Consider the following 72,089-nt stretch of genomic DNA (forward strand, 5'->3'; position numbering starts at 1 on the left):
GAGATAGAGCTTTCCGGTAGAAAGTTTACCTGGGCTAACGCGTTGCCAAACCCGACGTATGAGAAGCTGGGTCGAGTTCTCGCGAGTGTCGAGTGGGAACAAAAGTTCCCTCTCGTAACGGTCCAGGCTCTCTCGCGCGGAATCTCGGATCACACACCTTTATTCGTGGACTCAGGTGAGCCAAACCACGTGGGAAACAAAAACACCTTTTCTTTCGAACTTGCATGGTTTGAACGAGAAGGCTTCCTGGATCTGGTAGCTAGGGAATGGGCTAAAGATGCAGGAGGCACGACCTCTTGCCAGCGTTGGCAGAACAAGATTAGGCATTTGAGAAGTTTCCTACGGGGATGGGCTAAGCACCTTAGTGGGGTTTATAAAGTTGAAAAGGAAAGGCTCCTTTCTCTGATTCAGGCCCTAGATATAAAAGCCGAGTCCATGATTTTGCAATCTGCGGAGCTCCAATTAAGCTCGAGGCAGAGATGAGGTTGAAAGAACTTCTCCGTGAGGAAGAATTGAAGTGGGCGTTGCGGGCTAAGGTTCGCAGAGTGGTCCAGGGGGACGCAAACACACAATTCTTTCACTTGATTGCTAATGGAAAACACAGAAAGAAGAGAATCTTTCAGCTTGAGCAAGAGGAAGGAACGATTGTAGGGCAGGACAACCTGAAATTTTATATCACCGAATATTATAAGCAGCTATTTGGACCTCCGGAGGACAGTTGTGTATCCCTCGATGAGTCCAGGATTGAGGATGTGCCTCAACTAACTGCTTGTGATAATGATATTCTGGTTGCCCCATTCTCGGAGAAGGAGGTGTTTGATGCTATATCGCAGATGAAAAACAATAAGGCTCCCGGGCCTGATGGATTCCCGGCGGAGTTTTACAAGAGATGTTGGCACATTATTAAGGGGGATTTACTTCCAATGTTTCACAATCTTTTCTCTGGACAGCTCCAGTTATTTCACTTAAATTTTGGAACAATAACACTGCTTCCTAAGAAAACGGATGCTGTGAGAATCGAGCAGTTTAGGCCGATCTGCCTTCTCAATGTTAGTTTCAAAATTTTCACCAAGGTTGGGACTAATCGGCTCACACAGATTGCACATTCTGTGGTGCAGCATTCCCAAACTGCTTTCATGCCGGACAGGAACATTCTAGAAGGGGTGGTGGTCCTGCATGAAACGCTCCATGAAATTCACTCAAAAAAGTTGGATGTCATCTTTAAGGTGGATTTCGAGAAAGCGTATGATAAAGTTAAATGGCCATTCCTACAATAGGCATTGCGTATGAAAGGCTTTGATGAAATCTGGCGACGCCAGGTTGAGTCATATACGCAAAAAGGGAGTGTTGGAATCAAAGTGAATGATGAGATCGGTCATTATTTCCAGACACAAAAGGGCCTGCGACAAGGGGATCCGATGTCCCCTAAATTGTTTAACATTGTAGTGGATATGTTGGCAATTCTAATAGTAAGGGCCAAGGAGGCTGGTCAAGTGGGTGACCTGGTACCTCATCTAGTTGATGGAGGTGTGTCCATCCTCCAATATGCTGATGATACAATCATCTTTATGGAGCATGACTTGGAAAAGGCGAGAAATATGAAGCTGGTGTTATGCTTATTTGAACAATTGACCGGGTTAAAAATTAACTTTCACAAAAGCGAGTTGTTCTGCTTTGGTAGAGCCAACGATGAACAAGAGGCTTATAGGCAATTGTTCGGGTGTGATTTGGGGGCTTTGCCTTTCACCTACTTAGGAATACCAATCCACCATCGTAAGCTGACAAACACAGAGTGGAAGTGCATCGAGGATCGATTTGAAAAGAAACTGAGTTGCTGGAAGGGCAAGCTCATGTCGTACGGAGGCCGTTTAATTCTGATAAATTCGGTTCTCACGAGTATGCCTATGTTTCTTTTGTCATTCTTCGAAGTCCCAGTTGGAGTTAGGAAAAGACTGGACTTCTATCGATCGCGTTTCTTCTGGCAAGGTGATGAGATTAAAAGAAAATACCGGTTAGCCAAATGGGATATCATCTATAGACCGAAAGACCAAGGGGGTCTTGGTATTGAGAATCTTGAAGTTAAGAACAGATGTCTTCTCAGCAAGTGGTTGTGGAAGTTATCAAGTGGAACTGACGCCACTTGGGCGCAAATCCTCCGTAGCAAGTATCTTCAAACCAAAACTCTGTCTCAGGTGACAGTAAGACCGACTGATTCACCCTTTTGGAAAGGGCTTATGAAAGTAAAGTTGTCCTTGTTTAATAGGACAAAGTTTATTGTTGGTGACGGTGCCAGTACGCGATTCTGGGAGGATACTTGGCTCGGAGAGACACCCTTAGCATTCCAATACCCGTCTTTGTATCGTATAGTTCAAAGACGTGAGACTTTTGTTGCCACGGTATTACAATCGATCCCCCTTAATATTCAGTTCAGAAGGGCATTAGTGGGTAATCGTTGGGAAGAATGGCTGCATCTAGTAAGGAGACTGATGGACATTCAGCTTTCCCAACAACCAGATGAATTATGCTGGAAGCTTACTAGGTCTGGAGTTTTTACTGTTAAATCAATGTATGTTGATGTTATCAATTCAAGCTCGATTCCTAATTCCAAACATGTTTGGGCTGTCAAAGTCCCTTTGAAAATCAAAGTGTTTATGTGGTTTCTGCATAAACAAGTTATTTTAATCAAGGACAACTTGACAAAGCGTAATTGGACATGATCTACTAGGTGTAGTTTCTGTGATCGGGATGAGACGATCAAACACCTTTTTCTTGATTGCCCGCTAGCTAAAGTTTTATGGAGGACGATCCATATTGCTCTTAATATTACTCCACCGAATTCAATCAACACGTTATTTGGAACGTGGCTTAACGGGGTAGAGCCCGAGTTAGCGAGACATATTCGTGTAGGAGTCTGTGCCTTGGTGTGGGCGCTCTGGAATTGCAGAAATGATTTGGTTTTTAACAGGCAACACATATTCATTTTTTGCAGGTTATTTTCAGAACCACGGCGTTGATCCGTTCGTGGTCGCTACTCACTCCGACGGAGGCCAGGGAGCGTTTGGTTACTGGATCTATCCGCTGGGAGATGGTAGCTCGGAATATCTTCAACTAGTTTGGATGGCGATCATGTAATAGGACAGGCAATTAGTTTACCTATCTCTTTTTCAGCCAGCCGGTTGTGGCGTCTTTTATATGGCTAGTCTGTGTTTCTAGCCCATGTTGGCTCTGTGTGAGCTTTGTTCACTTTTCAGTAGGAGACTTTGAGACCTTGTTGGAACTTATTTGGTTTAATAAGATGACCGTATGCATCGATCTGATGCAGAGGCCGGGGTATGAGTTTATAGTTTTGTCTACACTAGGGACTAAATGAATCAGCGTCCCGAGTGAAAATTTCTTACCACTCGTTTGAAGCATAAATAAAAGCCCAAGGAGAAACAAATGTTTGTACTATTAAAAAAATCATGGTGCTTCTCATGTTTGAAGAACAGAACACCCGCCTGATTCATTGCGAACCCCTTGGCGCTGCGCTCTAGCGACTCAAAAGGCGGCTAGGGTTGCTCGTCTCCTGCCGGCGCCGCCGCAGGTCTACTCCGTCTGCTGTGGCCTTAGGCCATGGAGGTGTGGCGGATCTCGGTTCTTGCCGGCAGAGGGCTCTAGATCTATTTTTATGTGTCCTTTTATGTATGTTTAGGGTTTGTATCCTGTTCGGCGACTCTCTGAAGATGGAATAATATTCTTCCCGTCTAGCCCTTGTCTCGACGATGCGTCTAGCCTCGTCAGAGGACGTGTGGAGGTGTGTTTCCGGCGGATCGCGTGGGATTCGGTAGGTGTTAGTGTTCGGTGGATCTGTCTAGATCCAGTCTTTGTTCATCTGCATCTGTTTGTCTGCAGTTCGGATCCTTCCGATCTACACTTCTCTTCATTGGCAGCGGTTTTTGATCTGATGCGTTGGTTCTATGAGCTCTTAGCACGACAACTTCTCAACTGTCTACTACACCAAGGTTTGTCCGGCTTCGATGAGGGAGGGGCGATGATGATGGCGCGCCTTGGGCTCGCTTGAGTAGTATCTTGACAGGAAAAAAAAAATGAAGAGGCCACCCACCCACAACACCCCTGGAAAAATCGTACCACACGCACGGCTCCTGGTAGATGGACGGTACATGCAGCATTGAAAGGTCAAAAACCCAGCAAGACCCATACGGGGAGTTAACTCGCCTTGATGGCTTCGTCATGGGGAGTCGGGATCTTCTGCGTTCCCCGAGGAATCAGCTTTCCCCAGTGGCTCTCCCTCTCCTCTCTTCTCCCTCAATCACAGAGGCATCATGAACCCATAATTGCTGCCAACCTGAGGCACGGCCACAGGCTGCCACCGAGCGGGATCCCGCCACGTCGACGAGTTAACGCCTGGGCGTTTTCAGTCGGTCGTCCGGCTCCATCCGCCAGCAGGACGCGAATTTACACCGGCCCGCCCATGGTATTGCTGGCTGGCTCTGCGTGGTATAGATTTCAACATTTGTTGTCCTTGCTATCTTTTTGTTGTTGTTGCAGGAGTGTCCTTAGGCACATCTTTCTCTCACCTGCATTATGGAGAAAATATTTTTGGAGCAAAATGATCATGCACCCATGATACCATGATGGGTAAGTCACCAAAGTTTTATTTTATTTTTGAGGAATAATAAGTCGCCGTAGTTCTCTGCTGGAAGTCACCCTCAAAGCTATTCCCTCCGTCCCATAATATAAAAGCGTTTTTGGCACTACACTAGTGTCAAAAACGCTCTTATATTATGAGACTGACGGAGTACTACATACCATATCCTTCTGATGCTGCAACAAAAACGTGGGGAGCTGCGAAGGATAGATGGTGGATTGAAATGGTCAATGTTTTTGTTCAAGATGGCCGCCCATCCAACCGTTTTTTTCGGGTTTTTTTAGCGAGGGACATCCAACAGTTTGTTGTCAACATTACCCGTTTTAACATGTTAGATGATCGCCCATCCAAAAGTTTGTTGTCACCAGGCAGTACCTGTTTTACTTAAACATGGATGTTGTGTAAATTTGCTTTGTTAGTTGCATGTCAATGGGATCAAGGGAGAGACTCATACTTTTCTTGAAAACCCAATAGCACTATAATTGGGGGCCAAAGTCTTGTCTTAACTAGTCAAAATATACCCTACAAAAATAAACGTCTTGAGCCTTTCACCATGAATATATTAATATCTACTTCATGTTATCAGTATTACTAAAAGGCTCATCGCGATTGTCAAATTTGAAAAATGTTCGGTTCGATTAAATACAATAGCTAGAGTTGAAAGGTGTCGGAGATAATACAGAGGTTTCACTATTTTCAATTTGTTCTTCTTTGTTACCCGCAAAAAAAAATGTTCTTCTTTGTCATCATCTCTCTACAACATCAGTAATTATTCTACATGGAAGAACAAATAATCAGTCATTACAAGTTTATAATTGTATGTGCCTCTAGAACCGGTTTGGTAACTATAAGTTCACTTCTCTTATATTCTCTCCGTTCTAAAATATAGTGCATATAAATATTGTAAGAAGTCGAGCTTCATTACGTATGACCAGGTTTACAGATAAATACCATCACTAATAATACCAGATAAATACAACAATTACCAGTGCATTTAATTACAAAAACATGTTCCACAATGTATCTAATGATATTGTAGATGTAGATATCTATTCTATAAATTTTATTGATTTTTACAAAGTTTGGATTTTGAAAATAATAATCTATATACACTGTATTTTGGAATAGACGAAGTACTATTTCCAAACTGTAACTATAAGTTGACTTCTCTTATAGTATTAAGGGGGTGTTTGTTTCCAGGGACTTTTTTGTGTAGGGACTAGAAAAAGTCCCTCTTAGAGACTTTTTTACCAAACGGGAGGAACTTTTTAGGGACTAAACTAGGTATTTGGGACTAAATGAAGAAGACTTTCAAGGAGAGTCTTTTTGGGACTTTTTCAACAATGCCCCTCCATGCACCCATTGGCCCGCCACCCCATGATGTTGTTTGATTGTTATTTTTCTATATACTAGGGGCAACATGGTCATTTAATAACCTCTAGGAAGGGACCAGAGACTTTTTAGTCTCTGAAAACAAACAGGGAGAAACTTTTTAGGGACTAGAGACTTTTTAGTTGGGACTAGAAAAAGTCCTAGGACTAGAGAATCAAACACCACTTAAGGCCAATTTTAACTATAAGTTGACTTCTCTTATATTAAGACCAGACCGATTTTCTAGGCTTTGGTTGACTTCTACTAGGAGTATGTGAGGTTCCATATTGGCTCAATGATTCAATAGTTTGACTTGCCCCTTGACTTATTACCAATAACAAATCAAAAGTCGTAGTATGACTAAAAACGTGGAAATCTAGTCAACAAAACCAAAAAAGTGACTGGGTAAAAGTAAAACCTAAAAACCGGAGTCATACGAGCATAGGGGTAGCAGTAGCCAGCACTCTATTTTCCTGGAGAGAAATTCACACCACACTCACACACACAGTACGCCTGTACCACAAGCAATGAAGTCTGTTTTCAGTGGCTATCAGTGCACAGCTCGTGTATGTCCAATGGCAGGCCCCTCAATAAATGGCAATTCAGTGGCCCATCATCCATGGCCAGTTCGCCACTGCCCCTTCCCCCCTCTTCAAAACCACCAGCCCTAGCTCCCCATCTCCATCTCCTTCAGCAGCCAGTTGCCCAGCTCTTCTCCTTCGCCTAGGAGTATATCTTAACCCCATCTTCTTCTAGCTTCTTGCTTCCACTGTGTCCATCCATGGCGAAGTAGCTTCACCGGCCTTTTGCTCGTGGGTTTGTTTGGACTTCATGTCCTGGTTGAAGTTAGGTTAAGGGGGTTGTTGTCTGGTTCAAGGTCTCCACATACATCATATACATGGAGAGCATGATATGGATTGTATGATTTGGTGACCTCGGACCAGGCTTCAATCCCTTTAACCAGCATCTGCACAATTCGCACGCCTCATGCATATGATAGTTCCAGCGGCGGTGGTTTGCTTCTAAGGTAAGCATATGTGTGGTATGCCATCTACCATTAGTCAGCTCCTGCTCCAGCTGCTCATGTTATCATAACCTCCTTCCTGCTCATCTTATCATAACAGGTGCAGATTTGTCTTTCATCCATTGATTAGCGCAGGCTGTATTTGTTTCTGGGAGCTGCGCAGATTTGTTCATACAGTAGACTTTCATTCTCATATGTTGTCCAGCATGAAGCCATGACCAGGCATACAGTAAACTTGCAATCCATGCGCATAAATGCACTAGGCTAGCTAGGTAGCATGTTCATGTGAGAAACGATGTAGAAGAGCTAGCAGCAAAGATGAACTGTGTGTGGACGTGTGGTGTGAATTTCTTCTCCCATTTCATCTTCCACATATGCACGGATGCACCCCATGCTTCCAGTCAACTTGCATTTGTGCATTGGCGTCAAACAAATCTTAGCCATGCATGTTTACATCAGTAGTACAAGAAAACGACACACCTATATATTATACAGCTAGCACATGTTCGTTTTCATGCTGGCAGTGAAAATGCTCTTTGGCAAAACTACTCCACAATAATGCATGCAAATTACTACAACTAATCCTGGAAGAAGCTAGCTGCTAGGGTGGAGTATGGATCGATTATTAGGGACAGGAACTGACCAAGCATTTAAGCAGGACTGGCTCGACACTCATGTATGACAAAGGAATGGGGAATGGCTGGCCAGGCTCATTACTTGGCTCACGTGGCTGCTGTGAGAGAGATGCCATGCACAGTACTGCTCCTCTTGTTGCATCTGAACGGCGTGCGATCGGTTGATCCCATTCGCTGCCTGTTCTCTCTGGGAGTTTTGTTCCATCCGTCTGCAAATCGCAGAACTACATAGTCGTACCCATGCTGGTGGCCTTGTGCATTAACTTTTGTATGCAGGTTGAAGCGCTTCTCGTGACAGTTAGGAGAGTAGATTGGTCACCAAATTGTTTTTACCATTATATTTTAAGTTCTAATTTTAAAATACATAGGAATCTGATAACGCCTCAAGTACGAGACATGGCAGATCCAACATTTTCGACGGAAAGTTTAGTGACGCGAGGATGACAACTTTAGTTGGCAAGCATGGCAACTTCATGCTTCGGTTTATTTTTTCACGGAAAATTGCCGTGTATGTCAATTAACATGCCATCCTTGCGTCACTAGAGTTGCCATCGTAAACATTCAATCTGACATGTGCTCATATATGATGTCAGGTACTTAGCATTTCCGAATATATAATCATGCAAAAATATGTGATCAAATTAATGGTACAACCGATAATGCATTTTGTAGACCGGAATGGTTTAGCTTAATTATATATCCACTCCAACATTATAGTGCATCTAGCTCACCATATATACCCTCAGTATATGGAGTGAGTCGAACTATTCTATAAGTTTTAGCATATAGTGTAGATTATCTTGTTTACATTGTGTAGCATAAATATTACTTGGAGTAGTACTATCTTTTACAATGGCACCTTTGCAATGTTTTGCTTCCACTTGCAGAGCTAGCGTCCAATGTTCATGTCACTGATCAAATTAATTGATACACATGTGATGTATACAGTATATTGCTTGGAACAAGCGATGACAGTTCATGCATGACACAGACGGGCACATGCGTTGACATTGATCTGTTGCATCGTAGTATTATTATTAGTCTTCTGCAGTAGCTAATTCATGACAAAACTTAATTGCCTAAGGCAAACTGGTGGTACCTCCAATCAAGCTAACTCATCAAACCGACATGGAAATAGATACGGTATCATTGCTCAATTAATACCACATGCATATGTACTTGTTGCAATGTACTCCCTCCGTTCGGAAGATCCATCCATTTCTGCGACAAGTAATTCCGAACGGAGGGAGTAGCATCTACTAGTTCGCTCAGAAGATTACTAATACCTTACAAGATAATTCCGCACAAAATAATCCTTCCGCCGCGCCATATCATGCATACGAGCTAGTTTCGATATACCAAAAAAGTTCTTTCGCACCCCTTTATGTATAAAGTAACGACCAGCATCTATCTATCATGCTAATCAGTTTTGATATCGAACGCTCGCAGCGGGTTTCCTTCTAATTAATACTCCAACTCGCATCTATCTTTCCCTGCCCCCTCTTGCTGCTTGTAACAAACTGATTAATGGGAGAGAAAGGTGTGGTACCTCCCGAGTGTCCATACACCCTCAAGAATAGTAAATTCAAGAAATAGAAAAAAAAAATCTGAAATTCTGTGACATCAATTATTCTCAAAAGTTTTAGGTGCCTACATATATTTTCATCAAGAACTATCATCCGATGGGCTCTACAAATAAGAAACAAAATTCAGTGCTCAAAACTATGAGCAATGAATATCTCTTTCTTGTGTAGAGCTCCTCGAATGTTTTTTCTGCATGAAATCTTACAAGCACCTACAAAGTTTGAGCATATTTGATGTCACGAATTTCAGTTTTTCTATTTTTTTAAAATTAATGTTCATGAGGGTGTAGGGACTCCCGGGTTTGCTCGGTTGGGAAAAAAAATCAGCCCCAGTTATTGGCGAGTAAAACTTTGACTCGATAGCAGGCGCGTCGTAAAACGTAGGTAGACCATGGGCATGGAGATAGGAGGAGGAGGAGGAGCGCGTGAATATATGCTTTTGGAAAGTGAAGCTGCAGAGCGAGGACAAACGCGTAGTGCAGCTACAGCCCTACGTATGTCTACATGGCTCTCCTCGTCAGTAGTACTAGTAGCTAGCTATAGTGTGCTGTGCACCCAGTCCCACTGTACAACACTGCTCGTATATAGCGTATGCAACTATGCATGCATGTGTAGATGCCGCGCCATGATGGCCTGAAGATGCAATCTAGCTCGAACCACATTCGGCCATGGCACACAAAAGCGACGCAGTGCCCATCATGTGAACGGCTTGTTTCAGTAGCATCATCGAGCGCTGGGCTGTCGACATGGACGAGAGCCATACATTCTGACCATCGCCCCGGACGTACTGTGCGTAGTGTATGTGTACGGGGCTAGCTGGTAGCGATCCATGTGCCTGGCCTGCTAGCTGCTGCATCCTCCATCGTTTTAGGGAGGAGGATTCTGAATTTCAGGCTATAAAATTTGGCGGGTGAGGATTGTATGGTTCTGCGAGTCTTTGATGCCGACTGAGGGTCGGATCCGATCGGATCGAGGACCAGCTGCTGGCTAAAGCGACTAGCGCATCCTCTTGAATAGAGTGCGGACCCTGCGGTTCAGTGGCGTCTACCGGGATAAATGGGGAGGGAGTTGAAAGGACAATATAGCTGTTAGAATTTCATAATACAAATAGTTATGGACCATTCATAGACAGAGAATGGTTCCAAGAGTCTTGCCAGCATCTTCACCATACTCTCCTTTTTTTGGGACATCTCCAAAGCAGCCAACCCCAAACCGCCCGCATCCCTACTTGATTTTGCCATCCAACACTGTGCTTCGTCGGTCTGCGGACCGGTCCGGGCCTCTGTTTTTCCGCAAACCGAAGACAAACTAGGGGGTTTCGCGGGCGTCCGGACCACTTCCACGCACGTGTCCGACGACCCGGTCCCATCCGAAAACCATTCATCCCGAAAAACCCTCCCAAGCAAAGCTGTGGCGCCGCTTCAAATGCACACGCAGCGATCGAGAAGCCTACTCCGGCCGTTGCGCTGCATTCAAGCCGGCATCAGTCCCTTCGCCTTGCTGCCACGCCTATTTAAGCAGGCGTCGTCCACACCGCACCACTCTCCCACCCTCTCTGCTCCAACCCTCTTTCGCTCCTGTTGAGGTGATAGGTTTCGATAAACTGTTTTCTTGCCAACATTGTGCTACACAAGGTGAACTAGCATGTGCTTCCAAAATGAACTAGCAAGTGTTCACAAGTGAACTAACTTCTGCTCATGCTGAGGTAAAGCACAATTGTGATCCCGCGAGAAATCAAACATGCGTTCCTCAAGAAAGCACAACCATGCTTTTCCAAAATAAACTAACTTGTGCTCCGTAGGGTGAAACACAACTCTTTTTCTTTTTGAGAAACGGGTGAAGCACAACTAAGAGGTGAACTAACGAATGTGCTTCCGAAGAGGCTTGTCCCTTGGCAAGGTAGGCTGATCACGTCCATGGGCCGGGCTGCCCTCGTCACGTCTGTCCTAACGGCGCAAACCACACATCATATCACCCCGCTTGTTGTCCCTGTTGGCACTCTGGAGGAGGTTAATAAGTTAGAGAGGGCCTTCCCGTGGGTCGGGTAAGATAAGGTCTCGTGAGGGTAATGCAAGGTTAACTGGGCTGAGGTGTGCAAGCCAAAAATCCTCGTCGGACTGGGTGTGCTGGATTTCCGCAAGTTCTCGATAGCCTTGAGGCTGCGTTGGATGTGGTACAAGTGGAAGGACTGAAGGAAATATGCCCTAGAGGCAATAATAAAGTTATTATTTATTTCCTTATATCATGATAAATGTTTATTATTCATGCTAGAATTGTATTAACAGGAAACATAATACATGTGTGAATACATAGACAAACAGAGTGTCACTAGTATGCCTCTACTTGACTAGCTCGTTAATCGAAGATGGTTATGTTTCCTAACCATAGACATGTGTTGTCATTTGATTAACGGGATCACATTATTAGGAGAATGATGTGATTGACATGACCCATTCCATTAGCTTAGCACCTGATCGTTTAGTATGTTGCTATTGCTTTCTCCATGACTTATACATGTTCCTATGACTATGAGATTATGCAACTCCCGTTTGCCGGAGGAACACTTTGTGTGCTACCAAACGTCACAACGTAACTGGGTGATTATAAAGGAGCTCTACAGGTGTCTTCAAAGGTACATGTTGGGTTGGCGTATTTCGAGATTAGGATTTGTCACTCCGATTGTCGGAGAGGTATCTCTGGGCCCTCTCGGTAATGCACATCACATAAGCCTTGCAAGCATTTCAACTAATGAGTTAGTTGCGAGATGATGTATTAAGAAACGAGTAAAGAGACTTGTTGGTAACGAGATTGAACTAGGTATTGAGATACCGACGATCGAATCTCGGGCAAGTAAAATACCGATGACAAAGGGAACAACGTATGTTGTTATGCGGTCTGACCGATAAAGATCTTCGTAGAATATGTAGGAGCCAATATGAGCATCCAGGTTCCGCTATTGGTTATTGACCGGAGACGTGTCTCGGTCATGTCTACATTGTTCTCGAACCCGTAGGGTCCGCACGCTTAAGGTTTCGATGACAGTTATATTATGAGTTTATGAGTTTTGATGTACCGAAGTTAGTTCGGAGTCCCGGATGTGATCACGGACATAACGAGGAGTCTCGAAATGGTCGAGACATAAAGATTGATATATTAGACGGCTATATTCGTACACCGGAAGTGTTCCGGGTGATTTCGGAGAAAGCCGGAGAGCCGGAGGGTTACCGGAATCCTACCGGGAGAAGTAATGGGCCATATGGGCCTTAGTGGAGAGAGAGAGGGGCAACCAGGGTGGGCCGCGCGCCTCCTCCCCCTGGTCCGAATTGGACTAGGAGAGGGGGGGGCGCCCCCCTTTCCTTCTCCCTCCCCACTTCCTTCCCCCTCCTAGTAGGAGTCCTACTCCTACTAGGAGGAGGACTCCTCCTGGCGCGCCAATAGGGGCCGGCCGGCCTCCTCCCCTTGCTCCTTTATATATGGGGGTAGGGGGCACCCCTAGACACAAGTTGATCCACGTGATCATATTCTTAGCCGTGTGCGGTGCCTCCTTCCACCATAATCCTCGATAATACTGTAGCGGTGCTTAGGCGAAGCCCTGCGACGGTAGAACATCAAGATCATCACCACGCCATCGTGCTGACGGAACTCTTCCCTGACACTTTGCTGGATCGGAGTCCGGGATCGTCATCGAGCTGAACGTGTGCTAAAACTCGGAGGTGCCGTAGTTTCGGTGCTTGATCGGTCGGGCCGTGAAGATGTATGACTACATCAACCGCGTTGTCATAACGCTTCCGCTGTCGGTCTACAAGGGTACGTAGATCACACTCTCCCCTCTCGTTGCTATGCATCACCATGATCTTGCGTGTGCGTAGGAATTTTTTTTGAAATTACTATGTTCCGCAACAGTGGTATCAGAGCCCAGGTTTTATGTGTTGATGTTATATGCACGAGTAGAACACAAGTGAGTTGTGGGCGATATAAGTCATACTGCTTACCAGCATGTCATACTTTGGTTCAGCGGTATTGTTGGATGAAGCGGCCCGGACCGACATTACGCGTACGCTTACGTGAGACTGGTTCTACCGACCTGCTTTGCACACAGGTGGCTGGCGGGTGTCAGTTTCTCCAACTTTAGTTGAACCGAGTATGGCTACGCCCGGTCCTTGCGAAGGTTAAAACATCACCAACTTGACAAACTATCATTGTGGTTTTGATGCGTAGGTAAGATTGGTTCTTGCTTAAGCCCATAGCAGCCATGTAAAAGTTGCAACAACAAAGTAGAGGACGTCTAACTTGTTTTTGCAGGGCATGTTGTGATGTGATATGGTCAAGACGTGATGAGATATAAGTTGTTGTATGAGATGATCATGTTTTGTTGAAGTTATCGGCAACTGGCAAAAGCCTTATGGTTATCTCTCTATTGCATAAGATGCAAGCACCAAATAATTACTTTACTTTATCGCTATGCGATAGCAATAGTTGCCAGAGCAATTGTTGGTGAGACAACCATGTGACGACACATTGATATAGATCAAGATGATGGAGATCATGGTGTCATGCCGGTGACGATAGAGATCATGACAGTACTTTGGAGATAGAGATCAAAGGCGCAAGATGATGATCGCCATATCATGTCACATATTTTGATTGCATATGATGTTTATCTTTTTATACATCTTATTTTTCTTAGTTTGACGATAGCATTTTAAGATGATCTTTCACTAATTATCAAGAAGTGTTCTCCCTGAGTATGCACCGTTGCGAAAGTTCTTCGTGTTGAGACACCACGTGATGATCGGGTGTGATAGACTCTACGTTCAAATACAACGGGTGTAAAACAGTTGCACACGCGGAATACTCAGGTTATACTTGACGAGCCAAGCATATACAGATATGGCCTCGAAACACGGAGACCGAAATGTCGAGCGTGGATCATATAGTAGATATGATCAACATAGTGATGTTCACCAATGAAACTACTCCATCCCATGTGATGATCGGACATGGTTTAGTTGATTTGGATCACGTGATCACTTAGAGGATTAGAGGGATGTCTATCTAAGTGGGAGTTCTTAAATAATATGATTAAATTGAACTTAAATTTATCATGAACTTAGTCCTGGTAGTATTTTGCAAATCATGTTGTAGATCAATAGCTCGCGTTGTTGCTTCCCTGTGTTTATTTTGATATGTTCCTAGAGAAAACTAAGTTGAAAGATGTTAGTAGCAATGATGCGGATTGGATCCGTGATCTGAGGTTTATCCTCATTGCTGCACAGAAGAATTATGTCATTGATGCACCGCTAGGTGACAGACCTATTGCAGGAGCAGATGCAGACGTTATGAACGTTTGGCTAGCTCAATATGATGACTACTTGATAGTTTAGTGCACCATGCTTAACGGCTTAGAATCGGAACTCCAAAGACGTTTTGAATGTCATGGACCATATGAGATGTTCCAGGAGTTGAAGTTAATATTTCAAGCAAATACCCGAGTTGAGAGATATGAAGTCTCCAACAAGTTCTATAGCTAAAAGATGGAGGAGAATCGCTCAAGCAGTGAGCATGTGCTCAGATTGTCTGGGTACTACAATCGCTTGAATCAAGTGGGAGTTAATCTTCCAGATAAAATAGTGATTGAAAGAATTCTCTAGTCACCATCACCAAGTTAGTAGAACTTCGTGATGAACTATAATATGCAAGGGATAACGGAAACGATTCCCGAGCTCTTCGTAATGCTGAAATTGACGAAGGTAGAAATTGAGAAAAACATCAAGTGTTGATGGTAGACAAGACCACTAGTTTCAAGAAAAGGGCAGAGGGAAGAAGGGGAACTTCAAGAAGAACAGCAAGCAAGTTGCTGCTCAAATGAAGAAGCCCAAGTTTGGTCCTAAGCCTGAGACTAAGTGCTTCTACTGCAAAGGGACTGGTCACTGGAAGCGGAACTACCCCAAGTGATTGGCGGATAAGAAGGATGGCAAAGTGAACATAAGTATATTTGATATACATGTTATTGATGTGTACTTTACTAGTGTTTATAGCAACCCCTCAGTATTTGATACTAGTTCAGTTGCTAAGATTAGTAACTCGAAACGGGAGTTGCAGAATAAACAGAGACTAGTTAAGGGTGAAGTGACAATGTGTGTTGGAAATGGTTCCAAGATTGATATGATCATCATCGCACACTCCCTATAATTTCGGGATTAGTGTTGAACCTAAATAAGTGTTATTTGGTGTTTGCGTTGAGCATGAATATGATTTGATCATGTTTATTGTAATACGGTTATTCATTTAAGTAAGAGAATAAATTGTTGTTCTGTTTACATGAATAAAACCTTATATGGTTACACACCCAATGAAAATAGTTCGTTGGATCTCGATCGTAGTGATACACATAATCATAATATTGAAACCAAAAGATGCAAAGTTAATAATGATAGTGCAACTTATTTGTGGCACTGCCGTTTAGGTCATATTGGTGTAAAGCGCATGAAGAAACTCCATGCTGATGGGCTTTTGGAATCACTTGATTATGAATCAGTTGATACTTGCGAACCATGCCTCATGGGAAAGATAACTAAGACTCTGTTCTTCGGAACAATGGAGCGAGCAACAGATTTGTTGGAAATCATACATACTGATGTATGTGGTCCGGTGAATATTGAAGCTCGCGACAGGTATCATTATTTTCTGATCTTCATAGATGATTTGAGTAGATATGAGTATATCTACTTGATGAAACATAAGTCTGAAACATTTGAAAAGTTCAAAGAATTTCAGAGTGAAGTGAAAAATCATCGTAACAAGAAAATAAAGTTTCTACGATCTGATCGTAGAGAAGAGTATTTGAGTTACGAGTTTGGCCTTCAGTTAAAAACAATGTGAAATAGTTTCACTACTCATGCCACCTGGAACACCACAATGTAATGGTGTGTCCAAACGTCATAACCGTACTTTATTAGATATGGTGCGATCTATGATGTCTCTTACCGATCTACCACTATCGTTTTGGGGTTATGCATTAGAGAAAGCTACATTCACGTTAAATAGGGCACCATCTAAATCCGTTGAAACGACACAATCTGAACTGTGGTTTGGCAAGAAACCAAAGTTGTCGTTTCTTAAAGTTTGAGGTTGCAATGCTTATGTGAAAAAGTTTCAACCTGATAAGCTCAAACCCAAATCAAAGAAGTGCGTCTTCATAGGATACCCAAAAGAAAATGTTGGGTACACCTTCTATCACGGATCCGAAGGCAAGATATTCGTTGCTTTGAATGGATCCTTTCTAGAGAAGGAATTTCTCTCGAAAGAAGTGAGTGGGAGGAAAGTAGAACTTGATGAGGTAACTGTACCTGCTCCCTTATTGGAAAGTAGTTCATCACAGAAATCTGTTCCTGTGACTACTACACCAAATAGTGAGGAAGCTAATGATGATGATCATGTAACTTCAGATCAAGTTGCTACTGAACCTCGTAGGCAAACCAGAGTGAGATCCGCACCAAAGTGGTACGGTAATCCTGTTCTGGAGGTCATGTTACTTGACCATGACGAACCTACGAACTATGAGGAAGCGATGATGAGCCCAGATTCCGCGAAATGGCTTGAGGCCATGAAATCTGAGATGAGATCCATGTATGAGAACAAAGTATGGACTTTGATTGACTTGCCCAATGATCGGCGAGCCATTGAGATTAAATGGATCTTCAAGAGGAAGACGGACGCTGATAGTAGTGTGACTATCTACAAAGCTAGAATTGTCGCAAAAAGGTTTTCGACAAGTTCAAGGTGTTGACTACGATGAGAGTTTCTCACTCGTATCTATGCTTAAGTCTGTCCGAATCATGTTAGCAATTGCCACATTTTATGAAATCTGGCAAATGGGTAAACAAAACTGCATTCCTTAATGGATTTATTAAAAAAGAGTTGTATACGATGCAACTAGAAGGTTTTGTCGATCCTAAAGGTGTTAACTAAATATGCAAGCTCCAGCGATCCATCTATGGACTGGTGCAAGCATCTCGGAGTTGGAATATACGCTTTGATAAGTTGATCAAAGCATATAGTTTTATACAGACTTGCGGTGAAGCCTGTATTTACAAGAAAGTGAGTGGGAGCACTACAACATTCCTGATAAGTATATGTGAATGACATATTGTTGATCGGAAATAATGTAGAATTATTCTGCAAAGCATAAATGAGTGTTTGAAAGGATTTTTTCAAAGAAAACCTCGGTGAAGCTGCTTACATATTGAGCATCAAGATCTATAGAGATAGATCAAGATGCTTGATAAGTTTTTTCAATGAGTACATACCTTGACAAGATTTTGAAGTAGTTAAAAATGGAACAGTCAAAGAAAGAGTTTTTGCCTGTGTTGCAAGGTGTGAAATTGAGTAAGACTCAAAGCCCGACCACGGCAGAAGATAGAAAGAGAATGAAAGTCATTCCCTATGCCTCAGCCATAGATTCTATAAAGTATGCCATGCTGTGTACCAGATCTGTTGTATACCCTACACTATGTTAAGCGAGGGAATAAAATAGTAATCTAGGAAGTAGATCACTGGACAGCGGTCAAAATTATCCTTAGTGGAATAAGGAAATATTTCTTAATTATGGAGGTGACAAAAAGGTTCGTTATAAAAAGTTACGTCAATGCAAGTTTTGACACAAATCTGGATGACTCTAAGTCTCGATCTAGATACATATTGAAAGTGGGAGCAATTAGTTAGAGTAGCTCCGTGCAGAGCATTGTAGACATAGAATTCACAAAATACTTATGGATCTGTATGTGACAGACCCGTTGACTAAAATTATCTCGCAAGCAAAACATGATCACACCTTAGTACTCTTTGGGTGTTAATCACATAAACGATGTGAACTAGATTACTGACTCTAGTAAACCCTTTGGGTATAGGTCACATAACAATGTGAACTATGGGTGTTAATCACATGGTGATGTGAACTATTAGTGTTGAATCACATGGCGATGTGAACTAGATTATTGACTCTAGTGCAAGTGGGAGACTGAAGGAAATATGCCCTAGAGGCAATAATAAAGTTATTATTTATTTCCTTATATCATGATAAATGTTTATTATTCATGCTAGAATTGTATTAACCGGAAACATAATACATGTGTGAATACATAGACAAACAGAGTGTCCTAGTATGCCTCTACTTGACTAGCTCGTTAATCGAAGATGGTTATGTTTCCTAACCATAGAAATGTGTTGTCATTTGATTTACGGGATCACATTATTAGGAGAATGATGTGATTGACATGACCCATTCCATTAGCTTAGCACCCGATCGTTTAGTATGTTGCTATTGCTTTCTTCATGACTTATACATGTTCCTATGACTATGAGATTATGGAACTCCCGTTTGCCGGAGGAACACTTTGTGTGCTACCAAACGTCACAACGTAACTGGGTGATTATAAAGGAGCTCTACAGGTGTCTCCAAAGGTACATGTTGGGTTGGCGTATTTCAAGATTAGGATTTGTCACTCCGATTGTCGGAGAGGTATCTCTGGGCCCTCTCGGTAATGCACATCACATAAGCCTTGCAAGCATTTCAACTAATGAGTTAGTTGCGAGATGATGTATTACGAAACGAGTAAAGAGACTTGCCGGTAACGAGATTGAACTAGGTATTGCGATACCGACGATCGAATCTCGGGAAAGTAAAATACCGATGACAAAGGGAACAACGTATGTTGTTATGCGGTCTGACCGATAAAGATCTTCGTAGAATATGTAGGAGCCAATATGAGCATCCAGGTTCCGCAATTGGTTATTGACCGGAGACGTGTCTCGGTCATGTCTACATTGTTCTCGAACCCGTAGGGTTCGCACGCTTAAGGTTTCGATGACAGTTATATTATGAGTTTATGAGTTTTGATGTACCGAAGTTAGTTCGGAGTTCCGGATGTGATCACGGACATAACGAGGAGTCTCGAAATGGTCGAGACATAAAGATTGATATATTAGACGGCTATATTCGGACACCGGAAGTGTTCCGGGTGATTTCGGAGAATACCGGAGAGCCGAAGGGTTACCGGAACCCTACCGGGAGAAGTAATGGGCCATATGGGCCTTAGTGGAGAGAGAGGGGCAACCAGGGTGGGCCGCGCGCCTCCTCCCCCTGGTCCGAATTGGACTAGGAGAGGGGGGGCGGCGCCCCCTTTCCTTCTCCCTCCCCACTTCCTTCCCCCTCCTAGTAGGAGTCCTACTCCTACTAGGAGGAGGACTCCTCCTGGCGCGCCAATAGGGGCCGGCCGGCCTCCTCCCCTTGCTCCTTTATATACGGGGGCAGGGGGCACCCCTAGACACAAGTTGATCCACGTGATCATATTCTTAGCCGTGTGCGGTGCCCCCTTCCACCATAATCCTCGATAATATTGTAGCGGTGCTTAGGCGAAGCCCTGTGACGGTAGAACATCAAGATCGTCACCACGCCGTCGTGCTGACGGAACTCTTCCCCGACACTTTGCTGGATCGGAGTCCGGGGATCGTCATCGAGCTGAACGTGTGCTAAAACTCAGAGGTGCCGTAGTTTCGGTGCTTGATCGATCGGGCCGTGAAGACGTACGGCTACATCAACCGCGTTGTCATAACGCTTCCGCTGTCGGTCTACAAGGGTACGTAGATCACACTCTCCCCTCTCGTTGCTATGCATCACCATGATCTTGCGTGTGCTAAGGAAATTTTTTGAAATTACTACGTCCCCCAACAAGGACCCCCTTAGGATGTGGGTTGGGCTCGGCAACCCTTGTGAGGAGATGGACAATAATTTTTTCTACGTAGCCACCACCATCACACTCGGGGACGAAAGGAAGGCACCTTTTTGGCATTCCCCATGGCTCGAGGGGGAGGAGCCTAAGGATATCACGCGCGCCATTTTTTAGATTTCCGCCCGGAAAGGGGCCGCTGTTCACGACGCCATGCACAACCACACGTGGGTACAAAGAATCAACATCTCCAATGGGCTCAATGTTTTTCGCCTTCAACAGTTTCATGTCCTATGGGGCAAAATTCAACAGGTTCACCTCACAGAGGGAGCCCCAGATGACATTGCTTGGAAATTCACAGCCTCGGCAATCTACTCGGCCTCATCTGCCTACACGGCACTCTTCGCTGGTGTCATCGCCACTAGCATGAGATCACTAGTGTGGGGATAACTGGGCACCTGCTAAATGCAAATTTTTTGCCTGGATGGTAATCAAGAACAGAGTGTGGATAGCGAATAGGCTACAGAAGAGAGGGTGACCAAACTGTGGTGTTTGCCAACTTTGTAAGAGAGAGCCCGAGACTGCGGCACACCCGCTATTCAAGTGCAGGTTCTCCCTCAGGGTGTGGCGTGAGTTAAACTTTGGTTGGGTATGCACGAGCTGGAGATCGATGCTTGGCCCGGTTTGCCATCCGTCGACGAGTGGTGGGAGAGAACGGTTCTAGGCACGGGCCAGAGGCGTAAGGCGACGGCTTCACTGTTGTTGGTGGTGGTCTGGGAGATTTGGAGAGAGAGAGAGGAATACGAAGGTTTTCCCGGGCAAATGACCATGCCCATGGGGTGGTCGCCTCGATAAGAAGTGAAGCGAGATATTGGGTTCTTGCGAGGGCAAACAAAATTTAGCTCGATCATGCCGCGAGAGTATTCATTTTTGTTTCGACCATTTGTGGAGGAGTAATGGTCCTCGTAACTATGTTTCAAACCCCTTCTTTATCAATGAGATGAGGCAAAACTTTTTCCTTCGTTTAAAATAATGTGCTTCTGAAGTGAACTCACAGGTTATTTTTTATCTGGTGTTTATGTTTCATTTTCTAATATGTTTTCTATGGTTTTTATTCTTTCCAATTGTTTTCCCTTCTTTTTTTTTAAAATTTCTCTTTTCTCATTTTCCTTTTCTTTTTTTACTTTTCTTTTTCTTTCCAAGTTTTTCATTATAGTTTCGATACATCATCTAATTGTGCGAACTATTTGGTTCATCTTGTATTTTTTTTCCATATTTCGTTTCCTTTTCTTGTCATCCAATTCTTTTTTTAATTACACATTAAGAAATGATGATCATGTATTTTGAAGAGGTTCATAGCTTCATTGCACATTTAAAACAATGTTTATCACATATTATAAAATACTCACCGTGTATTGAAAATTTCGTTGTCCGTGTACTAAAACCTTGTTCACTCTATATATAAAAATCGTTCATCCTGTAGCAAAAATGTTTCCTAGTTCAAAAAAAAAGTTCATCTTGTCCTTCAAAACTGTCCATTGGGTATTAGAAAAATAAGCAATTTTTTGGAAATGTTCATCATGTAATTTTAAATATAGCTTGAATAGTTTTCAATACCCGGCATTATATTTTGAGGCAAGGTATAGACGCACCTGTTGCCCGACAGGGCTTATAAGTCGCCCGCACCGATTCTTAATAAAAAATAACTAAGCTGGTCAGCCCAGTAGAGAAGTTCCTTCGCTGCATGTTGTACGTTTCTGTAGGTACGGTTTTCCCTTTTAATTTTATTTTTTCTACTGCTTTATTTGTTTTTCCACCAGTTTTCTTCGGTCAGGTTTTCTAGTTTTTTTCTTTGGTTTCATTTGTTTTTCATTGGTTTTCCACAATTTTCATTTTTACTTAATTTTGCATTGTTTTTCTTTGTTTCCTCATTGGTTATTTTGTTTTTTATTTCTTTTTTTGCCATAATTTGCTTTTTTTCTTTTTTGTTTTTCTTCAGTTTTTTCTTTTATTTTTGTTTCTTTTTTGGTTTTTATTAAAGAAAATTGCACATGCCCTTTTTAGTACACAATGTGCATTTCTAGAGCACACGTGAAACATTCTTGCGGTACACTTTAGAGTTTTTCAAATGCACGATGTACATTTTTTTCAAATACTTTTTTGAACATTTATTTGAATACACAGTAACTTTTTTTTACCAAATACAAGTTGTACATTTGTGTAACAGAAATGAACATTTGTTAAACTACGGGAATATTTTCTTAAATCGTATAAACATTTTATGAAATACACGAACAATTTTTTGAATAGCTGTGACGTTTCTTTAAAATGTCACGTGTATTTTTTAATGGTAAAAAACATTTTTTACAAAGTCCGATTTTTCTTACATTATACATTGTTTTTTATAATGCCAGAAAAACATTTTGGAAACTTGTGAAAGTTTCTCTTAAACTGGTACATACATTATTTTAAGAGAATAAACTTTTTTTTGAATCATGTGACTATATATATATATATATATATATATATATATATATATATATATATATAGTGTTACTATTCATCACCCAGGGTGCAGAATAAGTTATTTTTCACCCGAGGTAATCTTACGATCATTTCATAATTAAATTACATTTCGAATTCAAATAGTTACATTCCTATTGATTAATTACGTAAAATTTGACATAAAAATAAAAATATAGGCCATAAGACAAGAAAATTTGCAGTTTATGTGTATTTTAGACTATGTTTTTACGTTTATAATTTTACATAACATAAAATATTTTTTATGGCGATTATATATTTTCTTACGGTCCCTTTTTGCGTCGGAAATAAGACAAAACTTACGAAACGTAAAATTACGGTGCATTGGTAGTAAAATAAAGAAGGAAGAAGAATAACTATTTCTCACCCAGGGTGACGAATAACGCGACCCTATATATATATAATCATTCTCAAAATGGCATGTAAAAATATTAAACACATGAAAAAAATTAATGTAATTTTTTCTTATTAAAATTTTTCTTTATATGTTTAGCATTTTCAATGCAAGATTAACATTTCTAAAAAGTATGTAAGTTGTTTTGTATCATATATATTTAAAATATTATGAAATAGAAAAATAAAAAAAAGGTAAACAAAGATGTGAAGAAAAATTGAACTTGCATGGTGTCATCATGACGTCATCACGCCGCAGTAGCTGGTTACTGGGCCGGTCCAGTTCCCGCTCCCTACAACATTGGGCGACCCATAGTCGCGCCCCCAGCTGCCCTCCACATTACACGATCTCTACGTATGTGATGGCGTTCATTTTTATCTTCAAAAACACTCTGATCTATTAATCAGACCAATCCTCAAAAATAAATAAATAAAACCTTAGATGGGTCTATCAGGGACGAAGGAGATGAGCTCTGGCGATAGCGACCCCTCGTCGCAGTCCGGCAAGCCCCCTCCACGGCACCTGCCGGCGTCACTTCCTCCCATCCCGGTGTGCCTTGGCAGCCTCTCCTCGTTGCTGCCGGAGCGAGAGCTATCCCCGCTGTCCCTCCCGTGGCGCGTGCCCCTCGTGCCAGCCGCCTCCCCCCGGTCTCCGCTGAAGCCTCGACCTCCTCCTGCATCACCTACGCGGCTTCCCAGGCAGCGACGACAGCGACGCCTTGTTGCGGGGTCTTTGGCTGGGGAAACCCGGCCGCGTCGTCTTCCGAAAGCCAGGTGCGGCGTTCCTCGATTTCGTCTTGCTTAACTTTCACTCCATGGTAGCTTCTTCTCTTGTCCATCTTCATGCGACTGCTGCTTGCCGTTTCTGGATTACTCCTGTAGTGCCCTCCGCCCGGATCAACGTTTTCTTTGTGAAAAATGCGCTGAATTTCCTCCTCACGGATTCCCCGGACGCGTTTTCGGTCGTGCTCGCTGCCCCCGACGTCTTCTACGCTCTTGCCGCCTCGCCGGACGTGGCGAGCTTCATTGTTGCGACTGCGTCCTTGTGCCTTGGCCGGACGAAACTTGCCCTCCATCGCCGCAAGGTGGACGCCATGGCGGTCGTTGAGCGCGCGCGGGCCTGCACCGCGAGCCCACCGACTCTGGCATTGGAGCTCGATCCCGTGCATGCCCCATTTGCCGCCGTGGATCCCTCGCGCATGCAGTCTGTTGTTCTGCCGGGTTCCGCGCCCGGTATGCGTGCCCTAGAATCCACCTCTTTTCCCGCATGCGTCCATGAATCTTCCCCCTCCACTCTGCGGGCCCATGAGCTTCTGGCCCCTCGACCTGACCCGCGTGGCGCCCCCATCCCTCCCTCTCATGTTCTGTCTTCTCCTACCCCCGTCCTACCCCTTCCTCGTCCTATCCTTCCTCAACTCCCTCCGCTGTCACCCGCGATTCCCTCCTCCTCTCCGCCCTCTACACCGCGATTCCGGACGCTCTGCGATGCGGCCTGCAGCGCCGCTCGCCCATCTCCGGTTTCCCCGGCCGCCACTGTTGTGGACGGCGCTCCCACTCTGCCACAGTCCTATAAGGACACCCTGCTCTCCCCGGCTCCTCCTCATCTCCACCGTCGCCGCCTCCTTGCCTTCCTCTCCTCTCCAGTCAAAAAACTGTGCCACAAGTGCTACTCCGCTGAGCACCTCGTCCGCGATTGCCGCGACCCCGTGCGCTGCCATGACTGCGGGCGTTCCGGGCACTTAAGCTCAGCATGTAAGTTCGAGCCCCTCCTCCTTGTTCCTTCCTCCCCCCGTCCCTTGTGTCCCCTGCCTCTCACCCTTCCTCTCCCCCTCGCAGGCTCTCCGACGAGCTTCTCCGGTCTCTGTCCCGCTCCCGCTCGACCTCGCCGCCCAACTCCCCCATGCCGCGTGCTCCTCCGCATGAGCACTGGTTGGACCGCTACTACCGGGAGGTCGAGGCGGAGCGCACCATCCCCTTCTCGGTGCGTCCTCCCACTCTGTTCCCGCGCGGGGCCCCGCCCTCGTGCGGCTCTTCCTCGTCCGCAAGCCCCCCACCCCCGTTGGCTCCGGAGATGGAGGCTCCGCCCGCCCAGCTGCCGCCTCAGGGCGCCGCCGGGCTCCGCCGGCCGAAGTACGCTGAGGTCTTCATGCCTATGGTGGTCGACATGGCGCACTCCCGCCGCTTTTACTATGCCCTCGTCGACCCGGCTTCCTCCAGTCCGGGCGACCTCCTCCATCGGGCCCTGGAGCAGCGCGCCGGCAACCCCTCCGTCGGTCTTGCTGCCTCCCACTATGGCGCCATGATGATTGTCTTCTCCTCCGAGAGCGCTCGGGAGCAGGCCATGCAGCACTTCCCCATGTCGTTCGCCGGGCACGTCATCACCCTCGAGCGCCTGGAGAACGGGGAAAACCTCTTTGGGTGGGAATACACCTGCTTCGCCCAGCTCTCGGCCACCGGCTTCCCCCTCGAGCACTGGCACGAGGGTGGGATCCGCAACGCCTTCCGCTCCATCGGCAACATCTGCTGCATCGACCCCCTTTGCCTCAACGACCTCAACTTCTCCGCCGTGCGTCTTGTCATCCGCTTGGAGCACGAGGACGACGTCCCCCACGCTCTTCTCGTCCGCAACTTCGACGGCGACCTCTCCACGGAAGTGGGCATCCGCCGCGTTCGCTTCTGGTCCGTCGAGGAGGATGGCTCGTCCGTCTCCTCCTTCCACTTTGAGGGGGATGGTGGCTACCCTCCTCGCTCGCCGCGTGGACCTCGCTCCACTGGCATGGACGACATCGACACGCTCAGTCTTCGCGGCTTCGACTCCCTCTCCACCGAGCCATGCCCTGCTGCTCCTGCTCCAATCGACGACTTCCCCGGTGCCCAGCAGAGCGCGGCCATGGCCGCCTTTCGCCGGGGGCTTGGGCGCCGCATGGCTGGGCTGCTCTCTGAGCCCTTCCCTCCCAAGTGGTGCGCCATCTTCCCTCCGGCAACCCCTCTGTTTCAAGACGAGGGCAGCAACTCCTCCATCTCCGACCCCGCCTCTGCTGACGGCCACGCCCTGATGCTTCCCTCCCCGGTGATGCTGCCCTCCGAGCTGGCAAACGACGACCACGAGCACGCCGCCCTCAAGCGTCATGGCCGGCGCAAGTGCGCGGTTGACACAGACCACACCGGTCGCCGTAGCTCCCGCCTCGCCCGAAAGGAGCCGTCCCTGTACGTCAAGATGTTGGACCGGGCCAAGGCGCTCAAGGCGGCGCACTTCGACTACTCCAAGGGCTCCCCCCACCTCCGCGCTGCTGTGCGGGCTGCCGGCATTGGCGTCGACGATGGCGTGCCCGACTCCCTCTCCCTTCGTCAGCTTCAGGCCCTGGGGGAGCCATGTGGTGTCGACCTGGACGCGCTTGCCGCTTGCGCTCGCGCTGAGGAGGCATTCGACGCTGCATGATCTCTTTCCTCTGTGTAGGGCCACGTTTCTGCATGCTGCTGTCACTTCCAGCTCGGGCCTATGCTTGCTTCCCCCTGACTCCTTCCCTCCCCTTTATTAGATCTTCAGGATTGGTATAGGTCTCCCGTCCGTGGGCCTTGCATGGCTGCCGGAGACCCTTATCTCTTTTTCCTTTATCTTTTCCCCCCGTGGGGTGTGTAACGGCCTTAGGCCCTCCTGTGTCTCTCATCAATCCTGTTGTTTTTTTACTTCTTGTTCTTTTGTTGGTGCTTTGCGGGTCCGTCATGACGGCTCTTTTTTCTCTTTGTACGTGGAATGTACGTGGGCTTGGCGACGCATGCAAGTGTAGGGACGTTCGTGCTAACCTCGAGGCCATGCAGCCCTCTTTCCTCGTGATCCAGGAAACCAAACTTGAATGCCCCAACTTGGCAAAAACCGACTCGTTTCTTCCCTCCTCCCTCCGTAATTTTCTCTCCATTGATTCCATGGGCGCCTCGGGCAAGATCTGTTCCGCATGGAATACCAGTATCTTTTCACTCTCAAATCACTTCGCCACCCCCACGTCCTCTCTGTTGACCTCTCCCTTTGCCTTGACAACTCACCGCTTAGAATCACGAATGTCTATGCCCCCTGTGTCCATAGTGCTAAGGAGGCTTTCCTCAGCGAGTTAGCCGGTCATGCACCTCCAAATTCCACCCCCTGGGCTATCATGGGGGACTTCAACCTCATCCGTACGCCTGAGGATCATAGTAATGATAACTTTTCTCGGGTCGAGGCTATTTGGTTTAATGATTTTGTTAATGTCCTCGCACTCATTGATCTTCCGCTCCGTGACCGCCAGTTCTCTTGGTCCAACAGGCAGGCCTCTCTAGTTCTTGCTCGCCTCGACCGAGTACTCATTAACGTCGCTTGGGACTCTGCGTTTCCAACCTCTACGCTTGCATCCTTCACCCGCTCCACGTCCGACCATGTCCCTCTCGTCGTGTCCATCTCCTCAATGGCCCCCAAAACCTGTATCTTTCGGTTTGAGAAGTCATGGACCCTTCACCTGTCCTTCCGCTCCTCTATGCGCTCTGCCTGGACCTCGACTTCTCGACCGGATGCTACTGCCCGTCTTGTGGCTCGACTTCGCCAGTGTCGCCTCAGCTGCAAACGTTGGGCGAAGCGTGTTGCTCCGGTGGCCCAGTGCGAGCAAGATTGCCGTGTGCTTATTGACATTCTTAATCGCATTGAGGAACTTCGTCACCTTTCTCCTCTCGAGGCACTTCTTCGCACCCTTACCATTGGTGCCCTTCATACCTCTGTTAAGGAGAGAGTCCTCTACTGGAAACTTCGTGCGAAACTCCGTTACGCCATCGAGGGCGACGAGAACACATGGTTTTTTCATGCTTCTGCCTCGGCCCGTTTTCGCAGGAACTGCATCCCAGTCCTCTCCTTCGAGGGGCATGAAATCACCTCTCACGCGGACAAAGCGGCTATCCTCCGGGATTATTATAAAGATCTCCTCGGCATTGCGCATCACTGTGACTGGACGTTCTCTTTATCTGATCTTTACCCTGGCGTCGCTCCCCTTCCTGACTCTTTGTCAGGACCCTTCTCCGCGGACGAGGTTCGGACAGCTTTTTTTTGACATGAACCGCCTTTCTAGCCCCGGGCCGGATGGTTTTGGCCCATCCTTCTATGTCTCTTTCTGGGACTTGATCTCCTCTGACGTCCAGGCGGTGTTCAATGACTTCTACGCCGGCACTATTGATCTCTCCAGAATCAACCGCGCCTTTTTAGTTCTCTTGCCTAAAACAAAGGCGGCTCGCTCCCCCTCTGATTTCCGGCCTATCTCGCTTCAGAATTGCATCATGAAAGCCATCACTAGGGCCCTCTGCTCCCGCCTTCAGTGACTCATCCACTCTTTGGTGGACCCTGATCAGACGGGATTCCTCCCTGGGCGGCGTATCTCTGAGAACATCGTTTGCGCCGCCGACCTTCTCCGAGCCTGCCATTTGCGCAAGGCTCCTACTGTGGTCTCTAAGATCGACTTTCGCAAAGCCTTTGACTCCGTTAATTGGTCGAGCCTTCTCATGATTTTGTCTGCTTGGGGTTTCGACAACCGTTGGTGTGGCTGGATCCACGCTATCCTTTCTACTGGCCACACCTCGGTGCTTCTCAACAATGTCCCAGGTGACTGGATCCTTTGCTGCAACGGCCTTCGCCAGGGTGACGCCCTGTCCCCTTACCTCTTTATTATTGTTGCGGACGTTCTTCAACGCATGACGCAGGCGGCAAGCGCCACCGGCCGGCTGTAGCACCCAATCGATCCCTCCCTCCCTTGTCCCGTCTTGCAATACGCAGATGATACTTTAATCCTGTGTCGTGCTGACCTCCCTTCCGTTACTTATCTTAGAAACATCCTCGATGCTTTTGCCTTGGCGACCGAGCTCACCATTAGCTTCCATAAATCTGGCTTTGTCCCCATGCACTGCTCCTCCGAGCTGTCTGCTCAGATGGCCGCTATCCTGGGATGCCCCATATCCACCTTCCCTCAACCCTACCTTGGTCTCCCCCTCTCCCCTCTAAAGCTCCCCATCTCTGCCTATGACCCCCTCATCAACTCCTTTGATAGGTATCTGTCCGGGTGGTGCGCTCTTCTCCTTTCCTCGGGTGGTAGGCTTGTTCCCTGTAATGCCGTGCTTAATAACCTTGCCACCTATTATATGTGTTCCTTTATGCTACCCCCTGGAGTGCTTGAGCAGATTGATCGTCGGCGTCGTGCTTTCTTTTGGACTGGCAAGGATACTTGCTCCGGTGCTTGCTGTTTAATTGCTTGGGACAAAGTGTGTGTTGATGTGCAGGAAGGCGGACTTGGCATTCGCGACCTCCGGCGGCAAAACATGTGCCTCCTTCTCAACTTCGTCGATGCTCTTCACCGGCCCGGGTCCCCGCATTGGAAGCTTTGGTTCCTCCGTAACGTCAGGGGTGACATGGGGGACCCCTGCTCGGCGCCCTCGTTCCTCCAGACGATCATGCAAGCTGCGCTCCCGACCTACCGATCCATCACTCGGGTGCAGCTTGGAGACGGGCGCACCACCTCCTTCTGGCAGGATCGGTGGCTCCCAGGCGGTGCGCTCTGCTTCACCTTCGAGGCGCTCTTCTCACACTCGACGCGGCCCAACGCTTCGGTCACTGCGGTGATCGAGGGCGGCCTCGCGCTCCAGCTGAGGCTCTCCGCGGTGGCGGCCGGTCAGCTCAGTGTCGTGCATGCACTCTTGCGCGATGTCCATCTGTTGGGTGTGCATGACCGTCGCTTCATGGCGTGGGGAGGCGACCTTACCTTCAGCTCCCGGGCTGCTTTTCGTGTTCTGTCGCCACACGGCGTGCTCGACCAGGACTCCATCGACATCTGGGGCTCTAGGCTCCCTAGCAAAATCAAGATTTTCGCGAGGCTACTGGTCGGCAATCGGCTTAGCACTCGGGCTAACCTGTACGCCAAAAACTGCGCCTCTTCTCCAACATGTGCCTCCTGCCAGGCGGAGGAAACGGTGGACCACCTCTTCGCTGCATGTCCTCGTGTGGCTCCGGTCTGGGCTAGGCTTGGCCTGGGCACCTTCTACTCCGTTGGTGAAATTCTCTCTACTCAACCCTCGCTGCAAATTGATGCTGCCGCCTGGAAAGATGGCCTCTACATCCTGATGTGGAGCGTGTGGAAAACCAGGAACGATGTGGTCTTCAACTCCATCATATGCGGGGCTGGCGACGTCCTCCGACGAGCGGCCGATGATACGCTTCTGTGGTCTAAGCGCTTTGAGACTGGACCGAGGGAGCAGCTCCTCCTGTTTCACTCCTTCCTTTTCTTAGCCACCTAGTTTTCCTCTCTCTCCTTTTCTGTTTTTTCCTATTATCTTGATGTTTTTATCTCCTCGATGGAAAACACTGTATGACGCTAAGTCGCTTTCGGGTAATACAACAACCGGTGGGGCTTTCGCCCCCCCCGTCATTCTCGAAAAAATAAAACCACCATTTTCTTCCTCTCGAATGGGTCGGAGGCATGCCATTCGATTATTTGATACAACTTATCATTATTTATCATTGACAAACATTCATTAAGGCCACGGTCAAGCTGGACCATCATCCTGTAGAAGAAGTCGTCACAACCTAAGTGTTGCAGAACTAAAAGATTGACCTCCATTAATTCTAGCAGGCCTCACTCCGACACTGTAGGATGCACTGACCTGGCAGAGATTAGGCCAGAGGACCCAACTGCAAATAGATGCCACAGTCACGCCAACATACCTCGCAAAACCTAGCATCATCATCTGGAACAGATGGTAGGAATCTACTTCAGCAAACCATCAACACCTCGAGATGGAAAAGCTCAAGGTAAAATTATTTGTCGGGCAGACGACATGACCATTAATGACTTAACACTAGAGACGGCTTAATTGCCTGCCGGAATGGCCGAAGCAATGCACGATAAACCCTACTTAAAAGTGCCAAAACAAGAATAAAAAACATGTCTCATTCAAGAAGATCGGGGCGACCACACTCCCATACCAATAAAATGTTGGGGAACGCGGTATTTAAAAAATTTCCTACGATCACGCAAGATCTATCTAGGAGATGCATAACAATGAGAGGGGAGAGTGTGTCTACGTAACCTCATAGACCGAAAGCGGAAGCGTTGAGTAACGCGGTTGATGTGGTCGAACGTCTTCGTGATCCAACCGATCAAGTATTGAACGCACGACACCTTCATGATCTGCACACGTTCAGCTCGGTGACGTCCCTTAAACTCTAGATCCAGCTAAGGCCAGAGGGAGAGTTTCGTCAGCATGACGGCGTGTTGACGGTGATGATGAAGTTATCAACGCAGGGCTTTGCCTAAGCACTACGACAATATGACCGAGACGGAAATCTGTGAAGGGGGACACCGCACACGGCTAACAAATCAACTTGTGTGTCTATGGGGTGCCCCCTCCCCTGTATATAAAGGAGTGGAGAAGGGGGGCGGCCGGCCTCATGGGGTGTGCCCCAAGGGGGGGAATCCTACTCCTACTAGGAGTAGGTTCCCCCCCTTTCCTAGTCCAACTAGGAGGGGAAGGAAAGGGAAGATGGAGAGAAGGAAAGGGGGGCCGGGCCCCCTCCCAATTTGGATTGGGCTTGGGGGTGCACCCCTCCACTTGGCCGCCTTCTCCTCTCTTCCACTAAAGCCCATGAAGGCCCATTAACCCCCCCCCCGGGGGGGGGGGGGGGGGGGGGGTTCCGGTAACCCTCCGGTACTCTGGAAAATGTCCGAACCTATCTGAAACATTTCCGGTGTCCAAACATAACCTTCCAATATATCAATATTTATGTCTCGACCATTTTCGAGACTCCTCGTCATGTCCGTGATTACATCCGGGACACGAACAACCTTCGATATATCAAATCACATAACTCACAATACATATCGTCATCGAATGTTAAGCGTGCGGACTAGGGATGTAAATGGCACGGATAATTTCCGTTCCGAATCCGCTTCCGCATATGTTTTTAAGGATATGGTATGCACTTTCACAAATCCGACAGATATGGATGCGAATATGGATTTTGGTCAACCAGATATCCATCGGGTATGGTAGAGGATATGGTATTGGTAATATCTGGCGAATATGGATTATCTGGTATTTTTTGTAGATTATCCAAGGTTGTCAAATAAGATTATTCGATAAATTTAGCCCAATTGAGAAGCCCAAATACCTATGTGGACCACTGTCGGTGTCAAAACCGGCGGATCTCGGGTAGGGGGTCCCGAACTGTGCGTCTAGGCCGGATGGTAACAGGAGGCAGGGGACACGAAGTTTTACCCAGGTTCGGGCCCTCTCGATGGAGGTAAAACCCTACGTCCTGCTTAATTAATATTGATGATATGGGTAATACAAGAGTTGATCTACCACGAGATCAGAGAGGCTAAACCCTAGAAGCTAGCCTATGGTATGATTTTAGATGTGTATGTTGTCCTACGGACTAGAACCCTCCGGTTTATATAGACACCGGATAGGGTTAGGGTTACATAGAGTCGGTTACAATGGTAGGAGATCTGAACATCCGTATCGCCAAGCTTGCCTTCCACGCCAAGGAAAATCCCTTCCGGACATGAGACGGAGTCTTCAATCTTGTATCTTCATAGTCCAGGAGTCCGGAAGGTATAATTCGGCTATCCGAACACCCCCTAATCCAGGACTCCCTCAGTAGCCCCTGAACCAGGCTTCAATGACGACGAGTCCGGCGCGCAAATTGACTTCGGCATTGCAAGGAGGGTTCCTCCTCCAAGCACTTCATAGAAGATTTTGGACACAGAGATAGTGTCCTTCTTTCCACATATTGCCATAGAGAGAATAATAATATTAACACAAATCTAATCTACTGACGTATTCCGTGGTGCGACACGCCACGGCCAAGCCTTTATCCAAATCGTTTCATTATCCCACCTCAGCGCGTTATGCGAGGCGGTTTACTTGGCACGTCTTGTCAAAGCAGAGATCGTGTCCCTTTATTCCGGGATTCTCATCAATACAGGCGTGGGTAACCCAACCGCGCCTTTGATTACGGCGCTTGGAGATAAGCAAGTTTTACCACGCTGGTGGGGGCATGTAGTCGCGCCCACCCATATAAGGGGATAAGGATCCACCTTTTCACCCACGCCTTCTTCCTCCTTTGCCTATCCATTCTTGCACACTCGAGCTCCAGCGCCCAAGTCCGCACTACCACCTCGACCTTCTCCAGTCATGTCCGGAGCGGGAGGCAAGTGGATGGTCCTCCATCACGGAGGGACACATAAAAAAGCTAAGGAAGGCCGGATATCTGGCCAGGGACATCGTGCACCGACTCCCTGAGAAGGGGCAGCTCATCCCCACTCCTAGGCCCCATGAGAGGGTGGTATTTCTCCCCCATTTCCTCTGCGGACTGGGCTTCCCTCTACATCCATTTGTCCGGGGGATCATGTTCTACTACGACCTGGATTTCCACGACCTGGCCCCGAAGTTCGTCCTCAACATCTCGGCGTTTATCGTTGTGTGCGAGGATTTCCTCCGCATCCGCCCTCATTTCGGCTTATGGCTAAAGACCTTCAACGTCAAGCCGAAGGTGGTGCGCGGTAGCCAGGCGGAGTGCGGCGGTGCCATGGTTGGCAAGATGGCCAACGTCCTGTGGCTCGAGGGCTCCTTTGTGGAGACCCTGAAGGGGTGGCAATTGGGGTGGTTTTACATCACCGAGCCGTGCGACCCCGAATGGGTCGCAGCCCCCGAGTTTCGGTCCGGACCCCCTACGCGGCTCACCTCCTGGAAGGAGACCGGCCTGTCGTGGGGTAAAAAAGGAGAGCTGACCGGACTCCAAACATGCATCCAAACCCTGGTGGACAAGAAGCTCAAGCTTGTCAACGTAGTCCAGGTTATGCTCATCCGCCTGATCCTCCCGTGTCAACGACGGGCCTTCAACCTGTGGGAGTTTGACCCGACGCAGCATCAAACTCTAAACAGGCTCTTCAACATGACGTACGAAGATGCCTGGAGGGTGCTTTTTAGGGTGCCGAGGCTCCCACATCCGCTGCCGAGGATCGCGGATTCAATACTCAGCATCACGCTCATGCGGTAAGCCGCTTTTGTCCTTTTACAGGGTATCAATTTTTCATAGTTTGACTCTATGCGGGATCTGAGTTCCCTTATCTTTGATAGGATTGGGTGGCGACATCCGGACAGATCAACTGTCCGGCTCCTCTGCCCGAAGGCCCAGCGGACGCTCGCTTGGCGAAGCTGCTGGTTCCGGCGTCCTATGTGGTGCCGGAGAAGAAGGCCACGAAAAGGGCCACGGGGACTCGAAAGAGTGCCCGACGCTAGGAGGTGTCGGATTCGTCATCCGACGGTCCCGAAGCACCTTCCTCTCGTGAAGACGAGGAGGAAGAAGAAGAGACCTCTCCCCCTCCAGCGGGAGGAGAGAAGAAAAGGAAGGCCGCCCTCTCCGAGGAGGCCGGAGGGTCCAAGAAGGGGAAACCCTTCCTCCGGACTGCTCCACCGACGACGACGACGAAGAGGAGTGGCAGCCCAGGGCCAAGCCCCTGGCGAAATCGTAAGTGTCCGGATACTGGGGTAATTCATAGTATTCGTTTTTCGCACAGCTTTTCCTTATGTCGAATATGTTTATGCAGCCCACCCAAGGGCCGGCTCGACGCATCGTCGAGCGGCTCACTGGAACCGTCGGAGGTGAACTCGCTTCCCATGGCTTCATCCCCCCGCCCTGCGGACGACACCGAAGTGTTGTCCCAACAGGTTCCAAGCCGGGAGGAGGTGGTCCTAGAGGCGCCGCAAGGCGACCTCCCGGACTCCAGGAGTAAAGGGGATGAAACCCCCCAGGGCTCCAAGTCCGGCTTAAGGCCGGACACAGCTCCGGAATCTTCAAGGGTTCCAGAGTCCGGCGGGTGACCTCCTTCCAAGAGGAGCAAGCCTACCGTGCCGATGACCTCCGTCCAACCGGAGGCGCCGGACAATATGTTGGAGGCGCTCCAAGGTGCCTCCATCGACGAGGGGCACCGCACTATTATGAGTGCGGTGATCCAGAAAGTTCAGTCCGCCAAAAGCGGACTGACTGAAGCTTGTACAAGCCTTTTAACAGGCTTTGAGGTAAGTAAAGAATGTTCAAATAATGTTACCGCATAGACAGTAGCCCCTGATGCTCTGTTGGGCGTTCGGGAAGAAAAGCCGAATAGAGGATCAAAGAATTTGCAGGAGTCTAACAAAAGGAGTCAATATGCGTATGCAGGTTTCTCTGCTAGCGTCCGCCGCACTGACTGCGGAAGTGGACGTGCTGAAGCAGAGTCTCGAGAAGTCCGAGCAAGAGCTCGGGCGTGCCAAGAAGCAGCTCGAGGAGAAGGAAGGTAAGAAATACCCTGTTTGAATATGTATATAAAAAAGGTGCAATTGCAAAAAATGACAGGATTGACATGGCTATTGCAGGGGCCACGTCTGAGGTGGCGACCCTTAAGCAAGCGTTGCTCGAGGCCGAGAAGAGTGCGGCCGTGGAGCGCACCGAGCGGGAGAGGTATGAGGCTGAGGTTGGCAAGGTGCGGCAAGAGCTCCAGGTTCTCATGAAGAAACGTGAGAGTTTGGAGCTTGATTTGAAGACGCGAGCGTCCGAGCTCGCGGCAGCTATAGAAAATGCCAAGTCTGCCAAGGCCGAGTCCCAGAAGACCCTCCAGGAGTTGGATGAGGTGAAGAAGATTGCGGCGAGTAAGGCATTCTTTATGCAAAGCAAACACATAAACGTGAGTTACCTGTTACTTACCCGAATCCGGAGCTCTCCAGGAGCGTTCGCAGATCTTCCCCGGAGTGTATCTGATGCCGCCGCATTCTATCGAGCTGAGGAGGGCAGCTCGAGAGAGAAGGTGTTCTGGTCTCAGTACGCTGAGGCCGGACACCCCGTGCCCCTGAGCGACCAGCTGAAGCAACTGGTCGAGCTCCACAAGGCGGCCGAATAGGCCATGAAGGGCCTCCTAGTTCGGCTGTGGCCTGGAGAGGCTCTGCCTGGGAGCTATTTCGGTCTGGTGCAGCGGCTGGTGGAGGCCTGTCCGAGGCTTGAAGACATCAAGCGCTCCGTCTGCATTGAAGGTGCCCGTAGGGCCCTTGCCCGTGCTAAGGTGCACTGGGGCAAGCTAGATGCGGAGAAGCTTGTGAAGGACGGGCCACCGCCGGGGAAAGAGCATCGCAAGCCCGAGAATTATTATAAGGATGTTCTGAAGGGTGCCCGCCTTGTTGCGGATGAATGTACCAAGGATGTATTTTTTGAGTAAAACCCGCTCGTGTTATCCTGTGCGCTGAAAACTTGTTCATATGCGCTAAGCAATGCTGCTTGAATTTAAAATATTACCTTCTGTGTGGCTGTTTATCAATACTGAGAGATGGTGAGTCGTCGGCTTCTGCCCCCATGCCGCTAGTGCTGGGGTGTTCGGGGATAAACCTGGGCACTCTTTTTCCCATATTTGGGTCCTTCGAGGGAGGCGCTCAGCCCAACGAACGAGGCAATCGGACTATAATGCGTGAACACTGTCACTTAGCCATAGAATTCTATAATTTTAAATTTCGGCGAAGCCGCTATTATTCGGAAGACCGATTTCGGGGCACTATCCACGCCTTGGCCGGACAGAGCCGACTCCTCGCCCGAAGCGGCATAAGTCTTTAGGGACTCGAAAAAACCTCTCGAACAGCGACCAGCTCTCGCTTCATCATGACAGTCAGTTTTAGCTTTCTCCACTAAGGTGCTCGGCCCAGCTCAACTGGGGCACAATCGCAGTGGTTCTCCTAGTGCTACCTTAGCGGATATAGCGGAACGTAAGGCACCAAAACATAGGAGCCGGGCAAACCCAACTATTGACCCAAGACATGATTCGGAGCCGATGCATATAATGCTATAAGTTCGGGGTGCCGCACTTGTTAAAGTGTTCGGACTTCTCACACCATGTTGAGGGGTACTGAAGCCCCTGGCGTATTTTGGCCGTACCAAAGTGTACGGGTGCAACATGTCATTAAGGAACATATATATATATATATTTATTAAAAAAGGTAATGCAAAAAATAGACAAAAGCTATGCATTGTTCATTAAAATAGCTGTGATCAAAGCAGAACGATACAAGTGATGCGATAAACGAAAAGTTGGACTATTTAACATGTCTGCTTCAGGGGCAAGCTGCGGGATAGTATGCGAAACAGGTATACTGCTCGTGATAGAGACCACCTGGGATTTCCGTAATGCGGAATGGCTTGTCTGCTTCCCCGGTCCTTGCATCGTTTGTGCGGCAATTGAACTGCCGAACAAGCCTTCCGAAGAGTAGAGTCCTAGAATTAAGAGAAAAGTATGAAAAAAGTCGGCAGCCCCTGGTGCGGTTTAAGCCATGTTTTGGGCGTGCCGTGATGGTGCCCCTCCCCCTATGCCCATGGTATTTCTAGGGCATAGTTATGTACGCGAAGTACCGGCGTCGTCTTTTTGCAGGGGTTGGGGCCGCATTGCTACGCCTTCTCGGAACGTGCCAGGCGGTCTTGTTGTAGGTTACTCCGGGCGCGCTTGACTGTGTCCGGACATTTAATGGCCGGACTGGAGAACTGCCTGGAGATGCTGCTTTGTACTTCCGCTGCAAGGGCCGCTGTGTGCTCCTCCGTTCGGAGGGAGCGTTCGGTGTTTCCATTGACCGTAATTACTCCTCGAGGGCCTCGCATCTTGAGCTTAAGGTCTGCATAGTGCGGGACCGCATTGAACTTGGCGAATGCAGTTCGCCCGAGCAGTGCATGGTAGCCACTACGGAACGGGACTATGTCGAAGATTAACTCCTCGCTTCGGAAATTATCCGGAGATCCGAAGACCACTTCAAGTGTGACTGAGCCTGTACAGCTGGCCTCTACACCTGGTATTACGCCTTTAAAGGTCGTTTTGGTGGGCTTAATCCTCGAGGGATCTATGCCCATTTTCCGCACTGTATCCTGGTAAAGCAGGTTCAGGCTACTGCCGCCGTCCATAAGGACTCTAGTGAGATGAAATCCGTCAATAATTGGGTCGAGAACCAATGCGGCGAATCCGCCATGACGGATGCTAATGGGATGGTCTCTTCGTTCAAAGGTGATCGGGCAGGAGGACCATGGGTTGAACTTTGGGGCGACTGGCTCTACCGCGTATACATCCCTTAACGCGCGCTTCAGCTCCCTCTTGGGGACATGGGTGGCGTATATCATGTTCACTGTCCGCACTTGTGGGGGAAAACCCTTCTGTCCATTGTTGTTCGGCGGCCGGGGCTCCTCGTCGTCATCGCTATGCAACCCCTTGTCTTCATTGTCGGTGCTTAATCTGCCTGCCTGCTTGAACACCCAACAGTCCCTGTTGGTGTGATTGGTCGGCTTTTCGGGGGTGCCATGTATTTGGCACAAGCGGTCGAGTATTCGGTCCAAGCTGGACGGGCCCCTGGGATTCCTTTTGAATGATTTTTTCCGCTGACCGGATTTAGAGCCTCTGAATCCGGCATTAACTGTCGTATCCTTAGCATTGTCGCCGTTGATGCGGCGCTTCTGTTGGTTGCGACGCGACCTGCCACTAATGTCCCTGGTGTCCGAACGACCAGGGTTCTTGGTCATATTGTTGCTACGAGCGATCCAGTTGTCTTCTCCCGCGCAAAAGCGGGTCATGAGTGTCGTGAGTGCTCCCATAGATTTCGGCTTCTCTTGTCCTAGGTGCCGGGCAAGCCACTCGTCATGGATATTATGCTTGAAGGCTGCTAAGGCCTCTGCGTCCGGACAGTCGAGTATTTGATTTTTCTTTGTTAGGAACCGTGTCCATAATTGCCTGGCTGATTCGTCTGGCTGCTGAATTACGTGGCTTAGGTCGTCAGCGTCTGGGGGTCGCACATAAGTGCCCTGGAAATTGTCGAGGAATGCGGTTTCCAGGTCCTCCCAACAGCTGATTGACCCTGTTGGCAGGCTGTTAAGCCACTGCCGGGCTGGTCCTTTAAGCTTGAGTGGGAGGTATTTGATGGCGTGGAAATCATCGCCGTGGGCCATGTGGATATGAAGGAGATAATCCTCAATCCATACCGCGGGATCTGTTGAGCCATCATATGATTCGATGTTTACGGGTTTGAAACCCTCGGGGATTTGATGATCCATTATTTCGTCTGTGAAGCACAATGGGTGTGCGGTGCCTCTGTATTGGGCGATATCATGATGTAGCTCCAATGAGCTTTGTCTACTATGTTCGGCCCTGCCGAATTTGTGACCGGCGTGACGGTTGTCGTCTCGAGCCGTGGGGGTGCCTACGTGATCCGTAGATCGATCTTGTTTGCCTTGTCTTGTCCTCCAACATGTCTCGTAAGTCCGGTGCATATTCCCGTGCCTTGGTACGAGGTGCGTCTTGGGTGGAGGGCCATGAGGCCTCTCTGTCGTGGCCACGAGGTGGCCTGTCGGCCGCGTTGAGTGCTTCCTCCTCTAATCGGGGTAGCAACCTGCGCTTCGGGTAGCACTTGGAGGGGCATTCGGGTTTATGCTTTTCGGCCGCAAGGACTTCACTCCATCTATCGACTAGCCGATCTTGATCAGCTTTAAGCTGTTGCTGTTTTTTCTTGAGGCTTCTTGCCGTGGCCATAAGCCTGCGTTGAAAACGCTCTTGTTCGACGGGATCGTCTGGCACGGCGAATTCGTCGTCGTCGAGGCTTGCCTCGTCTTCGGAGGGAGGCATACAATTATTGTCCTCGACCTCTCTGTCGGCCGCTCTCTCATGAGGGCTGGTTTCTCCATCCTCCTATGCTAAATCTTGCTCGGGGGGGTGTTCTTCGGCGCTTTCCGGGGTATTATTATCTCCCGTGCTGGAATCGCCGTTTTTGTGTTGGCGGGATTTTGAGCGGCGCCGCTGACGCCGGTGCTTTTGCTGTTTCTTGGAGGGGTCATCCTCCACTGTTCCATCGCCCTCTCCCTCTTTTGGGGTGTCCACCATGTATATGTCATATGATGAGGTGGCTTTCTAGGGCCTAGTGGGCGCTGGTTCTTCATCATCTCCTTCATCGGTGTCCATACCGTCGATGTCTTCGGAGTCGAAGTCGAGCATGTCGGTTAAGTTGTCGACAGTGGCTACAAAGTGGGTGGTGGGTGGGTTTTGAATTTCTTCATTGTCCGTACCCCAACCTTGCTGACCGTAGTCCGGCCAGGGCTCTCCTGACAAAGAGAGAGACTTCAGTGATTTTAGGATGTCGCCGAAAGGCGAGTGCTGAAAGACGTCCGCGGCCGTGAACTCCATGATCGGCGCCCAATCAGACTCGCTCGGCAGGGGCGCGGAGGGTTCGGAGTCCGGAGAAGAATCCGGCTCCATGGAGTCACGAGTCTTGCAGAGTACGGGGCTGGTGTTCGGCTCAACCACCGTTGGGATCACAGCCCCCGAGGTGGCGTCCAACCGCCCATCCTCGATCTGCGTGGTTGGCTCCGAACTAGGGGTCGGAGCCGATGCGGGTGCGGCCTCCAGGGCTCTGTTCGGCGGCAGAGCTAGATCATGCTCGTCGTGACAGAGCGGCGTGCTCGACAGTGGTTCGAATCCGTCAAAGATCAAGTCCCCGCGGATGTCGGCCGTGTAGTTTAAACTTCTGAATCTGACCTGACGGCCAGGGGCATAGCTTTCGATCTGCTCTAGATGGCCAAGTGAATCGGCCCGCAGTGCGAAGCCGCCAAAGACGAAGATCTGTCCGGGGAGGAAGGTCTCACCCTGGACTGCATCGCCATTGATGATCGTAGGAGCCATCGGGCCTGACGGCGATGGCATAGAGGAACTCTCAATGAAAGCTCCAATGTCGGTGTCAAAACCGGCGGATCTCGGGTAGGGGGTCCCGAACTGTGTGTCTAGGCCGGATGGTAACAGGAGGCAGGGGACACGAAGTTTTACCCAGGTTCGGGCCCTCTCGATGGAGGTAAAACCCTACATCCTGCTTGATTAATATTGATGATATGGGTAATACAAGAGTTGATCTACCACGAGATCAGAGAGGCTAAACCCTAGAAGCTAGCCTATGGTATGATTGTAGATGTGTATGTTGTCCTACGGACTAGAACCCTCCGGTTTATATAGACACCGGATAGGGTTAGGGTTACATAGAGTCGGTTACAATGGTAGGAGATCTGAACATCCGTATCGCCAAGCTTGCCTTCCACGCCAAGGAAAATCCCTTCCGGACACAGGACGGAGTCTTCAATCTTGTATCTTCATAGTCCAGGAGTCCAGCTGAAGGTATAATTCGGCTATCCGAAAACCCCCTAATCTAGGACTCCCTCAACCACTAATTAAAATCACCACATATAAATAGAATTTAACCTAACCCTAGTACGAGACGACCACAATTCACAGGCAGCCCTCGACCATGATCATCGCAACGTGGTCTTGTCTTGCACCGCCAGCAGCGGCGGCATCTCCCTGGAAGGTTGGTTGCCCCACACAACAGGCAAAGATGCCATCACCGGTCCAAGAAACGGAGGTGAGCCGTCGACCATGATCGTCGCAACGCGGAGACGGCGGTCTGCGACTCCGGTGGTGCATCGGGACAATGGTCCACATACATATATGTAGGAATATTGAGCGATCAGTATCACTGGTAGTGATTCCTTGCATGCGATGATGCATGTACAAGATGAACACCAAGTTTGTAGTGGCCGAGTAGGCTTCATCTCTTCCCCTGAAGAAAGAGAGTAGACTTCATCTTAATAGACTACAAAATACTACGAATTTTTATTTTTAATGCACTGATCTCATATTGTTTGCATAAAACAAATAAAATCATCTTTCTTTGAACATATCATCCGATATTTTTTGCCCGTTCTCGGTCCGAGTCCGCTCCGAATACGTAGTCCGATATAATCCACATTTGAATCCGCATCCGGTCCTTGTCACAGCCCTAGAATTTGCTTGTAGCTATTTACCCGAGTGAGCATCATGCATCATGTCTAAATTCTGAAAGTTGAATTGAGGTTAGTTGAAACCCTCATAAATCACTTCAAAAATAATCAACATTAAAATCTTTTCAAAGAAGTCCAAGAAAATGTTCCTCTTAGTGTCTGAAAATATTGGCAAGAGGTAAAACTTAAAACAATATTTTTGGAATCTCAGAGATATTTATTTTGGGCCTTTGAATTAATTAAATAACTATTTGCATTGGATATATATTCTTTATATAATTAATATATGTCCAATAATCCTGGAACATTTTATGTGGTTTGGGATATTTTAATTCTAGTCACATATTTATTTTCAAGATTTTATAAAATGATTTAGTATTTTAACTAAATCAAAACAAAATAACATAAATAGAAAACAGAAACAGAATTAAGAGAGAGAGAGAGAGTAATCTCACCTGCAGCCCACCTGGCCGGCCCAGCTGGCAGCCCAGCCAACTGGCCCAGCCTACCGAGGGCAGGGGCGTCTTCTTCCTCCTGCCAGAAGGCAGAGGAGAAGATAGCCACGACGCCGCGGCGTGCCAGGCCGGCAGCTGCCTGCCTGGCTGCCCCCTCGTCGCCCTGGACATCCCCAACGCCGCCACGCACGCCCTGGAACCCCTCGCACTCTCCCTCGCTCACCCCCCTCCTCCGTTTCTCTTACTCGCAACCGCCGAGCGTAGCCGTCGCCGCCGACGCGCACCGCCGTGGCCACCGGCCACCCCACGCCTCACCGACGCGCTCAGAGGCTCCGCCTCGACCCCCTCTTCCTCCTCGCCGAGCCACGCCCCGCGGGAGCCCCTACAACGCCGCCATCAGCTCCGTCTTCTTCCTCAGACTCCGAAGGCCGCCGTCCTCGATTCTCCGTCGCCAGGACCTCCCCGAGCCGCTGAGCCTACCCGTCGATCCGCTGTGAGCCCCTGCTGCTTCTCCTATGCTCGCCCCCTCCGTTCCCGTCCCCTAGCTCCATTTCTCATCGCGGCCGAAAGTTTCTCGCCGCCGGCCATGGCGTAGCCGTGGCCATAGCTGCACACGCTCACAACGGAGCGCCTCACCGTGCTCAGAAAGCCCAGAGGAGGCCAACGCAGCCGCTAGCCGGCCCCTTAGTGCATCGCAGCCTCGTGCCCGCATGTTCCCGAACTCCGGCCGCCGCAAAAGTTGCCGCCACCGTCGATTTAGTCAACCCCGGCGCGAGGTGTTGCCACCGCTGGATGCGCGAGTCTCCCAGCTCGCCGTAGCCGCAAACCACGAGCGAAACGATGCTCTGTAGCTCCATCCCGAGCATCTCCGGCGAGCCACCGCCGTGCTTTTGGTCGCCGGCGTCGACCGCTGACGTGGTCGCTTAATTAAGACTAATCACCACTAATCCCTCCCTAACAGACGCTGACAGACGGGCCCCACCCGTTAGTTAACCACAGGGTTATACCCTGTTTAATTTAAGCTAATGACCGTGGCCCCACCAGTCAGTTTGACCTGGCCACGTCACCGTTGACCTGGTCCCACACGTCAGCCACAGAAACCAGCCCTGGGTCACTGACCAGTGGGCCCCACTGGTCAGGTTTGACCCGGACCAGCCCTGTTGACTTGGTGACATCATCATGACGTCAGGCTGACGCAGTAATCCTTTTTCTGGAATTTAAATAAATCTTAAATGATTTATTTATTTCAGAAAATGTCCAAAACTTCTAAAAATCATAGAAAATCAACCGTAACTCCAAATGAAATAAATTATATATGAAAAATTATCAGAAAAATTCAAGGAATCCATCCGTACCATTTTCATGCATGTTAGAGCAACTTAAGGCCACTGTTTAGGACAAATCAAATGAATGTTATTTAAATAACCACATGTGGAGTTTGAATTTGAACCTAGTGTTCAAACCAACTCCATTTAACTTGTTGCTAGTTGCATTAGGCCAACCAACAGCATATTTCCATGTCATGATCATGCATCATATTGTTGCATCACATTGATTGTGTTCTTCCTTGTTTGCCGGTATTTGTCCCCTCTCGATAGACGTGGTACCGACGCTGTGATCGTTGACACTGATGAAGACCCAATGTTATCTTCAGAAGTGCCAGGCAAGCAAAAACCCCTTGTTCATTCCGATACAAACCCACTCTCTCGCTCTTGCTCTCTTTTACTGCATTAGGACGACAACGATCATCTGCTACTTGTTGCGGTAGTTGAACCCCTTATCCTCTGCATGACCTGTCATTGCCACAGTAAATAGATGAAACCCACTAGCATGAGTAGGAGTTGTTTGAGCCCTGATGTGCCTACTCATTCATGCTTGTTTGTCATGCCTGCTACTGCTTAGAGTTGAGTCAGGTCTGATTCATCGGGGATGAATCGGAGTTGTGTGAACATGCCCTACTGTGTGTGAGCTAAGTGTGTGAACACGATTTGGTAAAGGTAGCGGTGAGAGGCCATGTAGGAGTACATGGTGGGTTGTCTCATTGAAACCGTCCTCAGGAACTGAGTTCTATGTCTGTGATCCATGAACAGCTACTACCACTCATTGGGATCCTTAATTGACCCTCTCGGCTTCTTAATCACCCTAGTACTCTGTCCAGGAGTTGCAACTAGTTTCTGGTGTTTGTAGGTTATGTGTTGGCGGCCGTGCGTAGCGCTGACCCTAGGGGTGGGCTATGTTGCGGTAGATACACCGTGGCACGGTGTATCGGGCACCCGTTTGGTGTCTCGGGAACCCTGTTCACATCGTTCGGGGCCGTATGTGGAAACCTCGGCCGGACTCCCTGCGGATGGAACCTAGATAGGCGATAAACCTGGACTAGAGACTTAAGTGTTTAGGTAGGCCGTGGCCGACACCCTCATTGGGCTTCCGCTTGAAGGTTGCCGAGTACATGTCGTGTAAACGACGGTAAGTGGTGGGAGCGTGTGTGAAGAAGTACACCCCTGCAGGGTTATCATTATCTATTCGAATAGCCGGATTCCTCGGATATGGAAACTTGGACCCCTTGCATAGTTCATAGACAAGTGAAAGTGGATACTCTAAAACTCGCAAGATAAGTGTGAGTGCTATGGATGGCCTTCTCATAGGGAGACGGGAGCGGATCCATAGTGGTGTATTGAGTGGTGAATATGTGGACTCGTGTGCGCCACCTCAAAAGAGTTGCTTGCAATCGTAGTTCAGGTTAGCCACTGAGTCAAAGTTGGCTTGCTGCAGTTAAACTCCACCACCCCCCTTGTTGATACTGATGCAGATGTAGTTTAGTACTGATGTAAGTCTTGCTGAGTACCTTTGTACTCACGTTTGCTTAATTTATGTTTTGCAGAGAGATTTCAGTCTTGCTAGTAGTTCCGCGTGGACTTCGACGTTTAGCTTGATACCTCAGCTACGATCTTGTGCCCTCGGCAGGATCTGGTAGATAGTCAGGCTTCTTAGCCTTTTCCATTTGTAGATGTTTGTACTCAGACATGTTAAGCTTCCGCATGTGCTTTGCATTGTATGCTATGACTGCTGGGTCATGAGACCCATGTTTGTAATATCTCGCTCCTCGGAGCCTAATAAATAAATACTTGAGTTGTAGAGTTATGTTGTGATGCCATGTTGTATTTACACATATCGAGCATATTGTGTGTATGATTGAAATGCTTGGTATGTGTGGGATCCGACAATCTAGTTGTTTATCCTTGACAGCCTCTCTTATGGGGAAATGTAGTCTAGTGCTTCCATGAGCCATAGTAGTCCGCTACAGCCTGGTTCACCGGAGTCCTGCTAGCCCAGCACTACTGCTCAGGACACTTGACTGTCCGGCATGTGTTTCACTTCGTTCCTATGTCTATCCCTTAGGGGAAATGTCACGCTGTGATATCCGGAGTCCTGCCTAGCCTGCTACAGCCCGAGTTCCCCGGAGTCCTGTTAGCCCAGTGCTACAGCCCGGAATCACTCGCTGATGACCGACATGCTCGATGTGGTTCGTGTATGCCTGTCTCCATAGGTCTGTGCCGCTTTGGGTTCACTACTAGCCATGTCGGCCCGGGTTCTCTGTCATATGGATGCTAGCGACATTATCATATACGTGAGCCAAAAGGCGCAAACGGTCCCGGGCCATGGTAAGGCGACACCCGTGGGATACCGTGCGTGAGGCCGCAAAGTGATATGAGGTGTTACCGGCTAGATCGATGTGGCTTGGAATCGGGGTCCTGACAGTGTTGGTATCAGAGCCTGACTTTCTGTAGGTTTACCAAGCCAAACTGGTCGAAGTTGAGTCTAGAAATGCTTTAGTTATATAAGGGAATTGATTGTGCAAGGGAACGTAAGGCTCTTTTTAGTCCTTATCCTCATGACCTTCTGATCTGTGTCATCTTATCTTTTCTACGGGGTTAAGAACTAGGTTTCTCTTCTATCTCTCTGGATGACGTGTTACTAAACCGTAGTTGCCTAGGATTGTTGAGTTCAAGCCTCAGTTCAGTTCCTACCACTTCCATATGTTCATAGCTGGCTCCAGAACCTTGGTATGATGTTGTTAAGTGGTTATGCCACCATTTTTGCAGATTGTCTCAAATCTTTTGAGCAATTACAGCCGTTATGATGTCCGAGTCATCCCAGGTCTCTAAATAGTCTGATGCATTTGCAAATCCTTTCTTTCCATTTCTGATATCCTTTTGGGCCAGATTAACCACACTAAACGGTCTGTTGAGGTACTCCATTGCCTTGACATATATGTTGGAGCTATTACTATGACCCTAGGTGTTTTAAGGAGTCACCTAGTGATCTAGCCGTGTTTTTATTCCCAGTGTGTGATTCTGGTCATTATTCCCGAAAGCATCCCGTGATGCCATGTAGTAGTAGGTACTCTATTCATGGGTTCTTGAACCCGAGATTCACCCTACTTACCTCATGTTGATAGTGTTGCTAGTTCCTTTAGGATATTAGTAACCTTTGCGATAGTCCTCGAGGTTCGCGGTACATCCTTCTTCCAACTATCATGAACCATTCTTGGCAGGAGTTCCTTGAACCAAAAGATCACAACCAGAGTGCTCTTAATGAGTTATCCATTCTACATTGTGAATCTGCCAGTCCTACCAATCTGCATGGGTTGTCCGGAAGAAATGTTGGGCTTTGCTCGACATACTAATCTATGCATCCACAACTCAGAAAATTATATGTTCCTTTGAGTTGTCCCTCTTTAGTTGTGCATTCGTGTTATCGATGCTTATTTTTCTCGTGGTCCGTCGAGCCATTCTATTTTAGAATGACTAGGAGAAACAAACTCCAGTATCTCATCCATATCCAGGATTGGGTCAAAGTAGTTGTGTTCTGCAGATCAAATGCCATCCATCTTTTGCTCTGTTCTACCCTGGAGTATTACCCCTTTTATGTCAGGACTGTCATGAGAATTGCACCACCTCTTATGAACTCTTGACGCAGTAATGCTTCTTGCCATCATTGTTCATTCCTCAGTTCCGTGTTATTATAACCGGAATGCCGACAAGTGAACCGTGGTGTGTGAAAGCAATATTCCTAGCAACTCCGTTGCTTGGTAGTTAATGGACAATACTCTCATTCTTAGTGTGCTGGTAATTAAATCACCATCCTAAGATTGACCGTGCTACCTAGTCCATATTTCCGGGTGCACTCATCGACCAATGAGTTAGGACTGTGAATCCCTCGCTCCTTGATCATATCGTCTTGCCCTGAAAAGCAAGATTGTTCTCGAGCTTAATAACATATCGGTGGTTCGTGAATTCCCGAATATCTTCTCGGAAGTGTTACCAGGTTGTCACCTGACCGTTATGTTGAGTTCGTGATCAAGTTGGTTTTCCGATAAACCACTTTTCCCCAAGAACCTGTGTTGGATACCCCTGAGCTAGTTGGTTAAGCTTAACAACAACTTGGAGAGTTGGAAGATAAAAGCTTGTCTGACTTAGCTCATGTTAAGGGATATCTTTGTGTTGTGTGTGTGTTGAAGAAAGATGATATCTTCACCAATTGGTCCTCGTGATCAGTTGTTGGATCTATTGTCTTGTCAAAACTTTGACTTGAGTATGGCCTATCAGCAAGTCAAATCAGAACCAACGATGTTCGTAATGTTGTTTTACTTGTGGTTGATCCCTCGAGCATACACCATTACATCCTTTGGTCTGACCAATGCTACCACCGTGTTCACATGATGGTGGAAGTCCAGTGATATGGAAATTCCGATGAGTTGTTGTTGAGCCCATCAGCAGCATGTTGTCTCCCCCATAATTCATGTTGAACATCTAAGTTAGTGTTGGAAACTTTTGTAAGCATTATCTTCATGTCCCGTTCATGAAATACATGTTTGGTGTAAGAAGTGACTTTCTCCAAGTTCATGTGCATTAGGTGCAAGTTGCTGCCGTGAATTCGAGAAAGATTGTTTTTTCTTCCTTTGGAATCATCCCAAGTCAGTCATGCATGTGCGAAGTATTCTATGGTCTGATAGGCTGATCATCTACATTCTATACGTATCCCTAGCACACCTAGCCGCTGATTGATTTGTTCAAGGAGAAGAAGTTTCTTCTTAAGGGTTAGACCTACGCAAGGACTTTGATATCCTCGTTGATGGTTCCCCCTGAACTCGGTAGTGTTTCATTTTAAGACTACCAGGTGACCATGCTTGTCTAGGACAACATGTTCACATGCTTGTAGCAGAACCGACTCATGTTTTGGAGCTTACTACCGTAGTTCATTCCCCCGAGAATCTCGCAACGTCGTCTCGTCGATTTGTGTTGCAAACCTTCATTTTACTTTCCATGAACTATAATATTGGTCTCTTGATAACCGGTAAAGTGGATGTCGTGGCCAACACATCCAGTCGGAAGACCTATTATTGTAGTATCTCGATTGAAGAAAGATGGCCACCTTCCCATGAGGATTTCGTAGGATTTACCTCCGCAGTTAATCCTTACGGATTCTTGTGCTCCCGAAGTCCGACCTCTTACTTGATGTCCTAGATACCAAACCATATCAAGAAATGAGTTATCCTAGCACATCAAGGAGAACATTAGAAGCGGAGTGCTAAATGTCTCTCGGTCGATTATCCAGATTTTGTTTCCTTGGCCTCGCTAAGGTGAAATCTGAGAAAGTGTTATCTTTCTTTGCATCTGCATCTTCCACCATTATTCATCATGGTAGCATGTTGTGTTGCCAGGATCCTTGACACGGATATTGGCAGAACCTTGATGAATATGGAAATGCTCAAGTTCTTGAGAGCATGCTCAGGCACTAGGTTTTGATGTTGTCGTTAAGTGGAATGTGCCTCCGTTCTCTCAGTTGTTCGATAGCCATCCAATTGGTGGAATCACCTTTGCCGGTGAACCTTCTCCCCAGTTACTAGAATCATTCCCAACATTTGCATTTTGTTCCCAACTTACACCTCAGTAGCTGTTGTTCAGGATCATCTTCAAAAGTGGACTTACCATGGGTCTCATCCATTTCTGATGATAAGCAAAAATCATCCATTGCGTTGTCTTCAACAAGGTAGTCCACATCATCCATTCTAGGCCGAGTATGTCATTCTTTCAAACTCCTTCAAAAGATCGATTGTGATTACCTTAGGCTGGTATAAAGAGTTTCAATGATCTATGGGTCAAAAGTAATTCTTTTTGCCACTTAAGGGAATAGCTCTACGAGTCACCTTCACTAAGGTGCCTCGTTATGGTATTATGGGCACCATAACTTCTCGCTACTTTGAAACCCCCTCACCATCTATTTAGGCGTGGAATTGTTGCCCACCAAATCAAACCCCGTCATTGTTCTTCCATCCCTCTCGATGTGTTTTGTGTCTCAACTTGAGATGTTTCAACATCTTATTCTGCGAGTTGATATTGTTAGCTCGATCTTCGAGAAGATCAATCCTAGTTGAGTTTCTTTCCGTCGTCATCACGTGGATGAAGATCTCAAAAGCGAGGATGTCAAGATCGACATGATGCAATGAATCAACATCTTCGAGAAGGGCAATCGGATTGTGAAGATTCTTTATTGGTGTTCCCTCTGTCTTCTTACCTCACGTCTTGAATCTCGGGACGAGATTCTTGTTTAGTGGGGGTGAGTTGCCACAGCCCTAGAATTTTCTTGTAGCTATTTACCCGAGTGAGCATCATGCATCATGTCTAAATTCTGAAAGTTGAATTGAGGTTAGTTGAAACCCTCATAAATCACTTCAAAAATAATCAACATTAAAATCTTTTCAAAGAAGTCCAAGAAAATGTTCCTCTTAGTGTCTGAAAATATTGGCAAGAGGTAAAACTTAAAACAATATTTTTGGAATCTCAGAGATATTTATTTTGGGCCTTTGAATTAATTAAATAACTATTTGCATTGGATATATATTCTTTATATAATTAATATATGTCCAATAATCCTGGAACATTTTATGTGGTTTGGGATATTTTAATTCTAGTCACATATTTATTTTCAGGATTTTATAAAATGATTTAGTATTTTAACTAAATCAAAACAAAATAACATAAATAGAAAACAGAAACAGAATTAAGAGAGAGAGAGAGAGTAATCTCACCTGCAGCCCACCTGGCCGGCCCAGCTGGCAGCCTAGCCAACTGGCCCAGCCCACCGAGGGCAGGGGCGTCTTCTTCCTCCTGCCAGAAGGCAGAGGAGAAGACAGCCACGGCGCCGCGGCGTGCCATGCCGGCAGCTGCCTGCCTGGCTGCCCCCTCGTCGCCCTGGACATCCCCAACGCCGCCACGCATGCCCCTAGAACCCCTCGCACTCTCCCTCGCTCACCCCCTCCTCCGTTTCTCTTACTCGCAACCGCCGAGCGTAGCCGTCGCCGCCGACGCGCACCGGCGTGGCCACCGGCCACCCCACGCCTCACCGACGCGCTCAGAGGCTCCGCCTCGACCCCCTCTTCCTCCTCGCCGAGCCACGCCCCGCGGGAGCCCCTACAACGCCGCCATCAGCTCCGTCTTCTTCCTCAGACTCCGAAGGCCGCCGTCCTCGATTCTCCGTCGCCAGGACCTCCCCGAGCCGCTGAGCCTACCCGTCGATCCGCTGTGAGCCCCTGCTGCTTCTCCTATGCTCGCCCCCTCCGTTCCCGTCCCCTAGCTCCATTTCTCATCGCGGCCGAAAGTTTCTCGCCGCCGGCCATGGCGTAGCCGTGGCCATAGCTGCACACGCTCACAACGGAGCGCCTCACCGTGCTCAGAAAGCCCCCAGGAGGCCAACGCAGCCGCTAGCCGGCCCCTTAGTGCATCGCAGCCTCGTGCCCGCATGTTCCCGAACTCCGGCCGCCGCAAAAGTTTCCGCCACCGTCGATTTAGTCAACCCCGGCGCGAGGTGTTGCCACCGCTGGATGCGCGAGTCTCCCAGCTCGCCGTAGCCGCAAACCACGAGCGAAACGATGCTCTGTAGCTCCATCCCGAGCATCTCCGGCGAGCCACCGCCGTGCTTTTGGTCGCCGGCGTCGACCGCTGACGTGGTCGCTTAATTAAGACTAATCACCACTAATCCCTCCCTAACAGACGCTGACAGACGGGCCCCACCCGTTAGTTAACCACAGGGTTATACCCTGTTTAATTTAAGCTAATGACCGTGGCCCCACCAGTCAGTTTGACCTGGCCACGTCACCGTTGACCTGGTCCCACACGTCAGCCACAGAAACCAGCCCTGGGTCACTGACCAGTGGGCCCCACTGGTCAGGTTTGACCCGGACCAGCCCTGTTGACTTGGTGACATCATCATGACGTCAGGCTGACGCAGTAATCCTTTTTCTGGAATTTAAATAAATCTTAAATGATTTATTTATTTCAGAAAATATCCAAAACTTCTAAAAATCATAGAAAATCAACCGTAACTCCAAATGAAATAAATTATATATGAAAAATTATCAGAAAAATTCAAGGAATCCATTAGTACCATTTTCATGCATGTTAGAACAACTTAAGGCCACTGTTTAGGACAAATCAAATGAATGTTATTTAAATAACCACATGTGGAGTTTGAATTTGAACCTAGTGTTCAAACCAACTCCATTTAACTTGTTGCTAGTTGCATTAGGCCAACCAACAGCATATTGCCATGTCATGATCATGCATCATATTGTTGCATCACATTGATTGTGTTCTTCCTTGTTTGCCGGTATTTGTCCCCTCTCGATAGACGTGGTACCGACGCTGTGATCGTTGACACTGATGAAGACCCAATGTTATCTTCAGAAGTGCCAGGCAAGCAAAACCCCCTTGTTCATTCCGATACAAACCCACTCTCTCGCTCTTGCTCTCTTTTACTGCATTAGGACGACAACGATCATCTGCTACTTGTTGCGGTAGTTGAATCCCTTATCCTCTGCATGACCTGTCATTGCCACAGTAAATAGATGAAACCCACTAGCATGAGTAGGAGTTGTTTGAGCCCTGATGTGCCTACTCATTCATGCTTGTTTGTCATGCCTGCTACTGCTTAGAGTTGAGTCAGGTCTGATTCATCGGGGATGAATCGGAGTTGTGTGAACATGCCCTACTATGTGTGAGATAAGTGTGTGAACATGATTTGGTAAAGGTAGCGGTGAGAGGCCATGTAGGAGTACATGGTGGGTTGTCTCATTGAAACCGTCCTCAGGAACTGAGTTCTATGTCTGTGATCCATGAACAGCTACTACCACTCATTGGGATCCTTAATTGACCCTCTCGGCTTCTTAATCACCCTAGTACTCTGTCCAGGAGTTGCAACTAGTTTCTGGTGTTTGTAGGTTATGTGTTGGCGGCCGTGCGTAGCGCTGACCCTAGGGGTGGGCTATGTTGCGGTAGATACACCGTGGCACGGTGTACCGGGCACCCGTTTGGTGTCTCGGGAACCCTGTTCACATCGTTCGGGGCCGTATGTGGAAACCTCGGCCGGACTCCCTGCGGATGGAACCTAGATAGGCGATAAACCTGGACTAGAGACTTAAGTGTTTAGGTAGGCCGTGGCCGACACCCTCATTGGGCTTCCGCTTGAAGGTTGCCGAGTACATGTCGTGTAAACGACGATAAGTGGTGGGAGCGTGTGTGAAGAAGTACACCCCTGCAGGGTTATCATTATCTATTCGAATAGCCAGATTCCTCGGATATGGAAACTTGGACCCCTTGCATAGTTCATAGACAAGTGAAAGTGGATACTCTAAAACTCGCAAGATAAGTGTGAGTGCTATGGATGGCCTTCTCATAGGGAGACGGGAGCGGATCCATAGTGGTGTATTGAGTGGTGAATATGTGGACTCGTGTGCGCCACCTCAAAAGAGTTGCTTGCAATCGTAGTTCAGGTTAGCCACTGAGTCAAAGTTGGCTTGCTGCAGTTAAACTCCACCACCCCCCTTGTTGATACCGATGCAGATGTAGTTTAGTACTGATGTAAGTCTTGCTGAGTACCTTTGTACTCACGTTTGCTTAATTTATGTTTTGCAGAGAGATTTCAGTCTTGCTAGTAGTTCCGCGTGGACTTCGACGTTTAGCTTGATACCTCAGCTACGATCTTGTGCCCTCGGCAGGATCTGGTAGATAGTCAGGCTTCTTAGCCTTTTCCATTTGTAGATGTCTGTACTCAGACATGTTAAGCTTCCGCATGTGCTTTGCATTGTATGCTATGACTGCTGGGTCATGAGACCCATGTTTGTAATATCTCGCTCCTCGGAGCCTAATAAATAAATACTTGAGTTGTAGAGTTATGTTGTGATGCCATGTTGTATTTACACATATCGAGCATATTGTGTGTATGATTGAAATGCTTGGTATGTGTGGGATCCGACAATCTAGTTGTTTATCCTTGACAGCCTCTCTTATGGGGAAATGTAGTCTAGTGCTTCCATGAGCCATAGTAGTCCGCTACAGCCTGGTTCACCGGAGTCCTGCTAGCCCAGCACTACTGCTCAGGACACTTGACTGTCCGGCATGTGTTTCACTTCGTTCCTATGTCTATCCCTTCGGGGAAATGTCACGCTGTGATATCCGGAGTCCTGCCTAGCCTGCTATAGCCCGAGTTCCCCGGAGTCCTGTTAGCCCAGTGCTACAGCCCGGAATCACTCGCTGATGACCGACATGCTCGATGTGGTTCGTGTATGCCTGTCTCCATAGGTCTGTGCCGCTTTGGGTTCACTACTAGCCATGTCGGCCCGGGTTCTCTATCATATGGATGCTAGCGACATTATCATATACGTGAGCCAAAAGGCGCAAACGGTCCCGGGCCATGGTAAGGCGACACCCGTGGGATACCGTGCATGAGGCCGCAAAGTGATATGAGGTGTTACCGGCTAGATCGATGTGGCTTGGAATCGGGGTCCTGACAGTCATTATCCGATCCGATCCGTTTACATTCCTAGTGCGGACCCTACGGGTTCGAGAACTATGTAGACATGACTGAGACTCATCTCCGGTCAATAACCAATAGCGGAACCTGGATGCTCATATTGGTTCCTACATATTCTACGAAGATCTTTATTGGTCAAACCGCATAACAACATAGATTGTTCCCTTTGTCATTGGTATGTTACTTGCCCGAGATTCGATCGTCGGTATCATCATACCTAGTTTAATCTCATCATCGGCAAGTCTCTTTACTCGGTCCGTAATGCATCATCCCTTAACTAACTCATTAGTCACATTGCTTCCAAGGCTCATAGTGATGTGCATTACTGAGAGGGCCTAGAGATACCTCTCCAACAATCGGAGTGACAAATCCTAATCTTGATCTATGCCAACTCAACAAACACCATCGGAAACACCTATAGAGCATCTTTATAATCACCCATTTACATTGTGACGTTTGATAGCACACTAAGTGTTCCTCCGGTATTCGGGAGTTGCATAATCTCATAGTCATAGGTACATGTATAAGTTTTGGAGAAAGCAATAGCAATAAACTAAACGATCATAGTGCTAAGATAACGGATGGGTCTAGTCCATCACATCATTCTCTAATGATGTGATCCCATTCATCAAATGACAACACATGTCCATGGCCAGGAAACTTAACCATCTTTGATTAACGAGCTAGTCAAGTAGAGGCATACTAGGGACACTCTGTTTGTCTATGTATTCACACATTTACTAAGTTTCCGGTTAATACAATTCTAGCATGAATAATAAACATTTATCATGATATAAGGAAATATAAATAACAACTTTATTATTGCCTCTAGGGCATATTTCCTTCAGTCTCCCACTTGCACTAGAGTCAATAATCTAGATTACACAGTAATGATTCTAACATCCATGGAGTCTTAGTGTTGATCATGTTTTGCTCGTGAGAGAGGCTTAGTAAACAGGTCTGCAACATTCAGATCCGTATGTATCTTGCAAATCTCTATGTCTCCTTCCTTGACTTGATCACGGATGAAATTGAAGCGTCTCTTGATGTGCTTGGTTCTCTTGTGAAATCTGGATTCCTTTGCCAAGGCAATTGCACCAATATTTTCACAAAAGATTTTTCATTGGACCCAATGCACTAGGTATTACACCTAGATCGGATATGAACTCCTTCATCCAGACTCCTTCATTTGCTGCTTCCGAAGCAGCTATGTATTCCGCTTCACACCTAGATCCCGCCACGACGCTCTGCTTAGAACTGCACCAACTGACAGCTCCACCATTCAATATAAATATGTATCCGGTTTGTGACTTATAGTCATCTGGATAAGTGTCAAAGCTTGCATCAACGTAACCATTTACGACGAGCTCTTTGTCACCTCCATAAACGAGAAACATATCCTTAGTCCTTTTCAGGTATTTCAGGATGTTCTTGACCGTTGTCCAGTGATCCACTCCTGGATTACTTTGGTACCTCCATGCTAAACTAATAGCAAGGCACACATCAGGTCTGGTACACAGCATTGCATACATGATAGAACTTATGGCCGAAGCACATGGAATGACTTTTATTTTCTCTCTATCTTCTGGGGTGGTCGGGCATTGAGTCTGACTCAACTTCACACCTTGTAACTGATACGTCTCCAAACGTATCTATAATTTTTGATTGTTCCATGCTATTATATTATCCATCTAGGATGTTTTATATGCATTTATATGTTATTTTATATGATTTTGGGGACTAACCTATTAACCTAGAGCCTAGTGCCAGTTTTTGTTTTTCCTTGTTTTTGAGTTTTACAGAAAAGGAATACCAAACGGAGTCCAATGGACGTGCCAATTTTTGATGATTTTTTATGGACCAAAAGAAGCCCCCGGAGTAAAAGAGTTGGGCCATAAGAGTCCCGGGCCGTCCACGAGGGTGGGGGTCGTGCCCTACCCCCCGGGCACGCCGCCCTATCTCGTGGACGACTCAGGGACCCCCCTGACTTGTTCCCGACGCAAAAATTCCTATAAATATAGAAACCTCCAAAAAATAACCTAGATCGGGAGTTCCTCTGCCGCAAGCCTTTGTAGCCACCAAAAACCAATCGGGAACCTGTTCCGGCACCCTGCCGGAGGGGCGATCCCTCACCGGTGGCCATCTTCATCATCTCAACACTCTCCATGACGAGGAGGGAGTAGTTCACCCTTGGGGCTGAGGGTATGTACCAGTAGCTATGTGTTTGATCTCTCACTCTCTTTCTCTCTCTCGTGTTCTTGATTCGGCACGATCTTGATGTATCGCGAGCTTTGCTATTATAGTTGGATCTTATGATGTTTCTCCCCCTCTACTCTCTTGTAATGGATTGAGTTTTCCCTTTGAAGTTATCTTATCGGATGGATTCTTTAAGGATTTGAGAACACTTGATGTATGTCTTGCATGTGCTTATCTGTGGTGACAATGGGATATTCACGTGATCTACTGGATGTATGTTTTGGTGATCAACTTGCGAGTTCCATGACCTTGTGAACTTATGTATAGGGGTTGGCACACGTTTTCGTCTTGACTCTCCGGTAGAAACTTTGGGGCACTCTTTGAAGTTATTTGTGTTGGTTGAATAGATGAATCTGAGATTGTGTGATGCATATCGTATAATCATACCCACGGATACTTGAGGTGACATTGAAGTATCTAGGTGACATTAGGATTTTGGTTGATTTGTGTCTTAAGGTGTTATTCTAGTACGAACTCTAGGATATATTGAACGGAAAGAATAGCTTCATGTTATTTTACTATGGACCCTTGAATAGATCGATCAGAAAGGATAACTTTGAGGTGGTTTAGTACCCTACAACAATCTCTTCGTTTGTTCTCCGCTATTAGTGACTTTGGAGTGACTCCTTGTTTTGAAGCATTGCAATACCGTTTTCGCTCACTTTTATCATTAGTTACCTTGCTATTTTTATATTTTCATATTACAAAAACCTATATCTACCATCCATATTGCACTTGTATCACCATCTCTTCGCCAAACTAGTGCACCTATACAATTTACCATTGTATTGGGTGTGTTGGGGACACAACAGACTCTTTGTTATTTGGTTGCAGGGTTGCCTGAGAGAGACCATCTTCATCCTATGCCTCCCATGGGTTGATAAACCTTAGGTCATCCACTTGAGGGAAATTTGCTACTGTCCTACAAACCTCTGCACTTGGAGGCCCAACAACGTCTACAAGAAGAAGGTTGTGTAGTAGACATCAGTAACACAGTCAACAACCCTTTATTTGCTTGATCCATTTTGAACTTCTTCAAAACTTTATCAAGGTATGTGCTTTGTGAAAGTCCAATTAAGAGTCTTGATCTATCTCTATAGATCTTGATGCCAATATATAAGCAGCTTCACCGAGGTCTTTCATTGAAAAATTCTTATTCAAGTATCCTTTTATGCTATTCAGAAATTTAGTATCATTTCCAATCAACAATATGTCATCCACATATAATGTCAGAAATGCTATAGAGCTCGCACTCACTTTCTTGTAAATATAGGCTTCTCCAAAAGTCTGTATAAAATCATATGCTTTGATCACACTATCAAAGCGTATATTCCAACTCCGAGATGCTTGCACCAGTCCATAAATGGATCGGTGGAGCTTAAACACTTTGTTAGCACCTTTTGGATCGACAAAACCTTCTGGTTGCATCATATACAACTCTTCTTTAAGATATCCATTAAGGAATGCAGTTTTGACATCCATTTGCCAAATTTCATAATCATAAAATGAGGCAATTGCTAACATGATTCAGACGGACTTAAGCATCACTACGGGTGAGAAGGTCTCAACGTAGACAACTCCTTGAACTTGTCAAAAACCTTTTGCAACAAGTCGAGCTTTGTAGACAGTAACATTACCATCAGCGTCAGTCTTCTTCTTGAAGATCCATTTATTATCTATGGCTTGCCGATCATCGGGCAAGTCAACAAAAGTCCACACTTTGTTCTCATACATGGATCCCATCTCAGATTTCATGGCCTCAAGCTATTTTGCGGAATCTGGGCTCATCATCGCTTCCTCATAGTTCGTAGGTTCGTCATGGTCAAGTAACATGACTTCCAGAACAGGATCACTGTACCACTCTGGTGTGGATCTTACTCTGGTTGACCTACGAGGTTCGGTAGTAACTTGATCAGAAGTTTCATGATCATCATCATTAGCTTCCACACTAATTGGTGTAGGAATCACTAGAACTGTTTTATGTGATGAACTACTTTACAATAAGGGAGAAGGTACAATTACCTCATCAAGTTCTACTTTCCTCCCACTCACTTCTTTCGAGAGAAACTCCTTCTCTAGAAAGGATCCATTCTTAGCAATGAATATCTTGCCTTCGAATCTGTGATAGAAGGTGTACCCAACAGTCTCCTTTGGGTATCCTATGAAGACACATTTCTCCGATTTGGGTTCGAGCTTATTAGGTTGAAGCTTTTTCACATAAGCATCACAGCCCCAAACTTTAAGAAATGGCAACTTGGGTTTCTTGCCAAACCATAGTTCATATGGTGTCGTCTCAACGGATTTTGATGGTGCCCTATTTAACATGAATGCAACCGTCTCTAAAGCATAACCCCAAAACGATAGCGGTAAATCAGTTAGAGACATCATATATCACACCATATCTAATAAAGTGCGGTTACGACGTTCGGACAAACCATTACGCTGTGGTGTTCCAGGTGGCGTGAGTTGCGAAACTATTCCGCATTGTTTCAAATGAAGACCAAACTCATAACTCAAGTATTCACCTCCACGATCAGATTGTAGAAACTTAATTTTCGTGTTACGATGATTTTCCACTTCACTCTGAAATTCTTTGTACTTTTCAAATGTTTCAGACTTATGTTTCATCAAGTAGACATACCCACATATGCTCAAATCATTTGTGAAGGTTAGAAAATAACGATACCCGCCACAAGCATCAACACTCATCGGACCGCATACATCAATATGTATTATTTCCAATAAGTCTGTTGCTTGTTCCATTGTTCCAAAGAACGGAGTCTTAGTCGTCTTTCCCATGAGGCATGGTTTGCAAGCATCAAGTGATTCATAACCAAGTGATTCCAAAAGCCCATCAGCATGGAGTTTCTTCATGCACTTTATGAAGGAAATATGCCCTAGAGGCAATAATAAAGTTATTATTTATTTCCTTATATCATGATAAATGTTTATTATTCATGCTAAAATTGTATTAACCGGAAACATAATACATGTGTGAATATATAGATAAACAGAGTGTCACTAGTATGCCTCTACTTGACTAGCTCATTAATCGAAGATGGTTATGTTTCCTAACCATAGACATGAGTTGTCATTTGATTAACGGGATCACATCATTAGGAGAATGATGTGATTGATCTGACCAATTCCGTTAGCTTAGCACACGATCGTTTAGTATGTTGCTATTGCTTTCTTCATGACTTATACATGTTCCTATGACTATGAGATTATGCAACTCCCGTTTACCGGAGGAACACTTTGTGTGCTACCAAACGTCACAACATAACTGGGTGATTATAAAGGTGCTCTATAGGTGTCTCCGAAGGTACTTGTTGGGTTGGCATATTTCGAGATTAGGATTTGTCACTCCGATTGTCGGAGAGGTATCTCTGGGCCCTCTCGGTAATGGACATCACTTAAGCCTTGCAAGCATTGCAGCTCATGAGTTAGTTGCGGGATGATGTATTACGGAACGAGTAAAGAGACTTGTCGGTAACGAGATTGAACTAGGTATTGAGATACCGACGACCGAATCTCGGGCAAGTAACATACCGATGACAAAGGGAACAACGTATGTTGTTATGCGGTCTGACCAATAAAGATCTTCGTAGAATATGTAGGAGCCAATATGAGCATACAGGTTCCCCTATTGGTTATTGACCGGAGACGTGTCTCGGTCATGTCTACATAGTTCTCGAACCCATAGGGTCCGCATGCTTAACGTTACGATGACAGTTTTATTATGAGCTTATGTGTTTTGATGTACCGAAGGTTGTTCGGAGTCCCGGATGTGATCACGGACATGACGAGGAGTCTCGAAATGGTTGAGACATGAAGATTGATATATTGGAAGCCTATGTTTGGATATCAGAAGTGTTCCGGGTGAAATAGTGATGTTTCTGGAGTACCGTAGGGGTTACCGGAACCCCCCGGAGGCTATTGGGCCTTATGGGCCCAAATGGAGGAAGAGGAGAGGCGGCCAAGGGGCAGCCGCGCGCCTATCCCCACCCCCAGTCCGAATTGGACAAGGAGGGGGGGCGGCGCCCCCCTTTCCTTTCCCCTCTCTCCTCCTTCCCCCCAAGTCCTAATCCAACTAGGAAAAAGGAGGGGAGTCCTACTCCCGGGAGTAGGACTCCTCCGGCGCGCCTCCTCCTATGGCCGGCCGCACCCCCCTTGCTCCTTTATATACGGGGGCAGGGGCACCCCAGAGACACAACAATTGATCATTGATCTCTTAGTCGTGTGCGGTGCCCCCCTCCACCATAGTACACCTCGATAATACTGTAGCGGTGCTTAGGCGAAGCCCTGCGTCGGTAGAACATCAACATCGTCACCACGCCGTCGTGCTGATGAAACTCTCCCTCAACACTCGGCTGGATCGGAGTTCGAGGGACGTCATCGAGCTGAACGTGTGCTGAACTCGGAGGTGCCGTACATTTGGTACTTGATCGGTCGGATCGTGAAGACGTACGACTACATCAACCGCATTGCGCTAACGCCTCCGCTTTCGGTCTATGAGGGTACGTGGACAACACTCTCCCCTCTCATTGCTGTGCATCACCATGATCTTGCGTGTGCGTAGGATTTTTTTGAAATTACTACGTTGCCCAACAGTGGTTTCAGAGCCAGGTTTTATGCGTAGATGTCATATGCACGAGTAGAACACAAGTGAGTTGTGGGCGATATAAGTCATACTGCTTACCAGCATGTCATACTTTGGTTCGGCGGTATTGTTGGATGAAGAGGCCCAGACCGACATTATGCGTACGCTTACGCGAGACTGGTTCTACCGACGTGCTTTGCACACATGTGGCTGGCGGGTGTCAGTTTCTCCAACTTTAGTTGAACCAAGTGTGGCTACGCCCGGTCCTTGCGAAGGTTAAAACAACACCAACTTGACAAACTATCATTGTGGTTTTTATGCATAGGTAAGAACGGTTCTTGCTAAGCCCGTAGCAGCCACGTAAAACTTGCAACAACAAAGTAGAGGATGTCTAACTTTTTTTTTGCAGGGCATGTTGTGATGTGATATGGTCAAGACATGCTGATATATTTTATTGTATGAGATGATCATGTTTTGTAACCGAGTTATCGGCAACTGGCAGGAGCCATATGGTTGTTGCTTTATTGTATGCAATGCAACCGCCCTGTAATGCTTTACTTTATCACTAAGCGGTAGCGATAGTCATAGAAGCATAAGATTGGCGAGACGACAACGATGCTACAATGGAGATCAAGGTGTCGCGCCGGTGACGATGGTGATCATGACGGTGCTTCAGAGATAGAGATCACAAGCACAAGATGATGATGGCCATATCATATCACTTATATTGATTGCATGTGATTTTTATCTTTTATGCATCTTTATCTTGCTTTGATTGACGGTAGCATTATAAGATGATCTCTCACTAAATTTCAAGATAAAAGTGTTCTCCCTGAGTATGCACCGTTGCCAAAGTTCGTCGTGCCCAGACACCATGTGATGATCGGGTGTGATAAGCTCTACGTCCATCTACAATGAGTGCAAGCCAGTTTTGCACACGCAGAATACTCAGGTTAAACTTGACGAGCCTAGCATATGCAGATATGGCCTCGGAACACTGAGACCGAAAGGGCGAGCGTGAATCATATAGTAGATATGATCAACATAGTGATGTTCACCATTGAAAGCTACTCCATTTCACGTGATGATCGGTTATGGTTTAGTTGATTTGGATCACGTGATCACTTAGAGGATTAGAGGGATGTCTTTCTAAGTGGGAGTTCTTAAGTAATATGATTAATTGAACTTAAATTTATCATGAACTTAGTACCTAATAGTATCTTGCTTGTCTATGTTTGATAGTAGATAGATGGCCCGTGCTATTGTTCCGTTGAATTTTAATGTGTTCCTTGAGAAAGCAAAGTTGAAATATGATGGTAGCAATTACACGGACTGGGTCCGTAACTTGAGGATTATCCTCATTGCTGCACAGAAGAGTTACGTCCTGGAAGCACCGCTGGGTGTACCACCTGCGCCAGCAACTGCAGACATTGTGAATGCCTAGCAGTCGTGTGTTGATGACTACTCGATAGTTCAGTGTGCCATGCTTTACGGCTTAGAACCGGGACTTCAACGACGTTTTGAACGTCATGGGGCATATGAGATGTTCCAGGAGTTGAAGTTAATATTCCAGAAGAATGACCGGATTGAGAGATATGAAGTCGCCAATAAGTTCTATAGCTGCAAGATGGAGGAGAATAGTTCTGTCAGTGAGCATATAATCAAGATGTATGGGTATTGTAATCACTTGATTCAACTAGGAGTTAATCTTCCGGATGATAGCATCATTGAAAGAATTCTCCAATCACTTCCACCTAGCTACAAGAGCTTCGTGATGAACTATAATATGCAAGGGATGGATAAGACGATTCCCGAGCTCTTCGCAATGCTAAAAGCTGCGGAGGTAGAAATCAATAAGGAGCATCAAGTGTTGATGGTCAATAAGACCACCAGTTTCAAGAAGAAGGGTAAAGGGAAGAAGAAGGGGAACATCAAGAAGAACAGCAAGCAAGTTGCTGCTCAGGAGAAGAAACCCAAGTCTGGACCTAAGCCTGAAACTGAGTGCTTCTACTGCAAGCAGACTGGTCACTGGAAGCGGAACTGCCCCAAGTATTTGGTGGATAAGAAGGATGGCAAGGTGAACAAAGGTATATGTGATATACATGTTATTGATGTGTATCTTACTAGAGCTCACAGTAGCACCTGGGTATTTGATATTGGTTTTGTTGCTAATATTTGCAACTCGAAACAGGGACAACGGATTAAGCGAACACTGGCAAAGGACGAGGTGACGATGCGCGTGGGAAATGGTTCCAAAGTCGATGTGATCGCGGTCAGCACGCTACCTCTACATCTACCTTCGGGATTAGTATTAGACCTAAATAATTGTTATTTGGTGCCAGCGTTGAGCATGAACATTATATCTGGATCTTGTTTGATGCGAGACGGTTATTCATTTAAATCAGAGAATAATGGTTGTTCTATTTATATGAGTAATATCTTTTATGGTCATTGTCGGTGTCAAAACCCGCGGATCTCGGGTAGGGGGTCCCAATCTGTGCGTCTTGGTCGGATGGTAATAGGAGGCAGGGGACACGATGTTTTACCCAGGTTCGGGCCCTCTTGATGGAGGTAAAACCCTACGTCCTGCTTGATTAATATTGATGATATGGGTAGTACAAGAGTAGATCTACCACGAGATCAGAGAGGCTAAACCCTAAAAGCTAGCCTATGGTATGATTGTTTTTCGTCCTATGGACTAAAACTCTCCGTTTTATATAGACACCGGAGAGGGCTAGGGTTACACAGAGTCGGTTACAGTGGTAGGAGATCTAGATATCCGTATCGCCAAGCTTGCCTTCCACACCAAGGAAAGTCCCTTCCGGACGCGGGACGAAGTCTTCAATCTTGTATCTTCATAGTCCAGGAGTCCGGCCGAAGGTATAGTCCGGCCATCCGGACACCCCCTAATCCAGGACTCCCTCAGTAGCCCCTGAACCAGGCTTCAATGACGACGAGTCCGGCGCGCAGATTGTCTTCGGCATTGCAAGGCGGGTTCCTCCTCCAAGTACTTCATAGAAGATTTTGAACACAAAGGTAGTGTCCGGCTCTGCAAAATAAGTTTCCACATATTGCCATAGAGAGAATAATATTTACACAAATCTAATCTACTGACGTATTCCGTAGCATGACATCACACCACGGCCAAGTCTTTATTCGAATCGTTTTACTGTCCCACCTTAGCGCGTTTAGCGAGGCGGTTTTCCTTGGCACGTCTTGTTAAAGCAGAGATCGTGTCCCCTTATTCCGGGATTCTCATCAATACGGGTGTGGGTAACCCAACCGCGCCATTGACTACATCGCTTGGGAGATAAGCGAGTTTTACCAGGCTGGTGGGGGCGCATAGTCGCGTCCGCCTATATAAGGGGATAAGGATCCACCTTTTCATCCACGCCTTCTTCCTCCTTTGCGTATCCATTTTCGTGCACTCGAGCTCCAGCGCCCAAGTCCGCACACCCCACCTCAACCTTCTCCAGCCATGTCCAGAGCGGGAGGCAAGTGGATGGAATCCTCCGTCACGGAGGGACACATCAAAATACTGAGGAAGGCCGGATACTTGTCTAACGACATTGCGCACCGGGTTCCCGAAGAGGGGCAGCTCATCCCCACCCCTAGGCCCCATGAGAGGGTGGTGTTCCTCCCCCATTTCCTCCGCGGACTGGGCTTCCCTCTCCACCCATTTGTCTGGGGGCTCATGTTCTACTATGGCCTGGATTTCCACGATCTGGCCCCGAAGTTTGTCCTCAACATCTCGGCGTTTATCGTCGTGTGTGAGGCTTTCTTCCGCATCCGCCCCCATTTCAGCCTATGGCTCAAGACTTTCAATTTCAAGCCGAAGGTGGTGCGCGGCACCCAAGCAGAGTGCGGAGGCGCTATGGTGGGCAAGATGCCCAACGTCCTATGGTTCGAGGGCTCCTTCGTGGAGTCCCTAAAGGGGTGGCAGTCGGGGTGGTTTTACATCATCGAGCCGCGCGACCCTGAATGGGTCGTAGCCCCCGAGTTCCGATCCGGACCCCCTATGTGACTCGCCTCCTAGAAAGAGACGGGCTTGTCGTGGGGTAAAAAAGGAGAGCTGACCGGACTCCAAACATGCGTCCAAACCCTGGTGGACAGGAATCTCAAACTTGTCAACGTAGTCCAGGTTATGCTCATCCGTCGGATCCTCCCGTGTCAACAACGGGCTTTCAACCTGTGGGAGTTCGACCCGACGCGGCACCGAACTCTGAGCAGGCTCTTCGACACGATGTACGAAGATGCCTGGAAGGTGCTTTTCAAGGGCGCCGAGGCCCCTGCATCCGCTATCGAGGATCGTGGATTCAGCACGCAGCGTCACGCTCGTGCGGTAAGCTGTTTTCACCTTTTACAGGGTATCAGTTTTTCATAGTTTGACTCCATGAGGGGTCTAAGTTCCCTTACCTTTGACAGGATTGGCAGGAGACGTCCGGACAGATCAACTGTCCGGCTCCTTTGCCCGAAGGCCCAGCGGACGCTCGCTTGGCGAAGCTGCTGGTTCCGGCACCTTACATGGTGCCGGAGAAGAAGGCCAAGAAGAAGGCCACGGGGACTCGAAAGAGTGCCCGGCGCCAGGAGGTGCCGGATTCACCATCCGACGACTCCAAGGCGCACTCCTCCCATGAAGACGAGGAGGAGGAAGAAGAGACCTCTCCCCCCCAGCGGGGGGAGGGAAGAAATGGAAGGCCGCCCCAACCGGGGAGGCCGAAGGGTCCAAGAGGGGGAAGACCCCTCCTCCAGACTACTCCACCAACGCTGCCGACGACGAAGAGGAGTGGCCGCACAGGGCCAAGCCCCTAGCGAAATCGTAAGTATCTGGATACCAGAGTGATTCATAGTATTCCCACATTGCACAGCTTTTCCTTACGTCGAACATGATTGTGTAGTCCGCCCAAGGCCGGGCTCGACGAGTCGTCGAGTGGCTCCCTGGACTCGTCGGATGTGAATTCGCTTCCGACTGCTTCCTCACCCCACCCTACGGACGGCGCCGAGGTGGCGTCCCAACAGGTTCCAAGCCAGGAGGAGGTGGTCCTGGAGGCGCCGCAAGGCAACCTCCCGGACTCTAGGCGTAAAGGGGATAGAACCCCCAAGGGCTCCAAGTCCGGCCTTGAGCCGGACACCGCGCCGGAACCTTCAATGGTTCCGGAGTCCGGTAGGCGGCCTCCTTCCAAGAGGAGCGAGCCTACCGAGCCAGTGACCTCCGTCCAACCGGAGGCACCGGACAATTTGCTGGAGACGCTTAACGGCGCCTCCATCGACGAGGAGCACCGCACTATTATGATTGTGGTGATCCAGAAGGTTCAGTCCGCCAAGAGCGGACTGACTAAAGCCTGTGCCAACCTTCTAACCGGCTTTGAGGTAGGTAAAGAATATGTAAAAATATTACCGCATAGACAGTAGCCCCTGATGCTCAGTTCGGCGTTCGGAAAGAAAAGCCGAATAGAGGATCTAGTAACATTCGCAGGAGTCTAACATAATCAAGTCAATATGCGTATGCAGGCTTCGCTGCTGGCCTCCGCCGCACTGACTGCGGAGGTGGATACGCTGAAGCAAAACCTCGCGCGGTCCGAGAACGATCTCGGTCATGCCAAGAGGCAACTCGAGGAGAAGGAAGGTAAGTAATACCTTGCGCAATTATATAGAGAAGATGTGGTTGCAAAAAATGACAGGATCAACGCGCTATTATAGGGGCCACGACCAAGGTGGCAACCCTTAAGCAAGCGCTGTCCGAGGCCAAAAACAGGGCGGCCGCTGAGCGCACGGAGAGAGAGAGAAGCAGGAGGCGCGGGTGGAGGAGGTGCAGAAAGAGCTCCGGGCTCTCGTGAAAAAACACGAGAGTTTGGAGCTTGACTCAAAGACGCAAGCGTCTGAGCTTGCGGCAGCCCTCAAAAGCGCGAAGTCTGCAAAGGCCGAAGCCCAGAAAGCCCTCAAAGAAATTGACGCGATGAAGAAGATAGCGGCGGGTAAGGCATTCATTATGCAAAGCAAGCACGTGAAAGTGAATTACTTATTACTTACCCGAGTCCAGAGCTCTCCAGGAGCGTTCGCAGGTTTGCCGCGCAGTGCGTCGGATGCCGCCACCTACTACCGAGCCGAAGAGGGGAGCTCGACGGAGAAGGTGTTCTAGTCTCAGTATGCTGAGGCCGGACACCTGGTGCCTTTGAGCGACCAGCTGAAGCAAATGGTCGAGCTCCACAAGGTTGCCGAACAGGCCATAAAGGGCCTCATAGTTTGGCTGTGGCCTGGAGAGGCTTTGCCTGGGAGCTACTTCGGGCAGGTGAGGCGGCTGGTGGATGCCTGTTCACGGCTTGAATTAATCAAGTGCTCTGTCTGCATCGAAGGTGCTCGTAGGGCGCTTGCCCGTGCTAAAGTGCACTGGGGCAAGATGGATGCGGAGAAGCTGGTGAAGAACGGGCCGCCACCGGGCAAGGAGCATCGCGTCCCGGAAGCGTATTATGAGGGCGTCCTGAAGGGTGCCCGCCTTATAGCGGATGAATGCCCCAAAGATGTAATTTTTGAGTAAACTCGCATTTGTGATCCTGTACGCTGAAAACTTGTTCATATGCGCTAAGAAACGCTTTTGAATTTAAAATATTACCTTCTGTGCGGCCGTTTATCAAATTTGAGAGATGGCGAGTCGTCGGCTTCTGCCCCCATGGCACGAGTGCTGGGGTGTTCGGGATAAACATGAGCGCTCTTTTTCCCATTCTTGGGTCCTTCGAGGGAGGCGCTCAACACAACAAACAAGGCAATCGGACTATAATGCTTGAACACTCTCACTTAGCCATAGAATTCTATAATTTTAAATTTCGGCGAAGCCCCTAGTGTTCGGAAGACCGAGTTCGGGGCGCTATCCATGCCTAGGCCGGACAAAGCCGACTCCTCGCTCTAAGCGGCATAAGTCTTTAGGGACTTGAAAACCTCTCGAACAACGACTAGCTCTCGCCTCATCATGACGGTCAGTTTTAGCTTTCTCTATTAAGGTGCTTAGCCCAGCTCAACTGAGGCACAATCACAGTAGTTCTCCTAGTGCTACCTTAGCCGATATAACGGAACGTAAAGTACCAAAACATTGGAGCCGGGCAAACCCAACATTTGAACCAAGACATGCTTCGAAGCCGATGCATATAATGCTATAAGTTCGGGGTGCCGCACTTGTGAAAGTGTTCGGACTTCTCACAACGTATTGTGGGGTACTTAAGCCCCTGGCGTATTGGCTGTACCAAAGTGTACGGGTGCAACATGTCATTAATGAACATATATTCGTAAAAAAAGGTAATGCAATAATAGACGGAAGCTATGCATTGTTTATTTTAAAAAAGCTGCGATCAAAGCAGAACGATACAAATAGTGCGATAAGCAAAAGATGGGACTATCAAATATGTCCTTTCCAGAGGCGAGCTGCGAAATGTTATGCGAAACAGGTATACTGCTCGGTATAGAGACCACCTTAGAGTTACGTAGTGCGGCGTAGCTTTCTGCTTCCCTGGTTGTATCGTTTGTGCGGCAATTGTACTGCCGGACAAGCCTTCCGAAGAATGGAGTCCTAAAAATAAGAGAAAATTAAGAAATCGGCAGCCCCTAGTGCGATTTAAGCCGCGTTTCGGGCGTGCCGTGATGGAGCCCCTTCCCGTGTGCCCATGGTATTTCTAGAGTGTAGTTATGTACGCGCAACACTGGTTTCGCAAGTTCGCGAGCGCTGGGGTTGGGGCCGCATTGCTACGCTTGCTCGGAATGTGCCAGGCGGTCTTGTTGTTGGTTACTCCGGGCATGCTTGACGGTGTCCGGACGTTTAATGGCTGGACTGGAGAATTGCCTTGAGAGGCTGCTTTGTACTTCCGCTGCGATAGCCGCCGTATGCTCCTCCGTTCGGAGAGAGCATTCGGTGTTTCCATTGACCGTGATGACGCCTCGAGGGCCTGGCATCTTGAGCTTGAGGTATGCGTAGTGCGGCACCGCATTGAACTTAGCAAATGCGGTTCGCCCGAGCAGTGCGTGATAGCCACTGCGGAACGGGACTATGTCGAAGATTAACTCCTCGCTTCGGAAATTATCCGGAGATCCGAAGACCACTTCAAGTGTAACTGAGCCTGTACAGTTGGCTTCTACACCTGGTATGACGCCTTTAAAGGTCGTTCTGGTGGGTTTAATACTCGAGGGATCGATGCCCATTTTCCAAACTGTATCCTGATAAAGCAGGTTCAGGCTGCTGTCGCCGTCCATAAGGACTCTAGTGAGGTGAAATCCGTCAATAATTGGGTCTAGAACCAATGTGGCGAATCCGCCATGACGGATGCTAGTGGGGTGGTCCCTTCGATCAAAAGTGATCGGGCAGGAAGACCATGGGTTGAACTTTGGGGCGACTGGCTCCATCGCGTATACGTCCCTTAGCACACGCTTCCGCTCCCTCTTGGGGACGTGGGTTGCGTATATCATGTTCACCGTCCGCACTTGTCGGGGAAAACCTTTCTGTCCGCTGTTGTTCGGCGGCCGGGGCTCCTCCTCGTCATCGCTATGCAGCCCCTTGTCTCTGCTTTTGGCATTTAACTTGCCTGCCTGCTTGAACACCCAACAATCCCTGTTGGTGTGATTGGCTGGTTTTTCGGGGGTGCCATGTATCTGGCATGAGAGGTCGAGTATTCGGTCCAAACTGGACGGGCCCGGAGTGTTTCTTTTGAATGGCTTTTTCCGCTGACCAGGTTTAGAGCCTTTGAATCCGGCATTAACTGCCATATCCTCAGTATTGTCGCCATTAATGCAGTGCTTTTGCTTGTTGCGACGCGACCTGCCACCGCTGTCCTTGGTATCCGAATTACCAAGGCTCTTGGTCATGTTATTGCTGCGAGCTAGCCAGCTGTCTTCTCCCGCACAAAAGTGGGTCATAAGTGTCGTGAGGGCTGCCATAGATTTCTGCTTTTCCTGTCCTAGGTGCCGTGCAAGCCACTCGTCGCGGATGTTATGCTTGAAGGCTGCTAGGGCATCTGCGTCCGGACAGTCGATGATTTGATTTTTCTTGGTTAGGAACCGTGTCCACAATTGTCTGGCCAATTCCTCTGGCTGCTGAATTATGTGGCTTAGGTCATCGGCGTCTGGTGGTCGCACATAAGTGCCCTGGAAATTGTCGAGGAATGCGGCTTCTAGGTCCTCCCAACAACCAATTGATTCTGCTGGCAAGCTGTTGAGCCAATACCGAGCTGGTCCTTTAAGCTTGAGTGGGAGGTATTTGATGGCATGTAGGTCATCACCGCGGGCCATGTGGATATGAAGGAGATAGTCCTCAATCCATACCACAGGATCTGTTGTGCCATCGTATGATTCGGTGTTCACGGGTTTGAAACCCTCGGGGATTTGATGATCCATTACTTCATCTGTGAAGCATAGTGGGTGTGCGGCGCTTCTGTATTGGGCTACATCACGACGCAACTCAAACGAGCTTTGTCTACTGTGTTCGGCCCAGCCGGATTTACTGTATCTGGCGTGACGAGTACCGTCTCGTGCTGTGGGGCGCCCACGTGATCCGTAGATCGATCTTGTTTGCCTTGCCTTATCCTCCAATATATCTCGCAGGTCTGGCGCATTTTCCCATGCCTTGGTAGTTTTTGAGCGGCACCGGGGTGCGGCTTGAGTGGAGGGCCGAGAGGCCTCTCTGTCGCGGCCACGGGGTGTCCGGTCGGCCTCATCATGCGCTGGTGATTTAGGTGCTTCCTCCTCTAATTGGGGTAGCAACCTGCGCTTTGGGTAGCTCTTGGAGGGGCGTTCGAGTTCATACTCTTCGGCCGCAAGGACTTCAGTCCATCTGTCGGCTAGCAAATCTTGATCAGCTCTAAGTTGTTGCTGTTTTTTCTTGAGGCTGCTCGCCGTGGCCATAAGCCTGCGTTTGAAACGCTCTTGTTCGACGGGATCCTTCGGCACGACAAATTCGTCGTCATCGAGGCTTGCCTCGTCTTTAGAGGGAGGCATATAATTATCGTCCTCGAACTCTCTGTCTGCCGTCCCTCATGAGGGCTGGCTTCTCTATCCTCCTGTGTCGGATTTCGGGTTCCGGCAGACCCTTGAGGTTCGAACACTAGGGTGCGCGCGGATATTTCGCCTTCTACCTACCTGCGCCCCTCCGCCTTGCTAAGATCTAGGCTATGGAAAGAACAGTACAAGAGACACAGGGTTTATACTGGTTCGGGCCACCGTTGTGGTGTAATACCCTACTCCAGTGTGTGGTGTGGTGGATTGCCTCTTGGGCTGATGATGACGAGCAATACAAGGAAGAACAGCCTCGCGAGGGTTTGTTCTTGGCTGTGGGGATGAACTGCTAGGAGGAGTTCAGTCACCCTTCTCTCTCTCTCTGTGATGTTACTCGATCCGATTTTCCTTCTCCCCTCTACCCTGTGGGTGGCTAGTCCTATTTATAGGCAAAGGACCTGGGCCTCTTCCCAAATATTGAGTGGGAAGGGCGCCAACAATTGGCCATTTTGAAGGGGAACATCGGGTACACTTATCCTGACTAAAGTTGGTCCTCGCCTGCCAAAGACTGGTGGTGACGCTGGCTTGGGCTCCACAATGACTTCCTTCCTGCCGTTGGACTGGTCTTGGTCTCGTTGCACCGAAACGGGTGCCTTTGCTTGATGCTCTCGCCTGCGCTTGCTCCCTTTGCACCAAAGAGGAAAGGAGGACACTGCGCGGGCTGGCGCCCGCCTGGCGCCCTTGGTCGTCATGGCTTGCGTCACGGGCACCTCGTGAGGTACCCCGCCTTGATCTCTCCGCCTCCTCGCGAGCCAGCCTGATGTGGCCGTGCCTGAGGAAGCTCCGTGTCATCCACCCCGCGAGGCTTGGCCCCTCGCGAGGGTCTTGGGTCTGCGTCAATGAAGACGGGCCATGCTGGGCCCCCTTTGAGCCACGCCGCAGGCCGCAGGCAGGCAAGTCTGGGGACCCCCGTTCCCAGAAGGCCGACAGTAGCCCCCGGGCCCAAGGCGCACCCGGACTTGGCCGTGCAGGGAGGCGAAAGGGCAAGGGCGAAGCGCCGCGGGCCCTAACAGCCTGCGGCCTCGGGCGCCGCGTGGCGGTTGATTGGACGTGGGCACCTCAGCAACCGCGCGGGTTGATGA

At 48.0% G+C, this 72,089-nt stretch overlaps 2 protein-coding genes and 1 long non-coding RNA gene across 3 annotated transcripts; all 3 read left to right on the forward strand.

The window, feature by feature from the left end:
* Positions 1-6,649: 6,649 nt before the first annotated feature.
* Positions 6,650-8,623, forward strand: LOC125556145 (uncharacterized). Its single transcript, XR_007305020.2, has 2 exons — positions 6,650-7,046; positions 7,144-8,623. It is a non-coding gene; the product is annotated as an uncharacterized LOC125556145 (long non-coding RNA).
* A 15,117-nt stretch (positions 8,624-23,740) lies between these two features.
* On the forward strand, positions 23,741-26,364 carry LOC147971800 (uncharacterized). The gene is made up of 2 exons (XM_087524127.1): positions 23,741-24,129; positions 24,762-26,364. The coding sequence occupies exons 1-2, from the start codon at positions 23,741-23,743 to the stop codon at positions 26,362-26,364; spliced, it is 1,992 nt and encodes a 663-aa protein (XP_087380253.1).
* A 2,975-nt stretch (positions 26,365-29,339) lies between these two features.
* LOC147971801 (uncharacterized) lies at positions 29,340-30,221 on the forward strand. The gene has a single exon (XM_087524128.1). The coding sequence runs from the start codon at positions 29,340-29,342 to the stop codon at positions 30,219-30,221; it is 882 nt and encodes a 293-aa protein (XP_087380254.1).
* Positions 30,222-72,089: the final 41,868 nt, after the last annotated feature.

This window comes from Triticum urartu, chromosome 5A, assembly GCF_056163025.1.
Source record: "Triticum urartu cultivar PI428250 chromosome 5A, HENAU_Tu73, whole genome shotgun sequence".
Taxonomy (NCBI): Eukaryota; Viridiplantae; Streptophyta; class Magnoliopsida; order Poales; family Poaceae; genus Triticum; species Triticum urartu.

Bases quoted from the DNA above. Each gene is read 5' to 3' on its own strand.
- LOC147971801 (XM_087524128.1), top strand. From the start codon at position 29,340: ATGGGGGACCCCTGCTCGGCGCCCTCGTTCCTCCAGACGATCATGCAA.
- LOC147971800 (XM_087524127.1), top strand. From the start codon at position 23,741: ATGGTAGCTTCTTCTCTTGTCCATCTTCATGCGACTGCTGCTTGCCGT. The intron at 24,130-24,761 runs GTCTGTTGTTCT...TCCCCCTCGCAG, and splicing joins GTGGATCCCTCGCGCATGCA to GCTCTCCGACGAGCTTCTCC.